The sequence below is a fragment of the Chenopodium quinoa genome, unplaced genomic scaffold (genome assembly GCF_001683475.1).
Source record: "Chenopodium quinoa cultivar QQ74 unplaced genomic scaffold, ASM168347v1, whole genome shotgun sequence".
Taxonomy (NCBI): domain Eukaryota; kingdom Viridiplantae; phylum Streptophyta; class Magnoliopsida; order Caryophyllales; family Amaranthaceae; genus Chenopodium; species Chenopodium quinoa.
In genome coordinates this window covers 3,519,440-3,591,528 of record NW_018743212.1, presented here as the reverse complement: position 1 = coordinate 3,591,528, position 72,089 = coordinate 3,519,440, and the positions used below count along the sequence as shown (strand labels likewise).

Below are 72,089 nucleotides of genomic sequence, written 5' to 3'. Positions count from 1 at the left end.
AGGTTGATTCGCATGTGAAATCGGGTAACGGAGAGAAGACCTTTTGTACTCATTGCAATTGGATCGGTCATGAAAATAAGGGTTGTTATCAATTGATCAGCTTTCCCGACGGATGGGATGAAAATAGGAAAGGCGGAAGAGGAAAAGGTAGAGGAGGCTCTAGCTCTCGTGGAGGAAGAGGGGGCCGTAGTACAAGTGGGGGGGGGGGGAGAGAGGAAATTATTCCACAAACTCCACACACCGAGCAAATGCTCTACAAGGAGGAGTTAACAACAATAGGGCAATAGTTCGTCTTCCCAAGGAACGTCTACACAAGGTCTTACGGGTGTTACTTTAGATCAAGCACAACAACTCATAGATTTCCTTGCTAAAAAATCTAAGTCTCAATTAGAAGGTAATGCAAGATTGTGGATTGTGGATACCGTACCATCTAATCATGTTACTAATGATATTTCGATTATGAAAAATGTAAATTAAAGACAATTGTAAATTAAAGACAATACAAAATTGTCCGATAGGGATTATCGGATGGTTAAACGGTGAATGCAAATCAATTGAGTTCGGTTACACTAGAGGGTGGCTTGATGATCGATAATGTGATGTTTGTACCTCATTTAAATTGCAATTTAATTTCTGTCACACAACTTAGTGATGAATTGAGTTGTACTATACAATTTACAAACAAAATTTGTGTTATTTAGGACTAGTTGATGAGGACGATGATTGGAGTGGGTAAACGCCAAGGTGGACTTTATTTTTTCCAAGTTGTACCGCAAGTGAAGGTTCTAGCAGTGAATTGTGTGGTGGATTTTTGGCATCAACGCATTGGTCATCCGTCGGAGAAAGTTCTAAAGTTACTTGTGCCTATGAGTAACTCTATTTTAGGAAGAATAATCATATTTGTGATGCATGCCCTCGTGTAAAACAATCTAGAAATCGTTTTCCTATTATTGAGAATAAAGCTAGTAGCTTGTTTGATTTGGTTCATATTGATTTGTGGGGTCCCTGCAAGACGCCTTTATCTTGTGGAGCAAAATTGTTTTTGACAAAAGTAGATGATTTTTCTAGGGGTGTTTGGATTTATTTGATTAGCTATAAAACTGAAGTTGAATTTACTTTTCTTAATTTTATTGCCTTGAACAAGCGTCAGTTAGATAATGGTATTGATTTAAATAATTTACGAGAATATTTTGTGAAAAATGGAATTATTTTTTAGTCTACTTGTGTTGGAACCCCGCAACAAAATGGGAGAGTTGAAAGAAAGCATCAGCATATCTTGAATGTTGCTCGGGCATTGAGATTTCAGGGAAAATTGCCTATCAAATTTTGGGGGGAGTGTGCTTTGACGTGCGTGTAATTTGATTAATCGGACTCTGAGCTCTCTTCTTAAAGGAAAAACACCATATGAGATTTTGTTTGGGAAATCCCCGTCTTATGAGTTTATTCGTGTTTTGGGTTTGTGTTAAGCTCATAATCAACGAAGTCAGGGTGATAAATTTGAGTCTTGAAGTTGAAAGTGTGTATTTCTTGGCTATCCATTTGGCAAGAAAGAGTGGCAATTGTTTGATGTAGAAACCCGAGAATAGTTTGTATCTCGTGATGTTAAATGAGCATGTTTTTTCATTTGAGGAGTCACTAGATTTGGAGCGTGAATCTTCTTTCGCTAATGAAAATTTTGATTTGAGCAATAAGATGATTTCGTCATATGGCATAAGGGTGAAGTTGAGCTTGGGTATAGTGAGTTGAGTGACGAAGAGGTTTGAGGAGTTGAGATTATTTTGTCAATATCTCAATTAACCCTATGAATCTCTCACGTTGCGTTGATACTAATAACATCAACAATATCTCAATTAACCCTATGAATGCATTATGATGATTATAGTGGGGTAATGATGAGAATAATTATATAGTGATTTATGATGAGGAACCTTACGATGATTATTGTGAGGGTATTGATGAAGAAAATTATAATAATGCGTATTATGCTCCATAACATTTCGGTGATTATAGTGAGGGTTTGATGAGAAAAATTATAATAATACTGATTATGATGAAGAATATTACGGTGATTATAATGAGGGTGGTGATGTTATTACCGAGCAGGAGAAAATTGGCTGTGAATCGGAGTCGGATTTTAAGAAATGGTATACTATTTATCTGTTATCTTATAAAGAGAAAACATATTTAGAGGTCATATATAGTTGCTAAATGCAATACTTACTTACTCAACACACCCTCCTATAAAACCTAAAATACCCTTCACACCTAACCGCAAGATATTGAAACTAATTTCAAGTCATTCAAATCGAACCTCAAGATATTGAAACTAATTTTCAATCAAACACAACTCTAAGGAATTAGAATTAACAACGATTTGCAAATCGAAAGATAATTAATCCCGAGTTCGTGAGTATTTAATTTGTCATTTTTTTTATTTTTTATTTTATTTATTTATTTATTTATTCTTGAAAAAATTGTCATTAATAATACAACCTTTAGGCCATTCTTTTTAAATAATACAATCTTAGGATTATATCTAAATATTACAACCTTTGGAGGATCTCAATTTTAAACTAGACAAAAAACTTGTAACCTGCTAAATCGGTTACCCATGACACGTGTCGTCATGTAATAAGTCTAAATATTAAATTTTGATTTTCTTAAAATAAACAACCCCGCCAGCCATGGTGATCAGCCCACCTCCCCCTACCCCAATCCTACACACACGTACATCTCCGACGGCCCGATCTCCGACCACCCAACTGACCGACTAATTCCGACCGTACCCTTCCCTAATCCCTTCTAAACCCCTTTTGAAGGGGTTTCGATAATGGAAGGAGGAGCTAGAATCGGTGGTCGAGAAGGGGAGTAATCGGGGTTTCTGTGGTCAATCGAGGCTGCAGTTGTGGAATCGGTGGTCGAAAAGGTGAAGAATCGACGTGTGTGGGAGTTTTTGGTGGTGGGGGTTAGCAGCGGTGGTCGGGAAAGGGAGTTTCGGCGATGTGGTGGGGTGGAGAGTTTCGGCGTGACGGCGTGGTGGTGGAGGTTGGCAGCGGTGGCTGGGAAGGGGAGGCGGCGGTTCTGGTGGTGGGGATGGGGACTGGAGTGGTGCAGTGGTGGTGGGATGGGTGGAGCAGTGGTGGTGTTTGGGGAAAGGAGAAAGAAGAAAAAAAATTAAAAAAATTATTTAAGCCAATCATATGGCGACACGTGGCATTGGTAACTTGTTTATCAGGTTGCATCCGGTTTTGCCTTGTTTAAAATTAAGACCCCCTAAAAGTTGTAATATTCATGTATAATCCAAAGGTTGTATTATTTTAAAAAACTGGCCTAAAGATTGTATTATTAATTTCATTTTTTTTTTCTTCTCTGTACACTTACATCAATTTGATATAGTATAGTTTCAAAATTAATTTGTTTGTCTCGAATTTCAACTCTCAATTTTTACTCCATGAAAAAGAAGAGTGTTTTCCCTCGATACAGCTTCAATTATCAATAATTCAATAACTACAACTCCTCTTTCATAGTTTCCCAATCTACTGTCCACGTCACCCTCTTAGTATAAAATCACTTTTTTTAAACGGTTCAGTACATAACCGCTATTTGAGTTAGCGGTTTTCAATTAGGGAAAACCGCTAACTCAAGTCGTGATGTTAATTGGTAAATCGCCAATAGAAATAGCGATTTTAAGGAAAACCGCTAATTGAGTTGGCAGTTTTCCAATTTATGTAAAAAAACAAATTAAAATAAAATACTAGAAAATGAAGAGTACTACGGATTATAATCAATTTTCTCCCAAAATAAATCAACTGTAATCGGATGAATTTAAAAGAAAAACATAATGAATTCGAGTAGAGTATACTCCAAATCAAAGTAAAACAAAAATAAAGAATAGAAAACAAAATCAAATTAATTTGGACAATTACAATAATTGGAAGTAGGGCATATACTAGTATACTATGTGAAGACACCTGATTGTGTCTTCCCAAAAACCAAACCCAGTGATGAGTACCTTTCAGGTTCTGATTTACGAGTTCGGTAAAGAGTTAAAGAGTCTCGTAAAGTTCCCTTAAGCCTTGACCATATTTATAACCTTTCTTAAAAATTTTAATCCAAAATCATTTATTTCGTGTCTTTAAACCCAAACAAATTCATTTTGTGTCCTTAAAATCATTCATTTCGTGGCCAACTTATAAAAATGACCAAACTAGATTATTTTGGTCCATAATCCCAGTACAATTATTGCTTAGTTGGATGGGGCCTGAAAAGTGTTTTCCAACGATGTATTATAAGCCCAAATTCCACTTAAAATGAATAAGTTATGGCCAAAATACTAAACCGAGCCCAAACTGAGCCTAGGTTCACCTTACCTACGACCCAATGATCATGTGAAGGTCTAAATACCTTATTCCCAATCCTAAAATCAATTAGGATTCCTTAGGGGCTTCTAGAATCCTCTAGAAGGTTCTAACCTATCATTTCCGAAAAGATAAAGATCAAAGAGTTCGAAGCCGAATAAAACTTCTCTTTATGATAGTCCTTATCTCGATCACTATCCTTTCCGAAAAGATAAAGATCAAAGAGTTCGAAGCCGAATAAAACTTCTTTTTATGATAGTCCTTATCTTGATCAAATTCAAAGACGTTCGGATATATTTCACAATCATAATTCTGGAAAAGAGTGTGCAGGAAGATACAAAAGTAATGGTTGGCAGGTTGCTAAACTCTCTGACAAAATTGAAGTTGCTGGGAGACAACTCAAAGATGCTACAGGAAGAGTTCAGAATCTGGAAAAGAGTGTGCACGGTCTTGAGAAGAGTCTTAGCGAACAGAAGGTGGAGTTCTAGAAAACTATCAAGAGTCTGGAAGCAAGTATTGAAGCTTACAAGGAGGACACCAAGAAGATTCTTAGAATCCTGGAAGCCTGAACCAGCCTTCTCTTTGCAGCCTTCCTATAGCCTAGCCTTAATTATTTTTCTTCCTTGCTGTTTATGTCATGAACAATTTTTATTTTGTTTTGGTTTGAAAATTTTTTGTTTGTAATCGCTTAAACATGATGATCTTTGGGTTTTCTATGCTATTTTGGAACTTTTCCTATACATGTGTGCTTTGTGTGTTATGAAAGTATGTGCAAGATTGTGTGAAGGAACTAGCTAAAGGGAGCTAGTCAGCGCTACCTTCAGTTTCCCACACTCGATGAGTTGCTTGTGGGGTTGTGGCTAGATGTTTAATAACTTAGATTGTAGGACTTTTTTATAATGCCAAAAGGGGGAAAGGGGGAAGCAAACTTGAAAGTGGAAGTTGTTATGGGTTCCAGTTGATAAAGTATCAGTATCAGAAATTTCTTTGATACTGTGTATAAAGTAGTTTTGCTTCGTTTTGTTCTGTTTTTGTTTGTTTTTGGTTTAAGTTTTTTTTTTCTACTTTAGTTTTTGTGTGTTTTTATTTTCTTGTTAAAAAATTCAAAAAATACAAAAATACGCCATTCTATTCTATTTAACTTTCTTGCCCAAAATTTGCTAAGTTTGTCATCATCAAAAAGGGGGAAATTGTTGAAGCTTAAGAATTTTGGTGATGATGAATAAAAGCAAACTTCAACTAATGATTTCTCTAAGTGTTGTGATTAGAACAGGTGACGTTGACTTTGGAAGTGGAAAAGTAACCTGACTATGAAGACTCAAGGTGATCCTTAGGAAAGTTGACGAAAGTAGAAGAAGAGTTCCCTAACAGGAACACTAAGAGAAGTTCCCTAACAGGAGCTTGACAACAAGTTGAGAAGATTGACTTGGTCTGCATTGAAGACAACAAGTTCCATAAGAACTTAGTCTGCGACGTTCCAGCAAGGAGCTAGAGAATGAAGGACAGCAGGAACTTAATCCTGGTCTGCGTGAAGCCTAAGTATCCTTAACTTACAGTGATTGACAAGACAATCCAGCTAGAGAATATAAGTTTATGTTATGTTTATTTTTCTAAGGATTGTTGTAAATATGTTAGAAAAGTTTATGCATGGGATTTATTAGAAGCGTGACAAAGCTTGGCAAGCATAAAAAATGGAAAGTTTATAAAAGATAAGTTTTTAATTTATGAAAAGATTTTTATTAGATTTTATCTTATAAAATCCAGTTTTACAAAAAGGTATTCTTTTCATAAATTATATCTTTGATAAGTTTTCTAAAAATATTTTCTTCTCAAAGGATTTACATAAAAAGTGTTATTATGAAAATGGTAGTTTTATAATTTCTATCTTTTGAAAACCCTACTTTACATACGAGTACTTCTTGTATATAAAGTAGAATTCATAATTTGCACAAATTTTTGAGTTTATGCATGAAGAATCTGAAGAGAGCTCTAAAGTGTAAGTTTTCCAAGTCTAAATTTTGTCATATTAGTTTCGGATTCCGTGTGTAGCTTTCCAGTCATATATTAGAGTCAAAGAGTTTGTATTATTTTGGTTTTTGGGTGTGTGTGTTAAGCAAGCTGCATACAGATTGTAGGCTTCTAGGTTGAAGCTGAGAGTGTGGGCATTCAGGGAGTGTCGAGTGAATCTAAGTCAGGGACTTAGGTTGGGTAGAATAGGGTTCTACTGTGTAGTAAGTTCAGTCTGGAACTTGTGAGAAAGGTTTGATTATAATAGGTTGTAACTAAGAGAGTTTGCCCTATTATAGTGGATTGATATGGTGTTTGAAATCCCTTAGAGGGTCGAGGTTTAACTTCTAGTTGGGCCTTAGAAGATTTCCTCGTAAAATCTTATGTGCTTTGCTAAGTTCCTTTATATTATGTTTTATGTCCACAAAAGTAGTCAATAGGAACCCACATACAATTCACCCCCCCCCTCTTGTAGTGTTCGTCTCAACTAACATCTATTAAATGTGTATGACCATTAATAATTCATTATGTCAAAATACAACTTAATATGTATTGATATTATATGTGGATGAAATACTATAAGATTATATTATATTTTAAAATAGAATCATTAAAGGTTTATGATGGATGAACAATATGTGATTTATTTTTGAACATTTTTTAACATGTGAATGAACATACATTAATATATATGTGAATTTACACATATCCAAATCAACATCTATGTATCAAATTCGAATAAACATCTATCAAAATTAGAGTTAAAATGTATGTAGTATAATATTCAAATGACGCTCATGAGCATATATTAATTTAATATAAAGTTAAACATGTATTATTATAGTCTATGTGGATATCTTCAATATGAGAATGAACATGTACGTATTTAAATTCAAATGAACATTTGTTTAAATACTAGTAAAAACATTCATTAATATGTGAATGATCATAAACAAAACTAGGGTAATCTTCTCTCAAGACCGAACCCTATAATAGATCTAAGGTAAAAATGTAAATGATCATATACTAATATCATAATGAAAATCTATCAAAATGAAAATGAACATTTACCGAAAAGTCATTTTCAATATAAACTAATTTAAATCTCAGTAATTCTACGATAACTCAACTAATTCAGAAAATCAGCAAAATTATACTTATGATTTTTACATTTGTAACACAAAATTTGTAAATTCTTTGATAAAATTTACTAAAAAATTGAAAAATTGCACAAAATATAGTAGATTTTAATCATTTTTGCATAAATATAAGCGTAATCATAGCATATTATGTTTCAGAACATATAATCGCAAATTAAATTTTTTTATGTTTTTCACTAAAACAACTTCGGAAGCAATATCTAGAGTTTAAGTAGTGAGAAAACTTACATTTCATCATAATTTTTCTCCGAATTACTCTTCTATGAAGTGTTCTTCTCCAAATTGTTCTTAGCTTTCTAGAAAACTCGCACAAATCATAGTATATTTTAATCAATTTTGAGTAAAAATAAGTAATATCGGACTAGATTGCGTTTTAGAACATATAATCGCAACAAAATGAACAAAAATTTGGGTTTATATATACAATTGTACCATAAATGAACAAATTACTTACTCTTTTGTCGAATCTTGTTCCGATTGAACAGTTTCATCTTGAATGTCAGACATTTGTACTAATTTTGAAGTAATTTGTACTAATTTTTCTTGTTATTGCTTCGATTTTTTTGAGTTTTATGAGAGAGAATGCAGGGAAATTGAAGAAGAAATAGAAGGTTGTAGAGTGAGAAAATGGTGGTTTTAGGTGTTTTTTTTTTGTTATGTATATATATGTGGGGTAGGGGCGGTTTTTGACTAGTTATTGCAGTTAGTGGGGGATAAGGCGGTTAAATATGTAGTTAGTGGGGAGAGTTTAATACACAGCGTAAAGGGGGGGGGGTTGTAGGTAGTGGAACCTACACTAGGGGGTAGGTGTTAACGATTACACCCTATTTGTATTATTAAGTGCCAGAAGACCTTAATGTAAGGAATGGTATCCTTCTAACAAATGTATTATTCCGATAAAGGGTTTGGAATTATTAGAAAGCTAATTATTCAGTGAGGTCAAGTGATCAGAATGTCTAGGTGTAGGCCGCTTCCGATCAGTAATATTAATGTATAATTAATATTATAGCTTAATCTTGACTGAACCCTTCGGGTCACACCCCAATCGAGTAACCGATCTGAGGCGACGAATCAATCTGAAGGATTAGATGAGTCATTAGAGTATTATGAACAAAGACGTCGGATATCGAGCTTACAACGCCGAAACCGAGCGTCGTAAGTTGAGTTAAATTTAGATTTCGACGAGATAAGAAATCAAGCAAATGACAAGTTTAGGCTAAGTCGTAGCTTCGCATTGGCCGAGCCATGCGAAGGCTAACTAGCATAGGGCACCTAGCGCATCGCATGGTTGTGCTGCAAGCCAAGCATGCTTGTGGGGCTGGTTCGCCTAGTCGTATGCTAGCTAGCACCAACACGCATGGATGGGCTAGCAGGGTCGTGGAAACAGGTGCCTTATGGGCAGCGAGGACCTAGCAAGCATGCTAGGCCATGCAGGCAGCAATGTCGCACAACACAAGGCCAAGTACGCAAGCTGGCCTGTGCGTGTGCTGGCCAAGCCGCACAGCAAGGCTGGCAGCTAGCCAGGCCTTGCGCCAATTCCCAACCTCACATGTGCGTGTGGAAGCTTGTGTATGGGTTTGCTTAGGGAGAAAAGGGAGAATGGTTCCCCCCACCCCCCTTTGTGTCCTCACCTAACCCATTGCTCACCACTTGACACTTGTCATTTGTTGATTCACTTGCATTTCAATTTGATTTTGAATTAAAAATAAACTGGATAAAATGCATTTTACCAACTCTCGCACATTGATGGGAGATTGGAATTCAAGGCTCTCTTCCCTATAAATACCCATCATTTGGGATTGGGAAGGGACACTTGAGTTGTGAATTTTAAGGGATCTCCAAGAAGAGAATACCTTAATTCTCATACTCTAAGTTTCTTGGTCTAGCCCCGACTAACCTTCGGGGTAGAGGTCGTCAAGGGTAAGATCGTCTTTCCTTCTTTCTCTCTCCTTGTTAATTAATTATGTGACTGTTAATTAATTTGCATGTTTAGTTACATTAATTTGTGTGCGGATTTTGGGAGGGTTTCATTCCACGTAGTGTCGGACACTACGAAACCCAACAACGGTATCAAAGCCGCGCTCATTTAATTATTGTAACTATAATTAATTAAGGTGATTTAAATTTCTAGTTTTATTTTCTAATTAGATTAAAAGGTCGTTTTAATTAGTTTTAATCTCATATCTATACTAATTTTGGCTTAAGAATTCAGATTTCGACCCAAAAGTAGTGAATTTTGGGTGGAATCGATGTTCTAAATCGTTTTTTTACCCTATTTAAGATTGTCCAGAAGCCATAATTCACCCAAAAGCATGTTTTTCAAGGAGTTTTTCGTTTTTGACGAAAAATTTCAAATCGTTAAACCTTGATTAATTATGGCATGTTAATGTTAGATTTGTGTATGGTTACATCATTAATCTACTGCAATAATAAACCTTATTAAGCATGTTTATGAAGTCATATTTGGTGCTTAATTTGGTGAGTTTATTTTTCACATAAACTTGCAATTTCACATTTTTGCAAATTAATTGGTTCAAGTGTGAATGTTTATGGTAAATTAGTAATTTTGAAGTCCCTAAAAATGTTAAAGATCCAATCTTTAATTGTTTATTTGGTTGGAACTTTGCTTTCTAAATTCCCTGTTGAACTAATTTTTTGGATTTAATCATTTTTGAGTTGATCAAAGTCTTAAAAGTTCAAAACTTGTGATTGAAATTTAATTAATCTACATATTGGAAGATGTAATTTTTCAAATTTTACACAAGTTAGTGTTGGAAATTTTTCATTGGATGATTGTGTTCATTTTTTCAACCCCTTTAATTTTGCCAAATCTCATTATTATTTATGTTTGGTTAAATTAATTGTGAGATAGCCCTTCAATTTTGTAGCTTTAAGATGAACCAAAAATAATTTAAAGAATGGTTCTTGAATTAATTTTGGTTTGTGCACTAAAATTGAATTTATTTAAGTTGGACTTGTTTTATTTTCATTTTTGCTCAATATTGGTTGTAAAATAAATTTAGAATTAATTTTTATATATCACACATAAATTAGGATTAAATCCCGAAGTAAGAACACGTAAATCGAGGCACAAAATGCCCAAACACACCCTTTTGGGCTGCTCACGCAGCCCACATGTGGCTACCAAGGTGCGTGTGTAGGCTGCTCAAGGTACGATGTGCGCTAGTGTGTGGTGTATGCGAGCTTGGTGCACGCTTGGTGCTCCAATGTGCGACAGTGGGCTGCGAGGCTTGCAAGTGCTAGCAAGCCAGCCACATGCTGCTAGCGCCAGCAACATGCAAGCATGCGTAGCATGCTGCAAGGCTGCTGGTGCCAGCAGGCGTGGCATGCGCTGCTAGCTGGGCATGCCAGCACCCACGCGCGCAAGCCAAGGCCTTGGTGCCTAGCAAGCCTAGCCCCATGGCTTGGATGCTAAGCACTCGACCGGTTGGTGGGCTACTATTTTGCGTTTTTTGGGCGGTTTTAATTATTTTAACGAGGCTAGGCCTTGGTTCCTCCGGCACTTGCAAAATAATATGGCAAAATTTGGATTAACCAGCTTAATTAATTGGATTAATTAGGTTGGATGCAGAATTTAGTGGGAGCTTTGTTAATTAGTTGAGCTAATTTTATTGCGTTTTAATCACAAAATCGATTAACAACTTTGACTAGTTTTAATTAGGCGCGTTAATCGGATTAACCACCTAAATTAGTTACTAGTTTGAGCGTGTTATGCATTGTTACTTGTTTTTTGTTGTAAAATGCATAGGCTATTCACATATAGTGAATGGATGAATGGAATGTATATTCTAGCACAGGTTTTGAAAAAATGGAAACTAGTGGGGCCCGATTAGGATAGTAAATATGGACTACAATCCGTTACGTATTTTTGTAAATCTAATACGGTCTGCGAACCGTTGTGTATTTTTGTACTTTAATATTTAGATTATCCCTAGTCATAATTACTAGTAGTTGCATAATTGGTGGAGATGTGTCGAAGACGGCGTTTCTAAGAAGACAAGCCAAGAGGATGCAACGAAGACCCTTGAAGCTCAAGGGGTCATGCTAGTTACCAAATACATCTTTTACTTATGTTTTCTATACATAATTATGCTTTTAAATATATATGAATGATATGTTAGATGCATGTCTAGGATTTTGAATGTTGCGATGATTAATTAAGTTCACTTAAATCAACCAACATAGAAACCCTAAGTCCCTATAATATTGAGCCAAATTGGCCATTCCAAGAACAACACCTACCGACCTAATGCGCATAGTGATGGGCTATGCTAAAGAGAGGCACCACTATTTCCCTAGGAACGTAAGGTATACTAGGTATACAAGTTGATCTTGGTTAAGCTCAACGATATCAGTAAGGAGTTCTTAGATGTCGTGTCAATGGAGATAAAACGTCAAGAAAGCATTAGATGCAACGTTTTATCGAACCAAGAGTAGCTTAGAGCTATTAGCAATTGGATTGCTTACCTTAAAATATTAAGTGTTAAGACAAGCTAAAGCATGCTTAATCACTTTTTGATTTTTGGGATCTTGGAATCGTTTTATTCTCATCTAAAAGGGACAAATTTTAATGCGTGGATAAGACGCTTAATAAGATTGAAAATTTTCATGTATGCTTTAAATTTCAAACTTATTGGTTATACTTTGCACTTATATTTGTAGAATTCCAAATCAAATTATATTGTTTTCAATGATTGGTAAAGAAAATCTTTTGAGAATGGTTCTCAAGGAAAGAAAAGGCATTTCTTAAACACAACTTCTCAAAATGACTTTTATAACTTAGTGTGAAAGGACGGTTGGATATCATGTATTCAAAATACTAGGTAGTTTTGATGAACATGAAGTATTGAGTTAAAACTCAAAATGTCAATAGTTGACAACCAACATATCTTTTCTCTTCATACTCAAGTGAGTAGGACTCACTGATGTAATAATTCAAGTACGAATTAAAGGAAAAAATGGAACTTTGTTTTATGGCGCATTAGATGCTTAATTATGCCTAACAAAGTATAAAAGTCAAAACACTTAAAGAAATGGTTCTTAAAGTTATGAGATGATGTATGATAAGAAATATAGGAAATAAGGAACAAAGAAAAGGAATAAGATTCCTTTTCTACCCATAAGTTCATGTTATTGTAGTTAACTTCGTAACTCGTTATCTTCACAAGTATCGGATACTGCTTGATTGTTCCACTTTGAAAGTGACCTCAAACTGATTAGGGGATTTAACCCCGCCATGTGGACCAATGGAACCCTGCCACGTGTCATCCACGTGGACTTACCAGAGTCTACCACGTGTCACTCAGTGAAGAGTCCCAAGTGGACCAATCAGGGCACGACACGTGGCAGACAGATTGCCAACTTGGACAAGCAGGCTTCCAAGGCCCATACACCAAGAAAGCCCAGTCAAGCCTAGGTTTCCGTAGACCTAGGATTGGCACACATTACGAGACCCTATAAAAGGGAAATGTCCCCCCTGAGGAACATCATTCAGAAATTATTAAACACACGTGTACATTAATTGCTGAGCATTAACTCCAGCTTTAATTGCACTCCTTGAGAGCTAAGGCTCGGATTTCGAGGCTGTCTGAGATAGCCAGATGATCACTCTTCTCCTAAGAGGAGCTTGATCCCATCTACATTCCGCACTCTTTAACATCCGAACACGTTCTTGATCGTCGGAGGCGGAACTCCACCCAACCGGAGTCTCCGTTGTTTTGCAGAATACTAAAGAGATCATTTTAAAGTCATTACTAATCCCAATACTAGCGCATGAAAAATTCTCAGTCGTCGAATCACGAATGTTAATTACTCTACACTTTAGAATTTTTTTTTCACTACACAAACTTAGTATCTATCTTGATAATTCCAGACATTTCTAAATCAAACTTCTTAGGCCTTGTTTAGTTGACATGGGAATTTAATTCCCACAGGAAATTGCATTTCATGGAAAGTTATTTCCCTAATGAAATTCCTAGGAATTTCCTAAATTTGTTTGGCTGGCAATGTGGGAATTGAAATCCCATAAATTTTGATTGATTTAGGGGGGGCTAGGTAATTTACTTCTCTTGTTTTGTGGGAAAATGAAATTCCCATGAATTTCTACTTCTCTCATTTTTATTTTTTTATGTCAATCAAACAACTCCTTAATTAATTAAATTCCATAAAATTCCACTTTACTCATTTTATGTTGTCAACCAAATAAGACCTTAATTTAAGAACCATCTTACCATAGTACTACTTCTATTTATTTCAAATAAAAAAAAAAAAAAATCACCAACATTGTAGACTGTTCTGTAAATCAGAACCCTCCAGATCCCCACCCCATTCCACACATACGCACTCCCTTTTTCTTTTCTTCGCCTCCGCCCCAATTCTCACTCCCCCTTCTTTCTCTCTCTAAAAACCATCACTTTCTCTCTTCAACCTACTTCTCTGCAACAATGGCGAAATACGGCGAAGGAGACAAGCGTTGGATAGTAGAAGACAGACCAGACGGAACCAACGTCCACAATTGGCACTGGGCTGAAACAGATTGTCTCGAATGGTCTAGAAACAAACTCTCAGATTCTCTCTCCAACCTCACAGTTTTATCCGGGGAAGGAAACCTGTTTGTGAAGATCACAAAGCTCGATAAGCTTGAAGGTGAAGCGTATGTGAACATCCGAAAGGGGAAGATTATCCCCGGGTACGAGCTCGCCCTTACCCTTTCATGGGAGGGCGAGGCGAGGGACGATTCAGGAGTTTGTGTTTCAAAATCAGTCGGTAAAATCGAGATTCCGTATATCTCCGATGAGAATGCGGATGAGGATCCCGAGGTTAAGATCAGTTTCGACGATGATGGGGTTGTTGGGAGGAGGATTAAAGAGGCGTTTATTGCGAAGGGTAAGCCGGTGGTGCTGGAGAAGGTGAGGGAGTATGTGGAGAGTATGGCGAGAGGTGGGCCGTGTAAGGAGGAGCTTGAGGTGAAGAAGGTGGCACCGAAGGCGGGGGCAGGGGAAGGTGAGGGTTCGAAAGCCGGGGCAGGTTCGACACCGGTTGTGGCGGCACCGAAGAAGGAGGTGAAGAAGAGTGAGGAGAAGAAAGGGTTTAGGACGGTGAAATTGAGTGAGAGGTTTAGGTGTAGGGCGGTTGATTTGTATGAGATATTGATGGATGAGAATAGGTGGAAGGGTTTTACGCAGAGTAATGCTAAGATTAGTAGGGAGGTTGGAGGAGAGTTTAGTATTTTCGACGGCTCGGTTACTGGGACTAATGTTGAATTGAAGGAAGGGAAGTTGATTGTTCAGAAATGGAGGTTTGGGAATTGGCCTGATGGTGTTTTCTCTACGGTAATTTCATTTCTTTTTTGTTATATTTTTGAATTATGTTCTTTTGGGTTATCTTATTATTCCTATGTTGATGATTTGAATTGTTTGATTGTATTTTGTTGCTGTTTATTGATGAGGCTTGATTTTCATGGCATTTGATTTGTTGTGAACTTGTGATGTTCATCTGTGTTGATTGGAAATGTTTTTTTTTGTTGGATTTTGCTTAAAATCTTGACATGGGTTTTGAAATGGCTGTTTGGAATGTATAGTGTAAGGTATTGATTAGGACTTCGGATATGTACACGTTTGATATGAGTTTGTCTTCGTTGTTTGATCATATTAACCAAGTTCTGGTAGATAGAGAGGGTGTTTTATTTATTTATTTATTTTATTTATTTATTTAATTAAGTAGGTCACTTGTATTTGCCTAAAGTTTTGGAGTTGAGGAAGAGGAGTTGTAGTTGCTTGTGCAAAAGTTTGAGGTATTCACTTGGTTAATTGGCATATTTTTTAAGAAAAGACCACCATAATACAAGAATAGTTACCGGCTTTGAGTAAAGGAGTTACAGATCATAAGGAGCAGGAGAAAGGTGCTTCTTTAAGTTCAAGTTCTTGTTCTGTTGATCTGTTGTTCTTAACTAGATTTTCCGGAGGCATTGAATCTAATTACTCAATATATAGTTTGAGTTGTAGTCAAATTAATCCAAAAGGCTTATAGTAATGAGATGAGTAAGTCTACTTAGGCAATTAGTGGAGAAAAAATAAGGTAACTTAAGGGGCCATCGGTAGTTGATAGTTTTCCCGCATTGAGGGGAAATTACATTGCGTTGCTTGGTTCTTAATATTTTGGAATATTTTACATGTCAACTAGTTGCCTGAATTTTTGCTACCTCTGACTCCAATTAAGTTATATCAGGTATTGGTTTACAATTATGCTTTTTACATGTGTGTTAATATTGTATCTTCACATGTAAGTTAAGCTTTTTTACATTATTAGATATACTTTGTATTGCACCTTGTTTGGATATAAGGAAAGAGAGGGAAAAGAAAGAAGGGAAAGGGAGAGGACAGTGTCTATAGTATGGATAATAATTGTAGAGGGTGAGGGGAATGGAGGGGAAGGAAATAGAAGGAAAATTTTCATTAATTGTTTAAGAATAAAATATTTCAAATTTGGAAAGAAAATACTAGTAAACTTAATCGTCTTCTCATAATCAGACATATCAGACTCCACCAATTCCTTCTTCCGTTGCATTGCTCACCAGTGTCGAAAACTCCACTGTTGTTTCCTAATTCCGCCATTATTACCCTCAAATTTCATTATTTAAATAACTGAATCTATTTATGTATTACGAATAATAGTGTAGCATGGAAAGTGATTCTTCTTCTTCTGCTTGAACACCTTAATTCCATACATGAACTAACACGAGGACTTCTCATGAGGTCACCCATCCTAGTACTACTCTCAATCATTGTGGCTTATGTCAAGCGATGTGACAAAGTTTTACACTAGCCGTCACTGGTCTACCGTAATCCTCCTTCTTTATCCAGTTGGGACTGGCAGCGGGAAACCCACTGGTGGAGTTAGCATGGAAAGTGATTGAATTAGGAAATTAGGGTTTCAAAGTTGAGGGAAAAGAAAGGGGAATTAAATTGGGGAGAGTGATGAAGAAATTAAGAGATAGAAAATATGGACAGTAGAGAAGTAATCTGAGATGAAGATTAATCCCTTTTTAATTTTTTATTCCAAAATTTGGGTATTTTCTGGGTATTATTATTGGGAAATTGCAGATGTTTTCATGGGATTTGAGGATATTGAAGGGGATGATGATATAAGGGGGTAGTTTCCGTTCCCATTCCTTCTTTTTCTCTTTTATCTAAATAAAGGAGTTGGATTTCTCCCCCCCTTCCCTCCACTCTCCTCCTTACCTGAAATTGTATCCAACTTAATGATAAGGGTCTCTGGTTTTTGCCCCTTGTCAGAGGGTAGGTTTGCTCAGTCAAATGGCTTTTATCCATTTAAAGGACAGAGAGTTCATCGTCTGAGGGGCTGAGGGAGGGCATAGAGGTGGTGTGTAAAGGACCGACCCTTTCTTTTTTGTGTGTGTGGGAATTTCATTTTCCTTGGAGTACATTTATAGTTTTATACTAGTACATTCATATCAAGGGAAGACTTTCAATTGTATGCTTTTATATTCTGAATTTCTGAGTGGAATTTGAAACTAAGTATTTCATATAATCTTATGGCACATTGAAAACTGATTCTTAAAAGTGTTTTAAGTATACACTTTGCTGGAAAACCAGAGCTAAATGTTTAATTCCGTCACTGATATCTGACCAATAATAAATTAGTGATTTGTGGAAGACTTATACCTAGAGTCTAGTCTTTTATATTGTTACCTCTTTCATAACAAGAGTAGAATTTTAAGATATTGAAACGTAAATGAACCTCTTCCTACAGGGCACTGCCGTTACATGATCAAAATGAACCTTAAGACTTGTTGACCTTACAAACTTAAGACCATATGCAGAAACAGCTTGAATTTGTACTCTTGATTGAAATTGGTTCAGAAGGGCACCTTGCGGAGATAGAAATCATCATAATGAGTCAGTGCTAAGTGTGAACACATTAGCCCTTTCAAACCATTCATACATTTAAGCATGTGCCCTGTACAACTCCTGAAGCATAAGAATATTCTCCTCCTCCCTGGAACCCCTTGACTATACGGATACATTAAACCACTTGTGCCAGAGAAAGACCTTATCCCAAGCAGTATTTTGAAATTTGAATATCATAAAGTGACCTGCCAAGCTTAACTCTTTGGTAACTTCAAAGTGTAAAGCCTGAGAACTGAGTGGATGCCTGAAACCTCTTGACTAGTACAGATGCCCAAAATTACTTGGCTCGGAGAAAGACCTTATTCCAAGTACTATCTAGAATACCAAAAGTGACCTGCCAAGATTAGTTCTTTGTAAACCTGAAGGGGAAGCATGAGATCTGAGAAGATGTTTCAAACTGACCTGAAACTAGAGAATAGGAAGACTATGTAATTTTAAATTTCACAAGTCAAGATTATGTAATTGGAAATTTACCCCCTCTATAAAATTCCATTCCATGCTAGCCCATATATATAGATCAAAATAGGAACGTACACTGACCTATTTTCTGCCGTGTATCATTAATTATCTATGACAACCTATGTACATTAGATCGGCTAAGCACAATTCATTAAGTCAAAAGGGAACGAAAGAAAACCTTTGCAAGGAGATACGCTTCAAAATCTTTGGAAAATAGGGGGAAAACACGAGTGAATGACAGTTTATATAAGGTCTGATGTAGCTGTACCCTTTTTTACTGAGATTACTAGAAATTGCAATAGCATTCCAGCAATGCTCATCTTTTTTAAGGATAGAGGGGTTTAAGCTGAATAGATCGTATTTATACTATGGGGGATCCTTTTATCACTAAAAGAAGTCGATTAACTGGCTGCTTTTAGAACAGACTAAGAAGATGGCACAGATGGAAATAAAGGTGATTAGATTATTATCCCCCAAAATTAAAAAAAAAAAAAAAAAAAAATGATGATGAGATAGCTGATTAGCTGAACTTTAACCAAATAGTTTCTTTTTATGATAAGACAGATAGCAAAATTTTGATTCTTATTTCTTATTGGAAATGGATCTGAAAATTTTCCACGGTCGAGATTTCAGATTCCTGGTTAATTATTCTATCCATATCTGGGCTCTAAAATACTCCGTATCTTGCAAAACAAATGTATAGAAAATTAATTCTACACCTGATGCTAAGGAGAATGGGGCAGTGAAGAATCACTAAGCAAGCATAAACAGTTTTGACAAAGAAAGAATCATCCTTTGACAATGGCAAAGCATTGAAGTCATTTGCTGGACTAGAGAGTTACGAGATATTTTGAGCTATAAATAATTCTTAGTATCCTTCTCAATGAGATAATCAAAGAAACATCACACATGTTACTTGGACTCGGGTACCCATGTCGGACACGGGTACGCGTCCAAGTGTTCGACTCGGCTATTTTGTGAAAAATTTCCATGGTTTTGAACTAAAAGTGAAGTGTCCGAGTGTCATACCCATGTCCGAGTGTCGAGAGTCCGACATGGGTACGTGAGGTGAAATGAAGAGTCCGAGTAACATACACTTTCACTGATCCATTTATTGCAAATCTGACATTAACTCATTGCATAAGCCAAACTGACACGATCCTATAAATCACACGACCACAAGAGATCTAATAGTCTGAGAATACATGCTCTTATAGACCCACTTGTCCATCCCAATAGCAAGATAAGTGGGTTTAAAGCTAAACTTCAAGCCTGTTCCGTTGGTAAAATTGATTGAAAGTCAATATTTTTGATACCCAAAGCCCCTATAAATTTAGGATGTTGAAGAAGGTGTTGCCTTATTTCACCCTATGTAGATTATGATTATGAATTTTATTGCGATTACAATAATTGACGTATATAATAGAGTATCTTTACTGATAGCTGTTGGGATCTTAAAAACAGATTAACGTGATTGTGAAAGTTTGAGATGGACTAAATTTTGAACTACTAAATAGAGTATACATTAATATGTGTGAAACTGCACTTTAATGCTTTTTTGTATACGGTGTAATTACTAGTTTTGTTGTTGTTGGGGGGGGGGGGTGGGTGGAGAGGATTTTGCAGTACCAAGTATTATAATATTGTAGCATTTTGCCCATTCTTGCCATTTAGCATGTTGATGAACAAGCTAGCAGTGCGAGAACTTCTGCAATGAGGTTCTGTTGTAATACTATTATCTTATTAATGAATTTATATTTTACACCGTACATTTAATTTTTGATTGATGTAGTCTTTCCATTGATCTCATAATAATTGGTGTATCCAGGTGAAGCTGACATTTGAGGAGCCAGAATCTGGTGTCACTGTGGTTAAGTTGGTTCAGACTGATGTTCCCGAGGAAGACAGGTTGGTTGTAGTTTAGGATTTGTCTTATATGTTGTACATATGATGCCTTCTGGTTCTTGATAGATTATTGGTATGCTTTCTATCTGATGCAGATATGGGAATGAAACTGTGGTGGAAAACACAGAGAGAGGCTGGCGAGATCTGATCTTCCAAAGGATTCGAGCTATCTTTGGCTTTGGACTTTGACCACTCAACTAAAAATATTCCTTTGCCATTTCAAGTGTAACGCACTAATTGATATATTCCTTGTTGTTTAGCCATGAATGTTATTTGTTGAAGTGGCTGGACTAATTTTCAGATGATCATGAAAGTATCGTGGACAATATTGTGTCTCCATCTGTCATAGTATCATGTAACAGTGGTTATTTTCAGAAGTTTTGAAGTAATGAAGAGGCTCTTCTCTTCTGATTTTTGTTGGTTTTGTTTTTCTGATTTGATGCAGTCCATTGCTCTCAGTTTCCTCATGTTTGTTAGCTTAACTACTACATAAACCCTGATCAATGAGCATCTTTTCTTCCATTTTCTTTGTGTTTGTTATTAGTCTACACCCTGATAATTGGGCATCTGAATTATTTTGACTTATAACTATTGAGCATAATAAAAGGGAGGGAGCTGATGTTTTTGCTGCCTAGTTAGCAATCCTTTTGTCCTAACAAGCTATGCTCAAATGTAAATGTCCAGCTGTTGAAACTGAAACGGATTGTATACCTTGTGCCAACTATTTAAGTGTCCCAACAAAAGAGATTGTGGTTTGATGTGTTCAGTATTCCCCAATAAACTTAAGCTACATTTTTGTACTTAAACTACATTTTTGTTACTCTCCTTACATTTTGTATTGTTACATATTGACTTTGGTGGTTAACGTGTAAGAACTTTGACTATGAAATATACTACCGTATTACAAGATTAAGATCATATTATAGGGGTGGTGTTAGATTTGTCTTGAAATGAATTTTTAAATAAACCAAGATTGGAAGAGCAAATCCCCTCCTTTTGTCTTTCGTATTTGTACTAAGGTCATCGGATTGGATTCGAACCAATCATCTCTGATACCCTTTAGTAGATCATTTGTGGGTTTGTCGTCCTCTTCATTATAGTCCTTCTAGATGCCGCAAGTGAACTACAGTTGAAGCTTTCGGTTCCCCGTCCTCGGGAGGTTGACTAGGGGCCTCCTCTCCTTGCGGCAGGTGCTTGAAAATATTAGTGGTAAAAAAACATGTGCATTTGAAGATCGTAAAGAGTAGTGTCACAAAAAAAAAAAAAAAAAAAAAAGATGGAGGAAGTATTTTGGAATTATATTCAATCCCTACAAGGCAACTAAATTCTTTAAGTCTATGCAAATATTATTCTAGAAGGATTTCACACGATAATGGTTTGGCTTACGTTTTAGAGCCAAATACGAATGTATGATCCTAGATAAATTCAAGTACTAAGAAAAAATAAGCAAGGAATGATGTTTCAAGAGTTAAGATTTTTATATAAATACAAGTGCCGCTTTGTTCTTTTTTATCTAATTAGTTTTGCTTTATTTCTTTTATGGTAATAAAAAGTGCCGCTAATATAGTTAATATTAAAAATTTATATAAACCATGATTTATATAAGTAATAATGACATTGATAATTAGGAACAAAGTTACAAGTAGTGTCAAAAAGTACGTAGTAGTAGTTAATATTTTAAAAATATAAGTAATATTAAGTAATACGTATTTATATTATATAGAGAAGAAAATTACCATTCAAAGGTTCTATGGTGTAGTGGTTAGCACTCTGGACTTTGAATCCAGCGACCTGGGTTCGACTCCCGGTAGGACCTCTTTAGAATTTTTTTTTTCTTTTTCTTTTTCTGAATTGCTATTTGACGAAATAAAAATACTCAAGCTAACAATGTTAATTACCTTCATACCAATGCCACCACCACCACCACCACACCGCCACTTTGATGAACGCATAATTATGCAAAATTAAACCAAATTAAGGACGACACATATTAGATGCAAAATTATTAATTTTGACTAATTATGAAAATTCGAATTAGATGCAAAACATTAATTTTGACTAATTGACTAATTATTTCGAAAGATTTAAAAAAAAACGAATTTAAATTTTTTTTAAAGAAATATCGGTGGACATCTGTAGGAGATGTCTTTAATGTGGTAGGGACATAGACTTTTTTTTTTTTTTTTTTTTATTATTAATTTTTTTTTTCTGAATTGCTATTTGACGAAATAAAAATACTCAAGTGCTATTTGACGAAATAAAAATACTCAAGCTGACAATGTTAATTACCTTCATACCCTTACTTTCAAATGTTATTACATCCTCACCCATACTTGCCTTCAAACCACAAGTTCATACCACCACACCACAATACCTACACTGCCACCACCACCACCACCACCACCAGTTTGATGAACGCATAATTATGCAAAATTAAACCAAATTAAGGACGACACATTTTAGATGCAAAATTATTAATTTTGACTAATTATGAAAATTCGAATTAGATGCAAAACATTAATTTTGACTAATTATTTTCGAAATATTTTAAAAAAAAAAACGAATTTTAAATTTTTTTTTAAAGAAATATCGGTGGACATCTGTAGGAGATGTCTCTACCGTGGTAAGGACATCTCCGACAGATGTCTTTACCAATGGAAGAACATCTACAACAGATGTCCTCCACGTGGTGGAGACATCTGAAGGAGATGTCTCTACTGTGGAAGGGACATCTCCGACAGATGTCTCCACCACGTTGAGAACATCTCCGACGGTGGTGGCGTCTATCTCGCGCTTGCCCTTATCGACGGAGCCTCGCCGGTGTTGCGTGGTGGGCTGCTGCCGTCATGAAAAGGTTGTTGTCGTTTAGGCCCTGGTCGACGGAGCTCGGCCGGTGTTGCGTGGTGGGTTGCTGCCGCCGTGAAGAGGTTGTTGTTGTTTAGGTTGGTGTTGTAGGTGTGGAGGTGATATGTGTGTTTTATATACTATAAATTATCCCCCGTCCCACGGTCATTTTTATGCATATTTGTGCTCTTCGGGGCTATTTTTAGTACTAATGTGTGGTTTCGAGTATTTTGTAGAGTTGTCATTTGTTTTGTAGGAATTTACTGGATTTGTCGGTAATTTCTATGGTTTTCCGGCCACTACGAGAAATCGAAGATTATTTTCACATACATGATCGTCTTTCATAGCCCAAGACCGATTATTTCGGTGACTAAGGGCTTGGTTCGTGGAATTGGTCCAAGTAATGGACCAAGGAAGAGGAATTGGGCCACAAGTGTTTAGAGGCCAAAGGAAAAGAAGAAAAAGGACCGGGCCCGATCGGGCGAATGCCCAGAAAGGCAGTTTGAGAAAATAGGCGAGCCCGATCGGGCACGTGTTTTTCCTGGGGAGTTTAGGACCTGTCGTTTTAGTTATTTTTGGGTTTAGTATTTAAACACTTTTTGTAAGCTAAATTAGCTACGCTTTTACATTATAATTTTCATTCTTAAAATTTGAGAGAGATTTTAGAAAAAGATTATTGTTGAACTCAAGTTTTCCCCTTTTAGTGCAATTTCACATTTCCTTCATTTGGTATTATTTCTCGTCTTTATCGCTTTATTTATTGCTTTGTTATTTTGTGCTTTGATTTGAATCATGTTTTCTTTATATGCTTTGATTAGTTTAGATTTAATTATGTGAGAGTAGTTAATTTCTAGGGTTCTAGGGGGATCCATAATTAATATGAAGGGATAAATTGTGTTGGTTGATTATTGATATTGCATAATAATTTCTTATTGAATTGTTTTAATTCCTTACAATTGGATTATGAATCGAGCAGATGTGATATGATTGTAAGAGTATAGTAATATTGAATTGATGAATCGAGCATATGTTAATTTGATATTAAAGGCTATTTTCAATAGGAACTTTGATCTAGTAAATTGCGAGAGCCTGTTAGATCTATGTTGATTAATAAATTGCGAGAGCCTGTTAATCATGTTATGTTTGAAATATTAATTCTTGATTGTTATATTTTATCCCGGAGTATTAATTATTGGTGAACCTGTGACCCTAGGATTTTTATTATTGGTTATTCCCTTAGATTAATTCATTCAAACCTTATTTGTTTCTTGATAATTTAGATTATAATAATAAATTAGGAATAAAAGAATGTTGTTTCCCTGTGGATTCGACCCTACTTCCCTATTTTTTTAATTAGTGGTCTTAGGAATTACTTTTGATTAGGTGATACGACTTTAGCCTGTCAAATTTTTGGCGTCGTTGCCGGGGAAACGGTTTTATTTTTATTTCTGATTATTTTTGTAGTCTAGATTATTTTCTTTCGTCTCAGAGAACGCAAGGTCTTTGAGATATTTTCTCATATTTAATTTGTTTGTTTAGTTCTGTGTTTATGCCCAGGAGTTCTAGATTGGGTTACATTCCATTCGATCCTGAAATCGAACGTTCATTTCATAGATAGAAGAATCTTTTCAGACAAGTACGAGCTACTTCCGAGGGTAATACACCTTTGGAACCTTTATCTGATTCTAGCGACATAGAAGTTTCTTCAGAACCAGAATCAGAGATGGCGAATCCGCCACCACCACCACCTCGCAAGCTAAAAGATTATTCGCAGCCATCCCTGACAGATTTCCCACATCTTGCTCCTACACCAAATCTCGAAAGAGTATAATTCGAGATTAAACCCCAGTTTATTACTATGATCGAAAAGAAGCAATTCAGCGGAGCTAAGGGTAAAGATCAAAATCTTCATACTTTAGACTTCTGCCAATATTGCAACACCATCAGACAAGCTGGGGTCAAGCAGGAGCAAATCAGGGAGATTTTTTACCCCTTTTCTTTATGTGGTTAGCGAAATTGTGGTATAATGGATTGAATAGGATTGCCCTTGGTATTACTGAATAGATTTCTCTTGCTATGAATTTCTATAATAAATATTACCCTGCAGAAAGGATAGCTTTGTTAAGGAGTTCGATCCAAAATTTTGCCCAAGAAGCTGATGAGTCTTTATATGAAGCTTAGGAAAGATTTAAGGATTTGCAAAGAGAATGTCCCCATCATGGGCTAGCACAGTGGCAGATAATCCAAGCCTTCTAAAACGGGCTTGGAAATTCATCCACATCAATCCTAGACTCAACAGCTAATGGAAGATTTATGAATCTTCAAGAAGATGTAGCAAGAACAGTTATAGAAGAGATGGTAATTCATAATTCCCAATATGGGAATCCTAGAGGCTTTGCAAACAAAGGGAAACATAATGTCGATTCCGTATCCTTTGTGCAAGCTCAATTAACCTTTATTTGTCAGAAATTAGATAATATTAGTACTGCTATTCCTGCTTCCATGGTTAATGTTTCTGCTGTCAATAATACTAACAATGCTTTTTGTGAAAATTGTGGAATTGTAGGTCATTGAGCACAAGATTGTAGGAGTTCCATGGAGCAAGTTAATGCCTTCCAAGCCTATAGGCAAAATAACCCATACTCTAAGACTTATAATCTGGTCTCCGAAACCATCTAAATCTTACCTACCGGAGTACTAATGTGCTAAACCCTTCACCTCCACAACAACCACAACAGCAAACCCCACATCAACCACAAAAAAATATTACCAACCTCCTAACCAGAGGACCCAACCACAAACTCCTCCTCCATCTACTGACCCTGCCCTATTAGAAATTAAAACAATGTTAGATAATATGTAGAATCAGATGCAGAGTAGGGATGCACAAATTGATTCGATCCTAGCACATAATAAAATCATAGATAATCAAATTGCGCAAATTTTCTCTACTCTGCAAACTTGCCAGCACGGAGCTCTTCCATCGCAGCCAGTACAACCTACAGATCATGCTAATGCAATTACCCTGAGAAGTGGTTCACACTATGATGGGCCCTCCATGCCCAAAGATGATGAACCTATTATAACAAAAAATGGTAATCCTGATTCTGTTATATCAAATGGTATTGTTACTAGCCCTACAGGGCCCTAGGATAAAACTAACTCTTCTGATAAATCTTTGCAGGGTAAAACTCAAGACAAGAGTGGAGATGTGCAGAGCCCCACTATCCAACTTACATTCTCAAAAAGATATCTAAAGAATAAGTTGGATAAGCAGTTTGGTAAGTTCTTGGAGGTTGTTAAGAATTTGCAGGTAACGGTTCCTTTCATTGATTTAATCACACAGGTTCTTGCATATGCTAAACTCATGAAAGATATTTTGGCTAGGAAGAGAGCCTTTAATGAGGTAGAGACTGTAGCTTTTACTGAAGAATGTAGTGCATTACTACAAAGCAAATCTGCACCCAAATTAAAAGGATCCTGGTAGTTTCTCTATACCTTGTCATATCGGAAATGTTTTCATTGATAAAGCATTTTGTGATTTGGGTGCTAGTTTTAGTGTAATGCCATCATCTGTGTGTTCAAAGCTTAATATGGGTGATTTAAAAGTTACTAATATTACCTTGCAAATGGCAAATCGTTCTGTTAAATACCCTTTAGGTATTCTAAATGATGTTCCTATTAGGGTTGGTAAATTTTTTATCCCTGTTGATTTTGTTATTTTAGACATGGCTGAAGATACACAAATTCCTATTATTTTAGGAAGACCTTTCCCTCACATTGCAGGGGCCATAATTGAAGTTAAAAATGGAAAACTCATTCTTTCTATAGGGGATGTTAACATCACCTTCAATTTAGGGAGAGTTATGAAAGGACCTATGCTAGAGGAAAAATGCTGCAGTATTGATGTTATTGATATTATATGCCATGATAGCTTACCCCAAGTTCTCACCCGAGACCCCTTAGAGGAAGTACTATATTGTGATTTTACTGTAGGGGATGCTGGCATATAGGTTAGAGAGGTGGATGAAATTGAGCAAGCTCTAGTGAATGAGCAACTTAGCCCTGATGAGAATGATAAGGTAGAAAATTTAATTCAGGAATTGTACTTTGCAGAGGTAAAGAAACCTGAACTTAAACCTCTTCCTTCACATTTAAAATATGTATTTATTGATGAGCAAAAACTGCACCCTGTGATCATTAGTATTGCACTCGATGACCCCCAAACTTCCCAACTTCTAGAGGTTCTTTGAACCCGCAAAAGGGAAAATGGGTACAATATTGATGATCTAAAGGGTATTAGCCCTGACTTTTGTATGCACGGGATACACCTAGAAGACAATCACAAGCCATGCATTTAACCACAAAGGAGGTTGAATCCTAATATGCAGGAAGTTGTAAAAAGGGAGGTTATGAAGCTACTTGATGCAGGTATTATTTATCCTATCTCTAACTCAAAGTGGGTAAGTCCTGTTCAGGTAGTTCCTAAAAAGGGTGGGATGACAGTAATTAAAAATGATAAAAATAAATTGATTCCCACTAGAACTGTAACAGGATGGCGGATGTGCATTGATTATCGTAGATTAAATACCGCCACTAAGAAGGATCACTTTCCCCATCTCTTTATTGACCAAATGTTGGAAAGGTTAGCTAATCATAATTTTTTCTGTTATTTGGATGGGTATTCGGGATTCTTTCAAATCCCAATTCACCCATACGATCAGGAGAAAACCACATTTACATGTCCTTATGGTACTTTTGCTTATCGTAGGATGCCCTTTGGATTATGTAATGCACCTGCTACTTTTCAGCGTTGTATGATGAGCATCTGTTATGAATTTATAGAGTGTATTATAGGTCTTTATGAATGGTTTTAGCGTGTATGGATCCTCATTTGGTGTTTGTCTAGCTAACCTCACTAAAGTTTTGAAAAGGTGTGAAGAATGCAATTTGGTTTTAAATTGGGAAAAATGTCACTTCATGGTGACACAAGGTGTAGTCCTAGGTCACATTGTTTTTTATCAGGGTATACAGGTGGACAAAGCAAAGGTAGAAGTGATTGAGCAATTACCCCCACCAGTGAATGTTAAAGGGGTAAGGAGTTTCCTTGGTCATGCGGGGTTTTATCGTCGCTTCATCAAGGATTTTTCTAAAATTGCTAAACCACTAACCCAACTTTTACTTAAGGATGCTCTATTTGTTTTTACTGACCAGTGTCTTGAGTCTTTTAACAGGATTAAGAAGGCTTTAATTTTGGCTCCTATCATATGTGCTTCGGATTGGAACCTTCCATTCAAGATCATGTGTAACGCGAGTGATTATGCAGCAGGCACCGTGCTATGCCAAAGGAAGGACAAAGTTTTGCATGCTATTTATTATGCAAGTAAAACTTTGGATGAGGCTCAAGTTAACTATGCCACCACATAGAAGAAGTTTCTTGCTGTGATTTATGCCCTAGAGAAATTTAGATCATACTTGGTTGGTTATAAAATTATTGTTTTTACTGACCTTGTAGCATTGAAGTATCTCATTGCCAAGGGAGAGACCAAGCCCAGACTTGTTCGTTGGGTGCTCTCGCTCCAAGACTTCGACTTTGAAATTAGAGACAAAAAGGGAGCGGAGAATGTAGTTGCAGACCACTTGTCTAGGATCACAAATGATGGAGGTAAGGATTCTACACCTATATATGATTACCTTCTTGACGATAATCTCCTTGCAGTTGTGTCACAGGGACCTTGGTATGCTGATTATGCCAATTATTTGGTAGGCGGTATACTACCTCTAGATATGTCCAATCAACAAAAGAAAAGGTTTCTCCATGATGTTAAATATTATTTTTAGGATGATCCTTTTTTGTTTCGTGAGTGTGCAGATGGACTATTTCGCAGGTGTGTCCCCAAATGGGAAGTGAACGACATCCTACAACTTTGCCACAACTCTCCATATGGTGGGCATCATGGCCCTTCTAAAACCGTAGCCAAGCTTAATGAGTCAGGATTCTTTTGGCCTACTATGTTCAAGGATCCGTAGTTATTCATAATGTCTTGTGATTCTTGCCAGAGGACCGACAATATTTCGAGGAGGCACGAGATGCCCCAACCTAGGATACTTGAAAATGAAATTTTTGATGTTTGGGGTATTGACTATATGGGACCATTCCCATCTTCCAATGGGAATTGTTACATACTCGTGGCCATTGATTATGTGTCTAAATGGGTCGAGGCCATTGCTTCACCAACAAATGATGCCAAGGTGGGCATGAAACTTTTCAAGAAGACCATATTTCCAAGATTTGGTGTCCCACGAGCTATCATTAGTGATGGAGGTTCTCACTTCCATGAAAGACAATTGGAAAACCTTTTAAAGAAGTATGGAGTCTACCATAGGACCAGACTTAGTTATCATCCTCAAACAAGTGGTCAAGTTGAGGTCTCCAATCGAGAAATCAAGTCGATTCTAGAAAAAGTGGTAGCTAAGTCAAGGAAGGATTGGAGTATGAAGCTAGATGACACAATTTGGGCGTACAGGACCGCATTCAAAACACCAATTGGTACTTATCCTTATAGAGTAGTGTACGGTAAGGCAAGTCATCTTCCCGTGGAATTGGAGTGCAAAGCTTTTTGGGAAATCAAGGAGCTTAATATGGATTCTTAGGTTGTGGGTGAGAAAAGATTTCTCCAACTAAATGAGTTGGATGATTTTAGATTGTTAGCGTATGACAGTGCGCGAATTTACAAGGAGAAAACCAAGAAGTGGCACGACAAGAAGATCCTACCAAGAGAGTTCGCACCGGGAGACAAGGTTCTATTATTTAACTTTAGACTCAAGCTCTTCCTAGGAAAGCTAAAGTCTAGGTGTTCAGGTCCCTTTATTGTCACTAAGGTGAATAAATTTGGTTCGGTTGAGCAATTGAACGACAAAGGTGAGGAGTTCAAGGTCAATGGTCAACGATTGAAGGTGTACCATGAAGGAGCAATTGTTGGAGTGGTGGAGGGAATCCACCTAACTCCCCTCTCATATTAGAGCTAAGGTACAAAGGTCGTGTGGGACCTTAAAAAACCAGCGCTTTACAGGAGGCAACCCGTACTTAATGCTTTCTAAACTAGTTTTTCTTTATTTATTTATTTTTTGAGGGGTGAGGAGAGTGAAAATTTTACATGTGTGAAGTAAGTTGTGCAGATTTTGAGCCATGAAGTAGGGAGATTTAACGAGAAAAAGTCAAAGAATATCACAAATCCGAATTGGGCAGTGGCCCAATTAGGCGGAGTTCGCTCGATTGGGCGCGCAAGTAAAGCTAAAAACTCAAAGAAATCCGCCCGATTGGGCGCGCAAGGAAAGAAAAATTTGGGCTGAAATCCACTCGATCGAGCAAAGCCTCCCGATCGGGGGCACAAAAAGACGAAGAAAAAGAATGGGAGCTCGCCCGATCGGGCTTGGAAAATCGAGCTATCTCAAAAGATATTCCGGGCGAAGCTCGCCTGATCGAGTGAGCTATCGAGGCTAGGAGCCCGCCTTATCGGGCGCTCAAGCGAGATTCTAGAATCCCTTTCCTTTGGGCAAAGGGCTGCCCGATTTGGTGCGACTTTTTACTCGTATCACCTTATTATCTTTTTCTCCTTCTTTCTTTTATTTTCTTCTTTCCTTCATCTCTTTCACCTTCACTTTCTCTCTCTAAACTCCATTTTCAAACCTTTAACTCCGTTTTTTAATCAAGATCTCTTCCAATTCTTTCATTAAACCTCAAAGATTTTACCATATTTTGAATCCTCTCACATTCTTCTACATTTCCCACCTAATTTCTCTTTTTCTTACACTTTTAGGAAACCCTAGAGAGAGAAAATCTCAAGTTCTTCATTAATCATCTTCCAAATGGCTACAAAAAGATCAAGAGGACAAATAGGAGAGCAATCAAGGCAACCAACTACACCCATGGTTGACCCGGAGCTTTTAATCAATGGATGAGAGAAGGTGGCGGTTACAAGCCAAGAACAAAAGCAAAGGATTCTCAATCTCATCTCTAGGTAGGTAATCGCTACCCGTTTTGTTCATCATCCTACTTTGATTAATATGGGAATAGTTAAACAAGTAGAGAAACTGTTTAAGGGTATTGGCATGACTAGCTTCTTTGATATGCATTCTGATACTTATGATTATCCAACGGTAGAGTTTATTTCTACTTTTAGCTTGAAAAAATCGAAATCAAATGCTTTTCATGTTCAATTTCGTTTGTTAAATAATGATGTGAGATTGTCTTTGAAAGATTTTGGTAAATTGTTTGAGTTGAAATCCGATAGATTACCCACTCCACCGAGGGACTTTAATGGTGAGGTTTACATGGCTCTCACGGGAGAGGTTTTAGAGAGCCTCCAACATGCTAAGGGCACCATTATTCATCACCCCGTGCCAAAGTTTTGGCAACGATTTGTAGGCCTCACAATCTTTGGGAGGCATGAATTGGCTAACGTTAGGGGCAATTAACTAGAACTCTTAGCCTCCTATTTGTACCCCGAGTATGGGAAGCTTAACATCCCATTAAAAATGGCCCAAAATTTCCAACGTAGTGCTAAGGCTTCCGAGATTTCAAGGGCGAGAACCCCTATTTACTTTGGTGGGTTGGTGACCCACATTCCGGTTAAATTGTTGGGGTTTGGGCCTAATGACCATAGGAGGGTGGATGGGAGTACTTTGATGGAACTTAGCTACTTAGGAGGGATTAATTGGGTTCAACCTACCCATGGTGTGAGTCGGCCTAATGAGTTGTGGTGGATAGTCCATAGAGAACCGAGTAAGAGAGACCGAGCTTTCAAACTGCCTAACCCTACTATGATTAAGTTTGATAGGGGTAAGACTTCTTACACCTACATTATTGACAATGAAGGAGAAGCTAAAGAAACTCCCCAAACTCCACCACAATTCCAACCTCAACCTCCATCTCATTTTGAACCCCAACCCCAACCTTACATGCAAGACATCCCCTCCTCTTCTCATGACTATAACATTGATCCTAATGCACCATATGACTTCTCGGCTTTTAGGGGCCATCTTTATAGGATTGAGAGAGGGCAAGGAAAGCTAGAGGGAATGGTTCAATCCCTTGATAGAAGGATGGGGTCACTTGATAGGAGGGTTGGGTATGTTGAGCGAAACCTAGGGAGAGGTTTATATCCCATGTATGATGATTATGCACGTCGAGGTGCTATTTCCCCCGAAGCTATGCTTCCCGATTGGTTTCAACCTCCCCAAGGAGGGTACATCGCCCCTACTGTTTATTGTTTTTATGTGGACTACTCTTCTGTCCATGGTCATGGGGCCGATGTTCCTTTTGGAGGGTTAGGTGGGAATGTGGATCCTAATTATTTTGCAGGTAGTTCGAGTCATGGAGGTGCCGGTTCTAGCCATGGAGGTGGTAGTGGCTATGCTAGGATGGATGCGGATGATGATGATGAGGAGTAGCTTTTCGTAGCTACACTCCCAAGTCAATGAGGGCATTGCTTGATTTGGCTTGGGGGAAGATGGTTTTGTATATATGGTATTCTTTCTCTCTTCTCTATTTTATTGCTTTCTTAGGTTAGATTTAATGCTTTCAAAAAAAAAAAATCCAAAAATACATTCCAATGAAAAGATATATCATGCTTCCCTGTGCCTCTTGATGAAAATTGTTTTGACTCTTGGTTATTGATAATGAACATTGTGGATTAGTTGGTCATGATTTGATGTTTGATTGCCTTGAAATTTTAACATGCGTCAATTTTTCCCAACTACTTGTGAATATAGTGCTTGACTAGTTGTTTTTGGTAAGGAATGTGTATTAGTTTCTGGTATATCAATGAAGTTGAGTATTGATTTTTAACTATGAGTAATGTTTATATGATTCACTATTATGCACAATGGGGAGGATGAAGGCGTTTGTTCTTTTAGGTGGTTTTCAGACAATTTTAGATACATTTGTTCCCTTCTTGCTACCCATGTTGTTGCCTTGACTTTTCATTGTTTATTTAGCCACATTACAAGCCTATTTTTCGCCATTGGTTACTAGTCCCAAGCTTGGCTTAGGGGAGCTATTAGTTAGTGAGGTGAGGGAATTGTAGTGTGCGCATAAATTGCACAATGTGGGTGAATAAGAGGAGTAATTTATTCTTTTGATGTTGTGTTTGGAAAAAAAAATGAGAAATTGTTGTTCAAAGTTGAAAAAATTCCAATGTGATATCAAAAGAAAAAAAGAAGAGCAAAAGTAAAAAAATTGTTTCAATGTTCAAGTGTTCTAATGAAGGTTGCTCAAAAGAAAAGAAAGAGAAATAAGTTTCAAGAAAAGAAAAAAAAAAATCAAGTTCAAAAGAAGAGTTCAAAGTTTGTTTGATTCACTCTAATCCTACATTGTTATATTTTTATGAGTGAAATGGTAAGTGTTGAAAATTGTGAAGAAATTGGTTTGGTTATTCGGTGAATTTTTGTAGCGTTGAGTTATGTTGGAGATGATTGGTTATTATTATGTTTGACCTTGGTTTTACTAGGATTTGGCTCGCTTAAGCATGGCTTAGCTCTCACATTTTCCCAAATGTTTCCTACCCTCTACCTAAGCCTTACATTTCCGACCTTTGTGCATAGAGTTGTGTGAATGTTAAAGTAATTGTTTGCCAATGCGAAGAATGATTAGATATATTCCAAGTCGACTACTAGGTTGAGTGTATGCCTTTTAAACACACGAGTGCATGAGTTGGAAGGGCATTGTTCACATATAAAGGGGTGGTTGGAGAGCGATCGAGTACATCCTTTACTCGCCACATAAATGAGAGTTGAGTGTGTGAGCACTAGTCTTGAATTCTATATGCTCTTGTGGTTTGCTCTACTTGACAATTGTTAGGAAAGATTGGTAATTGGATGGATTTGAGTGATTGCTTATGATGCATGTTTGTTGGATTGTCTTTGAGTTATATCATGGTTTTGAAATATATTTGGGGTGAAGTTTTGATTTGTTTGATTCATTGCCTTGCTTAGGGACAAGCAAGGGTTTGGCTTGGGGGAGTTTGATATATGTGTTTTATATACTATAAATTATCCCCCGTTCCACGGTCATTTTTATGCATATTTGTGCTCTTCAGGGCTATTTTTAGTACTAATGTGTGGTTTCGAGTATTTTGTAGAGTTGGCATTTGTTTAATAGAAATTTTCCGGATTTGTCAGTAATTTCTATGGTTTTCCAGCCACTACGAGATATCGAAGCTTATGCTCACATTCATGATCGTCTTTCGTAGCCCAAGAGTGATTATTTCGGTGACTAAGGGCTTGGTTCGTGGAATTGGTCCAAGTAATGGACCAAGGAAGAGGAATTAGGCCACAAGTGTTTGGAGCCCAAAGGAAAATAAGAAAAAATACCGGGCCCGATCAGACGACCTATGGCCCAATCGGGCGGATGCCCAGAAAGGCGGTTTGAGAAAAAAGGCTGGCCCGATCGGGCGCGTGTTTTTCCTGGAGAGTTTAGGACTTTTAGTTATTTTTGGGTTTAGTATTTAAACTCTTTTTGTAAGCTTTATTAGCTATGTTTTTACATTATAATTTTCATTCTTAAACTTTGAGAGAGATTTTAGAAAAAGATTTTTGTTGAACTCAAGTTTTCCCCTTTTAGTGCAATTTCACATTTCCTTCATTCGATATTATTTCTCGTCTCTTTTATCGCCTTATTTATTGCTTTGATTTCAATTGCTTTGTTATTTTGTGCTTTGATTTGAATCATGTTTTCTTTATATGCTTTGATTAGTTTAGATTTAATTATGTGAGAATAGTTAATTTCTAGGGTTCTAGGGGGATCCATAATTAATATGAAGGGATAAATTGTGTTGGTTGATTATTTATATTGCATAATAATTTCTTATTGAATTGTTTTAATTCTATACAATTGGATTATGAATCAAGAAGATGTGATATGATTGTAAAAGTATAGTAATATTGGATTGATGAATTGAGCAGATGTTAATTTGATATTAAAGGCTATTTTCACTAGGAACTTAGATCTAGTCAATTGCGAGAGCCTTATGGATCTATGTTGATTAATAAATTGCGAGAGCCTGTTAATCATGTTATGTTTGCAATATTAATTCTTGGTTGTTATATTTTATCCCGGCGTATTAATTATTGGTGAGCCTGTGACCCTAGGATTTTTATTATTGGTTATTCCCTTAGATTAATTCATTCAAATCTTATTCGTTTCTTGATAATTTAGATTATAATAATTAATTAGGAATAAAAGAACAATGTTTCCCTGTGGATTCGACCCTACTTCCCTATCTATTTTAGTTAGTGGTCTTAGGGATTACTTTTGATTAGGTGATACGACTTTAGCGTGGCTTGGTTAACAGTGTGAAGGAGATGGTGGTGTATAAGGTAGATTGAATTAGGGGGAAGAGATTATTTATAAGGGTATATAGGTCATTTACAATGTCGCCCTAAGTATTTTTATTTCGTCAAATAGTAACTCCCTTCTTTTTAAATACAATATGAAAAGCCATTTTTGCTTCACTTAATAAACATTTCAAAACATGAGATAACTAAAAAAAATATATTATACAAGATTGATATTATGAATATATACTTGTAGATAATTAAGCACTATATTACACATTTACAATCTTCGTTAATAGAGAGTGAGGTATAACTCAAGTGGTTAGAGCTCCCCTTCCGATTCCAAGAGATCTTTGGATCGATTCTCATCACCCACCCTCATGGCTCTCTAAACTTCAAAAAAAAAAAAAAAAAAAAGATCTTCGTGAATAATAATCGCAACAATTTGACTTTTGCATTATTCATATACTTACTTTGACTATATTTTTTTTAATCAATATATAAAAAGCATAAGTTGTCATGTAATATATTTTTGAATTAGTCTTTATGTATATTTTCATTATATCAACCTTTTATACTTCTTACTCTCTCTATCCCATAATATTTGAGACATTGGGGTGGACACGTAGTTTAAGAAAACTACAAGTGGGTCCATTTAAAACATTTGTTTATATAAAGGATTTTCCTTTGTATTTTTATGTTATAAGAAAACAAAAAGTGGGGGAGGTGGGGGGTAGTTAGGAGAGAGAAAATGTAGGATTTAATCAGGTGTTGGGATTTGTGGTCCCAAAGAAAGTATAGGAAAATATTTTTTTTATTAGTGGTCCAATTCCATATTTATTTACGTGTCAAGTATTTTGGGCGGACGAAAATGAGAATTGTGTCAAGTATTCTGGGACTGATGAGTGTCATTTATGGCACTCATAGGGTAGGTTTTTTTCTTTATTTTATGCTCGTTTCTTAGCCTTTTTAGTTGTGTTTTTAGGTAATAATGCTTGATTTGCGTGCTTGTGTGTGAGTTTAGAGAAATGCATGTTTTTAATGGCTTTCTTATCATTTTATGCATTTCTTTGTTATTCTCTCGCTTTTTGTTTTGTTTGACTTGTTTTGTAGGTGAGTCGGGATTTTTCGAGGCTCAAATATTGAGGAGGAAGCCCAACACGAGCTTTAGAAGTCAACAAAACTGAGTACGGGAAGTTAGAGCGCAAGCAAATCAAGTTGGAAGTCAAAGCTTAGTGACTTGGGCAAGAATGCATGCCCAAGCATTGAAGAAGATTAATTTGCGTCTGTGCTGGGCATACAAAGGGTGCTCGGCCAAGCAGCCCTTCATGCCCGAGCAACTCTTCGCACCAAGCTTCGCAACGTGCACCACCAGCAAGCACCGTGGCGCAGTACTTGTTGTCGTGGCATGGCACCTGCTGCTGTGGCGCGGCAGTGTCCTCCGTGGCGCGGCGGTTTTCTTTCTTCGAAAATAACCCGAGCCAAAAGAGGGTATTCTCGGGCATAAGCATTTGCTTGGCCGAGCAGATCAATATGCCTGAGCAGCCCTGTTTTGCGATTTTACTCTTTTATTTCTTTTTATTATAAATACGTTTTGGCTTCCCCTTTGTAAAAAACTTTAGACTTCATTTTATTTTCTCTCTCATAATTAGGATTAGGTTGAGAGCTTCTCTCTCTAGATTAGGCTAGCTTAGGAGTAGTTTTAGAGAGAGAAAGTGAGAGATTTCAATGGTGATTTGAGAGATTGAAGATTCAAGAGTGACAATTGTATTGAAGATCTTCTCAATTATCAATGAGCATTTCTCACTCTCTCTCCTCTTTATTGCTTTCTTTAAATTCATGTTTGTTTGATTTGGTTTTGATGATTGATTCTTGATTAGTGTAGTTGTTCTTCAATATTTGTTGATTCTTGATTTCAATTACTTGTTTGGATTGGATGATGATTGTTAGTGAGTAGTTGCTTGCTAGGGTTTGGGTAAAACTTGTATGATTGATTGATTGTGATTAATTTGGGAATTATGTTTTTTAATTGTTGAGATGAAATTGATTAATGGAAGTTTGCATGTGCTTAGTTTGATTAGGCCTTGAGAACTATGCTAGATTGCATTGTAGATCCTAATGACAGGATCCTTGATTTAGGATTTGCAATTGTTGATTGGTTTGAATTGTGATTCTCCTAGTTTGTTATTCATAAAGGAAACCTAGCTTAACGATTAGGAGATAGCTCTTTGATTCCAATTGATAGCTCTAGGGATGGCAATATTAAGTGGATATCTGCTATTCGCTCCACCCGCTTTAAATAAATGGATGATAAGCGGGTGACGGATGAAGCGGGTGATGGATCGGATCGGGTGTGGATGATACTTTTTTCACCCGCTAATCATCCACCCACCCACCCGTTTAACATATATTAAATTTTTAATCTAAGAATTTTAATAATAAAATATAAAATGTGCAAGAAATTACTTGATTTTTTTGTTGGAAATTAATTTTTCAAACAATATGTTGTTATTGTTTCCTTTTTTATTAATAAAATAAAAAAATTATTGTATAAATAACCGAAATTAGAGTTTATGTGAGTTTTTTTTTCACTTTAATACTCATCCATTAGTCATCCGCTCCACCCGTTTCATCCGCGGATGATGGACGAACGGATATGGATGATAGGTGAAGCGGGTGACGGATGGATGTGGATGGAGCGATTAGAATAATGGATGGATGGATGCGGGTGAAGCTCCACCCGATCCGAATCCGATCCATTGCCATCTCTAAATAGCTCTTTTCATTAGTCTACAAAAGTATTTAAATTACTTGTTGATCCCCATTCTCTAGTTTTTTATTTGTTTGATTCTTTGTTTTGTTAGTTGAGTAGTGTTATTTCCTCACCTTCGACTTCGACCTAGCTTAGGCGCACATTGGAAACACTTGACTGTTCCTAGTGGTTCGACCTTGACTTACCTTTATACTTATATTTAGGTTTGTTAGGTGATTATAAATTTTGTGTGACCTTAGGGAGGATTAGTAGATGACCTAGTTCACCCTACGTCAGGGACGGAAGGAGTACTAATTTATAATTACAAAGATTAATGGTCAAAGTTGTGCATTGACATGTGTGTCGGTCAAATTGTTGCGATTATTACGAAACTGTAACATTTAATTATGTAAAAGTCTTGTGTAAGGAGGGTGTACATTAATTTTATTGTAAGACGGTCAGTTTTAGGGTAACTTTAACTATTTTTTTTTCTTTTTGTAACTTTAACCACTTGAAGGGTAACTTTTAATTTGTCGTTGGTTTGAATAATTGTAATTTCTTATAGATTCATGATTACATACTATAAAGGCTAATATGATTGATCTAATACATTATAAATTTTTTATAAGATAAAATTTAGGTATTTTTGACTTTTACCACCAAAAAAAAAAAAACAAAAAATTGTTTTTTACCACCAAAACTTCTAAAACTTTTATTTTACCACAAAAAAAATTAAAAATTGTTTTTTACCACCTGCTGTTGAACTAACTGGTAAACCTAACGGAATTTTTTAAGTTCTTCGATTTTCGTGCATAACACATGGTCTTTAAGGATTTTGGTCCTTTGGGTCCAATTTGAGGTCAGAATTGATAAAAAATGATCGTAAATGACTCGTTTTTCTTATATAAACACCTCAATTTGCGTGAAACACGCAAAACGAGGCACTTTCGATCATTTTTTTTGTCAATTCTGACCTCAAATTGGACCTAAAGGGCCACAATTAATGCCCCCCTAAACCTATGAACAACATGTTTTGCGCGCGAAAATCGTAGAATTTTTTAAAAACCGTTAGATTTAACGGTTATCTTGACGGTAGGTGGTAAAAAAAAATTTAGAATTTTTTTTGGTGGTAAAATAAAAGTTTTAGAAGTTTTGGTGGTAAAAAATAATTTTTTGTTTTTTTTTGTGGTAAAAGTCAAAAATACCTAAACTTTATCATTAGAAAAATAATAACTTTTGTAGTATAAAGGGTAACTTTAAATACTTATATGATAACTTTAACCGTCTTAAAACAAATTAACGTACACCCGTTTTTTTGGAGAATTTGTGTTTAATTATACTAATTTCATTTCATATTATGATGTGCAACATTTACTAAAAATACCTGATATACATTATGTGAAATAAATATTTTCATTCATTTTTTAGTTGTCATTTTTCTCTATCTTTATGTTCATCACATTCATTACTATTTTTCATTTAACATTCACAAACAAATTTTGCCTAAAAGTCGTGCAAACTCATTTGTCGCAAAAAATTATGACATAAAGCCATAGAGATAGTATTAGCAAATATTCAACTTAAAGCTAATGATAAATAGTGTAAAATGTCAAAGTGTGGCACACTTAAATAGTACTTGCCTGAGTTGTGTTTGCGTTAGCAAGCCCTCTGGCATTTTATTGACTTATTAAGATTATACTTAACAACAATACAACATGTCAAAGGTTCCATGGTGTAGTGGTTAGCACTCTGGACTTTGCATCCTGCGACCTGGGTTTGACTCCCGGTAGGACTTTTTTAATGTTTTTAATTTGTTGTTGATTACTTGGGCAAACCGCAAACTTACAGAGTTTCGTTATTGTGACTTCTTTTGAACCATTTATTTTTACCTGTTTTGATTCGGCCAAATCGCGGGGGAAAAAAAAATGTGAATAGCGAATTTCTTTAAAGTTGGTCTCTTCTTAATGTTAACATAATTATAAAATGGAGTAATAAAAATTACTCTGTATTTAGCCAGTGGCGGACTTGGGCTTAGACCTGGTGGGTCAAGTGACTCACCAGGCCCAAAAAAAAATTTTAAGTTATTTTTTTTTTAAAAAAAAAAAAAAAAAAAAAAAAAAAAAACTAAAATCAGTTTTCCCCAAATGACCAAATCACGAAGTCAGTTCAAGCCCTAGCCTTCTTCAGTTCTTCTTTTTGCCAATTCGCCTCTTCCCTTCGGCCTTCAATCCTTCATCAATCATCTCCAAGACTCCAACTCCAGTTCTCCACTCCAGTTCTTCACTTCTTCATCAAAGAGTAAGTTTGTAATTTTTATTTAAAATTTCTAATCTTCAATTCAATTCAGTCTATTTAGTTAATTTTATTAAACTTCGCAATCTTGTCTTTGATTCAGCCAATTCGCTATTTCGATGTGCGGGCTGTGCTGCTGGCTGCTCCGCTGCTCGCCTAGTCGCCTCAATCAGCGCCTGCCGCCTCCGGCACGGCAGTCCGGCAAGGTAGGTTCATCAATTTATTCTTTTTTTTTTGTGAATTTTTGATCAAATTTGCATTACTTGTCTCTTAAAATTAGTATATACGGTGAATGTTCATTGAATTTGCATTATTTGTGTAAATTGTGTTTTGACTGTTAAATTGAACTTATTAGTTTATCTGTTTTACTGTTTATGTCGTTATTTGAAATTGTGAATATGTGATGCCGGTATTGCCGGACATTGTGTAAGACAGCAATTAGACTATTTAACTATTAGTGTAACTGTGTAAGGAGGATTATAAATTTATAATTAGATTACAGTGTGGATTGGTTAGTGCTTAGTGGTGCTAGTCGCATATTCAGCTTGAAGTTCCGTATAGTCGTATAGATTAGTGGAGATATTAGTTTGTTGATTTTAGTCTTGTCAATTTTAAGCTTGTTAATTATTAGTTAGGATTGTAATCTTGTCAATTTTCTATTTGGATGATCTAATGATCTTTGTAAATAATTTTTCTGAGGAATATTGTTTGATTTAGTTGATTATTCATTCAATTTTCAGAATGAAGAGAAAACGCACTCAAAATGAAATGCAAAACATTACTAGCTTCTTTGCTAAAAAGAATCCTACTTCAACTTCTCTTCCACATCCAACACAAAATGAACAAACTATATCTCCACCTCAACAAAGTGAACAAACTACATCTCCACCTCAAGAAAGTGAACAACATTCATCTCCATCTAATTATTCAACTCAAAATTCCCCTCAAAATGAACAAGGCCAATGTTTTCCTAATGCCCCAATCTTTGGTGAAAGATTAAGTGAACATGAATTTGATAATCTTCCACAAGATCCAGGAAAGAGGAGAAAGATGAGTCAATTTCATAAAGATGATAGAGATTTAGTGAGAAGAATTTACATTCAAAGAAAGCCTTGTCAGCCCAAAGACTTTATATTTCCTCAAACTTCTATTTTTGGCAAAAACCGTCGCTTTTGTGCTAAGTGGTTTGATACTTGGACTTGGCTTGAGTATAGTGTGGAAAAGGATGCTGCCTATTGTTTCCCTTGTTATCTATTCAAGGATGAAAATGCATTTGGAGGTAATGCTTTTGTTAGTGATGGTTTCAAATCATGGAATCGATCGGATTTAATAAGAAAACATGTGGGTAAGCACATGAGTGCACATAATAATGCAGTGTTAGCTATGGATTTGGTCAAGAAGCAAAAGTCAAGCATCACACAAGCCTTGACAAAACAAACCGCTGAGAGTACAAATGCATATAGGAAGCGACTTGAAGCTTCAATTGAATCAATCCAATGGCTTTTACTCCAAGGGTTGCCTTTCCGTGGTCATGATGAAAAAGAAAGTTCCTTAAGAAGAGGTAACTTTCTTTCACTTTTATCCCTTATTTCCAAAGGTAACCCTGAATATTCTAAAGTTGTTTTAAAAAATGCTCCTAGTAATTGTCAACTTACTTCTCCAAAAGTCCAAAAAGATATCATAAATGCATGTGCAAAAGAGACAACTAAAGCAATGCTTGAAGATATTGATGGTGGTTTGTTTTCTATCCTTGCTGATGAGTCCGCTGATGTTTCTGACAAGGAACAATTGGCTCTTTGTTTGAGATATGTTAATAGAAAGGGAGAAGTGTGTGAGCGTTTACTTGGTATTGTGCATGTTGTAAACACTGCTTCTTTGACTCTCAAAACTGCTATTGAATCCTTATTAATGGAGCATTCTTTGTCTTTCTCTCAAGTACGGGGTCAGGGTTATGATGGGGCAAGTAATATGCAAGGTTCTATTAATGGCCTTAGGACTCTTATAGAGAATGAGTGTAAAGAAGCTTATTTTGTCCACTGCTTTGCTCACCAACTTCAATTGACTCAAGTTGCACTTGCTAAAAAGAATTCAGATTGTGCTTGGTTATTTGTTGATGTACTTGCACCTCTGTTGAACTTTGTGGGGGGTTCACCAAAAAGGAAAGAGTTTCTTCGTGAAAATCAAGCTCAAAGAGTGGTGGATGCTTTGTCTCTAGGTGAACTTGAAACGGGTTCAGGTTTAAATCAAGAACGTGGATTAGGTAGACCTTGTGATACTCGTTGGGGATCTCACTTCAAGACAATCTTGAATGTACTTGATTTATTCCCTGTAATCCTTGGTTCTCTTGAGGATATTGCAAAAGTATCTGATACAATAGATTCTAATAGAGCTCAAACACTTACAAATCTTCTGATGTCCTTTGATTTTGTGTTTGTGGCACACTTGATGGTTAGTATATTTGCGATAACAAATGCTTTGAATGTGGCCTTACAAAAGCACGATCAAGACATTGTGAATGCAATGGTCATGGTTAATGTAACCAAGACTAATTTGCAAAAAATGAGAGATGAAGGATGGGATTCTCATATGGAACAGGTCATTTCTTTTATTGGTGACTATGACATTGCAGTTCCAGATATGGAGGCTAAATATGTTGTTCCCGGGAGGAGGTTGTTTCGAGGTAAATGCCCACAAGTGTCTAATTTACATCATTTTCGAGTTGAAGTTTTTTTTGGTGTCATTGATCTTCAATTGCAAGAACTTGAAAATCGATTTCCCGAAATAACTAAAGAACTACTTGTGTGTATGTCTTGTTTGAGTCTTGTGGATCGTTTTTCTAAGTTTGACAAGGAAAAATTGATTAAGCTTGCGAAATTCTATCCTAATGAATTTCCAAGTTCAGAATTGATAGTCTTTGGTCATACACTTGAGAGTTACATTTGTTCTGTTAGAGGAGATGAAAGGTTTTGGAATTTGAAGGGTCTTAGTGAGCTTTCAATCAAATTGGTTGAAACGGGATTGTCTGAAACTCATGATAGAGTCTATTTACTTTTGAAGTTGGTGTTGCTTCTTCCTGTCGCAACGGCAAGTGTGGAAAGGGTATTTTCTGGCATGAAGCAAGTGAAAGACAAACTACGAAATAGCATGGGAGATCAAATGTTGAATGATTGTTTAATTACTTATTTGGAGAATGATTTGTTTTTGAATGTTAGCATGGAAGATATCATGAATCGATATCAAAACATGAAAACTCGTCGAGAACTATTGTAATAAGTTTGCATTACTATTTAGTTGCCTTTTGTAGTATTATATGAACATTTGGTTGTATTTTGTACTGTTTGAATATTTGGATGTATTTTTTAGTACTATTATTTGGTTGTTCGGTAAATTTTTTTTTTTTTACATACTTGATTATCGATTGTGAACCACCAGTCGGAAATTCCTGGGTCCGCCACTGATTTAGCTATTACTATAAATTGATCATACAAATCTAAGCAACCAACTGATGATTTCCGAAACAAGCATGTACTAAGGCTCAATAAAAGACGCAGGTTAAAACTTTAAATTGTGACCCTATACAAAAAATTAAAAAAAAAAAAAAAAGTAAAATATTACGTTCATGAATAATATTTGTAAGAGTAAAAGATTATGTTTTGCGTCAAAATTTCAAAGACATATTCCGTATTTAAACATGACATAAGTAACTACTTAACTAGTTGAATGCAAAAATCAACTAAAATTAAAAAAAAAACGTCGCCTGAGAGATTCGAACTCTCGCGGGGAAACCCCATGTACTTAGCAGGCACACGCCTTAACCACTCGGCCAAAGCGACTTAGTTATTCAATAAGTCAATGAAAAAATATAAATAGTAAACACCGAAAAGGTAATATGATTGACCTACTTTCTGTAACTAGGCAGATCTGCTCTAATTTTATCTTGGTTTCATTCAAAACCAAAAAATTGTTACGACTAATAGTTAATACAGAGTTTAGGATAATTTACCAGAACGAATGACAACAGACCAATACATGACCAATCCGACATCAAATATGACTTGAATCAATTTGCCTTAGTCCGAAACCAATCCACCCTGCAAGTTTGTCACCTCTTTATTACTTTACCTTTTTTCACTTCATGTTAAGCCTAGAATGAGTCCTTCACATAGACTGATATATAAACTATAAGAACTTAATTTGGGCATAACTGAAAAAGTAGTACACAGTTAGCAAATCAGAAAGATAACGCTGGTTGTTTTTTGATTTACAAGGAAAGAAATGTAGTCTTTCAACTGACTCTATACAATATAGTGATATACCAACAAAACTGAAGATTTATAGAGGTTGAAGAAACTGAAAAAAAAAAAAATTGTGGTAATTAAGATAGAGGTCTGCAGATTTATATGAACTGCTGGATCATGTCCTTCACCTCTTCCAAAACTAACCAAGCTTTATGGCCACCAATTACTTCCGCTTTCATTTCTCCGTCTAGCCATAGCTGCAAACAAAAATGAGGTTAGCATTTCAATATCTTAGAATCTTTAATCAGTATTACAAAACTATCTGGAATCTGAGAATAAGTTGATCAAACTCACCTGGATCGTGGGCATTTTCTGATGGAACATGCAAAATAGGGAATTGATGGTTAAAGGACAGTCAGAGAGAAATAAAATGGATGTGACCGTAGAAATAAGCATGGATTATAGAGGAAATTGTCTCACTGAAATATTTCCGCGCTTGACAAGAGCTTGAGGCACATTGTTCACATCCACGTAGTAAAATTTGACCCTTCAAGAAAACATGGAGACAATGGAGTGTTTATTATAAGAGGAAATAAATTAAAATTACAATTTTCTATCTTGGTAGTACAGTAGTACAGCATACATATGCATAAAGCCATATAGTATAAGAAAGCTAACCCTTACAGAATTATAGAGATAAACCTACTGTATGATAGTTCATATAGTTCAAAATATATAAGCATAACATATGTGTTTGTAATCTTTTGATGAACATGTAATATTGTTGGGCATCTTCCAAGAGTAGGTTAAGGAACCGAAATGGTGAGACAAATCAAACTCAATAACTTGAGGAGATAGCCTAAGAATATTCAAATGGAAGAAGATGAAAGTATGAATAATTACTGACTCACAACGGATGTGTTAAACAAATTACTGCAAGTTTATGGTGGATAAAATTTTGTATAGGGTGTGTTGATAATCCTTCTCAAAACAATTAACTCTACTAAAAAACCAAGAGACTTAAGTAAGCATACTGTTAGTTTGTTACTGAGTTTTTATGGCTCCCTACACGCATATGAAGCTAAGTTCAGCAAGGACAATTAAGGTTCAACACAAGATTTTGTAAGAAGGCACAACTCAAAATCATCATATCAGAATGGTGAAAAAAAAATGAGCATATAAATACTGAAACAGATGATGATTTGAAGGGATAAGATGGACTTCTTCCATGAGGCACCATTTGGAGAGCAACACTAGGTGCAAGATTGTTGTTTAAAAGAACTTAAACTTCAAAAGAAAGACTAAATGCGTATTTTGCAAGAAGTTTACCCATATTGAGAAATTTTGCAGAGTGAAGCAAGCCGAACAAAATCAGCAAGATAACTTTAGCCACTTGAATCAATTCAATTGCAGACATGAAGCATTACTTATTTTATGATGAAGACAATGCAATAGCATATTATAAAAGCAAAAGGAGGTGGCTAATAGACAGTGCTTGTACAGTCACATGATTCATCAAAATGCTGGAAACAAAGTGGTTGCAAATTGAAGAGAACCAATTATTGAAAGAGTACGGTTCATCAAACTTCAAAAACGTTTTGAGAGGTTGAACTGTTGAAGCCCTTGAATGTCATCTTACAATTGGCCACATGCCTTAAAGAAAAAGGAAATGGGCAAGAGTGCATGACAGGTAGCCGGGTAGGTGCATGAGTACTAAAAAGAAATAGTCCTAGAAATTCTGGGATGAGGCCATATGTACTTCTATATACTTGATCAATAAGTTGTTGCTGACAAAATTGTGCAGGGAAAATTCTTGTTAAAGCTTGGTGTGGACAAACATCACCTGTCAAGCATCTTAGATTAGTTCCCTCAATTTGTTATGTGCATATTCCTTCTCAAAAAAGGAGCAGCTTGGATGACTCATCAGAGAAAGTCATCTTACTAAGTTATAGCTTACAATCATGAGGTTATAGAATACTCAACATCACTGATGTAATAATTGTTACAGTTAGAGATATCCAAGGTTGATGCAGGACTTCACAGAAGCTTGATGGGTAGTTTGGTAGGAATTTGAAAATTGATCTGATGCATGTTGCAAGCTTGCCTTTGAGGTTCACGTATGACTTAAATTCCAGTTCAAATGGGGACATCAAAAAGAATTCTGAGATATCAAGGTGACTTCGGATTATAGAGTCATGTTCAAACAATAATATGATATGCAGTCCATAGGATACACTCCCTGTAGTATTCATGGATTTTGGAAAGGCGAAAATTAGTTGCTTGATCAGAAACTTAGGCAGAGTGTATTATGGATTACAATCTAAAAATAACTAAAATTCAAATGGACAATAAAACAAATATTATGGTAACGAAATTGTTTTATTTGTCGGACCAAACATATGAAAGTGAAATATAAGTTATCAGGGATGATGAAGATGAGATAGAAGCAAGTAAGTCAACTGTCGATACATTATCAACTTACACATTGTTTAACTAAGGCACATACAAATGGAAAATTTGAGTTTTTGAAGCGTAGATGCAGATGACAAGCAAAACTCTCAAAGAAGAGTTTTGACAGATGAGATCTTTATCCTTTAAGAATCAGAAATTCAAGTAGTTGCCAAACTACAAATATGAGTGTCGACTTAGGGCAAAATAAAAGGTTCAGGGGCTTTAGCCTAAAAATGAACAATGGTGATCTATGATCAACAAGGATTGTTGATTACATAAACTTTTTAAAATTTATATGAATGCTTTGCTGCATCTTTAAAGGATCCCTAATTCAGTTTTCTAGAGTTAAAACTGCAAGAGTCAAAGATACACAGCAGAAGAATGATTAGACGATAGACAATATGATACAGCTCACAGCCAAAGAAGATTTTCCATCATGGTGTTTCTATTTTCCATCTGATACAGAAGGATGTTGGCTCAAATGAAACGAACAAGCTATCCTCATAAACACCAAAATCCAATTAGCATTACATTAGTTCCATCATGTTGTTTTTCTTTGACTGTGTTCCATAATATTAATGAAATTCAGAGGCCTAGATACTGCTTTCTCTGAGCGAGAATAAGTTGCAAGCTCAATTCTTAGATATAGATACAAGTTTATTACTAATACATAGCAGGACTATACGACAGATTCTATTATTTATCCAATATCCTACTCTCACAGTAATGGCAAACCTTACTCATATGGGCAAACCTGGGGGGTAAGATGAATAAAATTTGATATCGGGGAGTTGATTGTGCAAGAAATGTCACACAATGAGTATCCATGGAGCCAGCAAAACAGCTTAAGTAGGCATTCCAGTTAAGGCAGATGTAGCACCACACTCATAAGCAATGCTTAAATCATGTTATTCTATAAATATTATTACAGCCTTTAATGAGCATAGGCGTCCTACTGCTGCCCCCACCATACAGACATGAAGTTATCTGCTATAAATAACAATCTATTATGTACAAGAAATTGTAGGTGTATGTCAATTTAACAAAGTCTAGAAACACAATCAGTTACAGAAACACTCTTAATTACGAGGTATGATAAAGCACAAATATAATTAAGTGTGCACGACTACGAAATTGCAGGAGTGCATGACCAACAAATAGGCTTAGATAGCAAGTAGGACAGCAAAACACCACTAATTGTCGATTCTACCTCAAGCAGACAAAACCATCCAAAAATGTATTCATATCATGTATGCAACCTTCCAAATACACACTGTTTAGCACGAAACTTAAGCGGGATTTTAACGTATCAAATAGAGAAATCTAAACTTCTTCTGAGTAAAATAGAAATTCTTACTTGGTATCATATTCAGCAGCCATTTTTTCCAGTTTAGGCTTGAGATAAATGCATTTCCTGCACCAATTAGCCATCCTACCATCCAACAAAAAATTAATCAAAAACCCAAAAAAACTGCATAAAGTATGCTACAAGTAATTTTTTTTAATATAAACTACTCCAAATCCCATATTCAAATAGAAAAATAAATTGAAATAATGCAATAAAACAAAACATAAATCTCCAAAAAATTTCTAATAAATTTATTTGAGAGTGGAAAATGACAAACCAATCAATGATAACGGGTTGAGAATTATCCTTAGCTTGCTGTAAAATCTGGTCAAGCTGATCACAATCTTTGATGGATTCCATTTCAACAGTAGTAGGTCTCGACAAATCTGGCCAAGCAGCATGCGCCATAATCTCTCTTTTCTTCAAATTTCTACCATCTATGCCGTTTTTTTGGTCTTTTAATCCAAACCCAGAATTTTTTACAAGAAATAAACACCACCCATTACTCCATTTTTGTGGAAATTGATCTTTTGGGTGTGAAAATCGGTAAAATATTTGAGAATTTGGAGCTAAAACAGACATACTAGAAATTTTTGAAATGGGGTTTAGATTTTTTATCTTGTTTGAAAGGTAGGTGTTAATGGGTTATCATAGTTTTAAGGTTGACTGACTGAGTAAAGCATGTAAAATGCTTCATTTACTGGTTAAAAGGGGATGCAAAATGAGGACTTTGGAATATCAATGGAGATTTTTGTGTGCTTTAATTATAGGCGTTTTGTCAAGAAATATAAAATTGAGTAAAAGCTTATCCGGAATGTGAGTTGGAACTTTGGAAGTCAATCAAGTGATATAGAGTTAATGTTAGATTGCTAGGGGTAGAGGTGTCCACCGTGCGAGTCGTGCGAGCTGGGTTAGGGTTAGGTGGGTCGCGGGTTGGGGTTTCATGACACACGGCACGACACACGTAGGGTAGGGTGGGCCGGGTCGTGGGTTGGGTCGGAGAAGTTGGACACACCAGGGTTAGGTTCGTGGGTTAGACGAGTCGTGGGTGGGTCGAGCTGGGTTTGTGGGTTAGACGGATCGTGGGTGGGTCGAGCTGGGTTTGTGGGTTAGACGGGTCATGGGTGGGTCGAGCTAGGTTCGTGGGTTAGACGGGTCAAGGTGGGTTAGTGAGTTAGGGTGGGTCGAAGGGTGGGTTAGTGGGTTAGGGTCGGGTGGGTTTGTGGGTTAGGTGGGTTAGGGTCGGGTGGGTTAGTGGGTTAGGGTCGGGTGGGTTTGTGGGTTAGGTGGATTAGGGTCGGGTGGGTTTGTGGGTTAGGGTCGGGTGGGTTCGTGGGTTAGGGTCGGGTGGGTTGTGTGGTGTTTTAATTTTTACAAAATTAACAATTTGATGGCTTGCTCTTAATTAAGATGCCTATGTATCCTTATATTATAAAATAAGGAATCAAAGCCAGCGTAGTTCTTATATTGTACTTCTTTTGAAATTTGGGGGGGGGGGCTTGGACCTATCTTTAGAAAACTAAAATTTAATTTTGCAATTAAATTGTAATTTTCGAAAAATAAGTTGCCTACGTATCCCGAAAGAATCAAAGCCCACGTAGTTCTTAGCGTACCTGATTTAGACTTTTCTAGCCACCCATGTTTGTTGCATCATCATCCCCGGAAGCTGCATCATCCGTTGACGACTCCAATATCATCACAGGATCATCTTCATCGTCTTCGTCTTCCTTTAAACCTTGAGTTCTTCTTTCAGCTTGATCCCAATCTTTCTTACAAACACAAATTTGAATGCTTTCCGGAGTTAAGCGAGATCTTTTTTCATCTAACACTCTTCTACCTGCACTAAAAGCAGACTCGGAAGCAACAGATGAAGCAGGAACTGCAAGTATATCTTTTGCAATTCTCGCCAATATAGGAAAACTTTTTTTATGTTCTTGCCACCATTTTATAATTTGAAAGTTGTTGTTGGTCTCATGTTGATATGACAAATAATCATTAATAGCAAGTGTTGAAGAAGATGATGATGAGAATGATGTAGATGCTTTGTGTTTTTTTTTCATAACTTTATCAAGAAAACCAAATCTAGAATCGGAAGTGCTAGTAGTAGTTGGTGTTGCCAAATCAAAACCATAAATAGATGCATAATGATCATAAAGGTCTCCCAAAACAGATTTGCATTTGTTAATATATTCACTAACATCATAATCGATACTTAAACTTGTATAATAAAATTCTAAAAGATTTTCCAAACCTTCAGCTTTGACACCGGGGTCAAGAATAGCAGCAATTCCATAAATGATTGGAAATTCACTAAAATAAGTATGCCACTTACGTTTCATGCTATCAAGAACGGGACGAAGTCCATCAATCTTCATATGCTCTTCGATGGTGTGAACAACTTTAACACACTCAATTATGACTAAATGAACGTTAGGCTCATAAATATAAGAGAAAATATGAGTTGCACTATCAAAAGCATTTAAAACATCACGAACAAAAGAAGCATTAGTCCAATGACTTTCGGTTATTAACTCAGTAGGATCAACACGAGTCTCATTGTAAAGTTGGGTCAAAATATCACGATACTTTATAGCATCACTCAACAACTTGAAAGTAGAATTCCAACGGGTAGGGGTATCAATAGACCATTGTCTTTTCTTAAGACCTCTCTCTTTACACATAGCTATGTACTTTCTTCTAACTGACTGAGTAATCCTAATCCATTTTATAACTGTTCTAATTGGGTTTAGCAATGGTTGCAACTCAGCGAGACCCTCTTGAACAGACAAATTCAAAATATGAGCACAACATCTAACATGCAAGAGACTACCACCCAACAACAAATTCAACTCGGAGTCATTTTTCAAATAGTCAATACACTTTGTGTTTGCAGTTGCATTATCAAGAGACAAAGAAAAAACTTTATTATTCAAGTGAAATTCTTTTAAACAATCCAAAATACGAATTTTGATGTTAAAACCGGTATGCCTTTCTTCCATAGCTTGAAAACATAGTATACGTTTTTGAATAAACCAATCATCATCCACCCAATGAGCAGTAATGCAAAGAAAAGGTTCGCCAAAACTAGAAGTCCATGTATCACTTGTAAAACTAACACGACCATCAAAAGTACGAAATAATTCAATCAAACCACTCCTATACTTATAATAAGAAGTTTGTGTATAACGTCTTAGGGTATTTCGGGGGACACGAGTAAATGCAGGTTGTAATGCAACTTTATTAAAATGCTCAACGTTTGCATTTTCACCGTAACTAAAAGGGTATTCATTAGCAATAACTAAAGTACTCATTTCATCAATCATTCTATCTTTATTATAAATGAAAGGTGTACCTCCGCCGGGTTGGTTCATGTATCCACCCAATTGTGTTTGGACGCCACCCCCCGAAGGACGGGGGCCATTTTCGAACAAGTCGTGTTTATTTTGCAAATGCCGACTCAAGGTTCCGGTTCCATCTCCCGTTTTCCAATTATATGACTTGACATTTGCACCTAGCGCCTTGCAAACTAGGCATGTACACGTGAACCTCTTTGGTTGACCAGGTTGCCATCCCGGGGGTGTGACCTCAACTCGTTCAAAATGTTTCCACACCCAAGAAAAATGTGCTCGACCTCTACTTTCACCGCCACCACCTTTCATAAATCAAATTATTAAAATTAATTTTTAAATGCTATTCATGAAAATAAGCTTTTAAATTTTAAATATTTTAATTATACTTATTTAAACGCATTTTTCATGGTAATTAACTAATTGTAAATCATAGAAAATTGGAAACTAAACTAACTTTATAATCATTAATAATAGTTTTTTTAAATATTCATAACAATAAAAATTTAATTAGAAATTACCTTGAGATGAAGGTTGAGATGTTGGTTGCGATGGAGGTGGCATAGTTGAACTTGATGATTGGTGGGACTCGTGGGAGAAATGTTGTGGTGGAGACGTTTGAATATTTTGCCTATCTCCTAAACCATAATCTCCATATTCATTGACAAATTGGTTTAAATTTTCCGTATTAATTTCATACGAAAAATTTGCACCACCACTCCTTTGGCTACCACTTCGACCACCACTTTGACTCCTTCCCATTCCTCCTCTTGAGCTCATTTTTTTTTTGTATGATTACTAATTATAATATGGAGAAGAACTTTTTTTTTTTTAGAATCTTAAGAATACTAATAATAATATTAAGGAGATTTTTTTTAACAAAAATATAACTCTATATAACACTTGAGAATTTGAGAACAATAAGAATTTTTAAGTAAGAGAGAAAGAAAGCTTGAATTTGTGTGGAAATTTGAGTGAAATGGAATTGGTATTTATAGGAAAAATAGAATGGATGATCATACACTTAAAAAACTAGCCGTTAGATACAAAAAACTAGTCGTTAGATACAAAAAACTAGCCGTTTTTTTTTTTAAAAATGGATGTTAGGCCGTGCGGGTCGTGCGAATTGTGCGGGCTGTGCGGGCCGTGCGGGTTGTGCGGGCCGTGCGGGTTGTGCCGGCCGTGCGGGTTGGGTGGGTCATGCGTGCGGGTTGGGTGCATGCGTGCGGGTTAGGTGGGTTGGCTCGTGCGGGTTGGGTGGGTCATTCGTGCGGGTGGGCCGTGCGGGCTGGGTTGTGCCAGGTGGGTCGGGTTAGGTGGGTTCACGGGCTAGGTGTGTCGAATTAAATGAGTCAAAACGGGTTGTGCGATTTGGGTCGAATCAAACGGGTTAAACTGAGCTGGGTTGAAATAGGTTGTGTCGAAAATTTTGGACCCACGACACAACCCGGATTAAATCCGAGCTGTGCCGGGCTGTGCCGGATTGAAACCGGGTCGGACCCACGTGACCCACCAGCCGTGCGAGTTAGGGTGGGCTGGGTCCAACCCGGCCCACTGGCCACCTCTAGCTAGGGGTGGCCATTGGACCCGATCCACTGGCTAAGTGGGCCCATTTGTTTAAACTAGGCGAAATTGAACTCAACAACATCAACTATAGTTTAGGTGTAATGAACATATACACTTAAGTAATAGCTAGAACAAGGAAAAATTGCCAAACTAAGCGTTTTTGGGAAACAATTTCAAACTAGACGCGTGGCAAAACTATTTACCAAACTAAGCTTACAGGGTAAAACGCCAACCAGGATGACGTTTTTACCCTGGGCATTTTTTTTTTCTTTTTAATTTTTAGTCAAGGAAAAAACGCCATCAAGGGTGGCGTTTTATTTATAGGGAAATTTAAAAAAAAAAAACACATTTACACAAAAACGCTAACGCCGTTGGCGTTTTATCTTTTACACAAAAGCGCTAACGTCGTTGGCGTTTTAAGGTCGGGTATTTCAGCAGCATATTTCGCTGTTCTTCATTATTCAACCAAACCCCCAAATTGCAAACCCTAACCCCGCGCATAGCAAATTCCAATTCTCCATATTTGAAGCAATTTCATCACATTCCATAGCTTAGTTTTGCATCATAGTCAATAAAAATTAATCCTCCTTGTTCAACACTGTTACGCCCTACTTTCATCGAAATTGAGGTATGTCTTGAATTTAACTATTTTACTTGTGTATGATGTTTTTGGGAATTTATGTTTGTAATTTACAATGTATGTACTATAGTGTTGTTCAAGTATGCGAAATATGTATAACTAAATAATACATTTTTGTTTAATTATTGAAATTAAGTATAGTTATATGTATGTTGTATAATTTATATGAAGCATTTAGTTGTTGAACTACATATATGAAGCATTTTGGGAATTACGAACTACATTGTTGAGTTAAGTACATTTAAATGTATCTTACATTGTTGATTAAGTAGGTAAGTTAGTACGTTGTTGAACACTACGTTGTATATACGCTTTGCTTGGGGATTTAATAGAATCATTGTGGTTTTAGTTGTGCATATGTGTCACCTAATATGTGGTCCGATTGTTATGTAGAACATGGCTTCATAATTGATTGTGTTGTTATGCCGTTGGGGGGGGTGAAATTTTGTGTGTCGGACCCAATGTCGAGTATAGAGGAGGAAAAATGGAACCGCTGGCATTGAAACCTTGTATGACTTACAATGATTTGTTGAAGAAAGTTTATACTATAATTGGTTCAAACCCAACAAGTGTTGAACTGAACATCAAAATGAGGTTTGAAAGTGTTAGCGGGATTCAAATCTTACCTGTTTTGAATGACGACCATTTGGAGGTTTTGAGGGGTGTCGTTGCAATAGGTCTCTTCCTACTGATTTGTATGTGGAAACGGTGCCTGTATGTACTCAACAACCAACATTTCTTCCATCATACAATGCAAGCTCTCTACAAATGCCCGCATATAACATTCCATCATCTAAATATGGAATGGGTTCTTTCAGTAGAATGTTACACGACGATCAATTTGACATTCCATTCAGTTCACAATTTACGGCGTTGGGGTCAATGCAGCAACCTGATCCATCTACCTCAAACAATGACATTTCATCATCGATGCAGTTGCAAAGTTACTCTCCCACGCAAGAACATGTTCAAACACCACCGTTTCAAACTTTGGTGAATGCTGAACTTGTTATAAACAACGAGTTGTCTGTTCTTGATATGTATAATGACACAAACGACGAGGGTGAAGACGGAGATGAAGAAGATGTTATAAACAACAATTTGTCTGTGGATGATGTTGTTGCTAGAACTCCATTACCTTGGTTCAGTCAAATAAACGAGAACTATGAGGTGGACATACATTGGGGTGATTCGGGGAGCCAGTGTTCGTTTCGTGTCGGGGGAGAATTTGAGAAGGGCATGATTTTCGACAATAAGAAAGCGCTGCAGGAAATGGTGAAATTGTATTCCATAGAACGAAATCATTTCTACACCACAGTGACGTCGAATGAGAATCTCCTTCATTTAAAATGCAAGAGGGGGTGTGGTTGGTCGCTACGTGGTACAAAAACAAATCTAACCACACATGCCTTTAAGATCGTATCTTATAAGGGCCCACATCGCGACAATTGTGTGAATGAAGTTTCGCCTAGAGATCACCGACACTTGGACTCCTCTGTTATCTGTGACTATGTGAAATCGTTTGTGCAGAAAGATCCATGTTTGAGAGTTGAGTTCATACAACACATCATCTCCAACAAATTTCAATTCGATGTTCCATATCGAAGAGCGTGGTATGCCAAACAGAAAGCGATTGCGGAAATTTTTGGGGATTGGGAGAGTTCGTACAGCAGACTTCCTTCATTCATGCAAGCCCTCTAGGAGTCGAACCCAGACACTGTAGTTCTGTGGAAATACAAAGCTATTGTTGAAGGCGTTTATTACAGCAACATGGAGGTATTTAAACGAGTGTTTTGAGCCTTTAAGCCTTGCATCGATGCGTTCAAACACTGCATGCCCGTGTTGTTTATTGATGGGACACACTTGTATGGGAAATATAAAGGCACACTTTTGGTTGCTACAAGTGTTGATGCTAATTTTCAGGTATTTCCTCTAGCATTTGCAATAGTTGAAGGGGAAAACACCTCGAGTTGGTCCTGGTTTCTAAGCTGCATTCGGGTTCATGTTACTGATCGAGAGGGCCTATGTGTTATATTTGACCGACATGCAGGGATTACTGCTGCAATGACTAACCCGGATGTTGGATTTCATGAGCCACAGGCCTTTCACAGGTTTTGCGTTCGACACATGGCCTCTAACTTGGGGACCCACGTGAAAAACAACAACATGAGAGACAAGTTCAAGGCTGCTGCATACCAACGCCAAGAAAAAAATTGGTTGAAGATATGCGTTCTATCGGTGAAGCTTCTGTTAAGTCCCTAGAGTACATTACGGATGTGCCGTTTCACAGATGGTCCTTGTTTCATGACGCTGGTTGGAGGCATGGTATATTACTAAAAATTTCTCAGAAACTTTTAACAATGTGTTGAAGGGAGCACGTTTTCTACCGATCATGTCCCTTGTCGAGTTAACTTTCCACAGAGTTAACAAGTACTTTAACAGAAGCAGAGATAGTTCACTTGCTAGGAATGCTGACGGATATGCATACTCACCTAAGGTCACCGCCATTTTGGAGAAGAATAATAGAAAGGAAAAATACCATACAATGGATGTTTATAGCCGTCAGCTTGTTATATACCAAGTAAAAACACACCGAGGAGAAAGGATAGGGAGAAAAGGGGGTCATAAGCATACTGTTAACTTTAATTTGAGAACATGTACATGCAACAAACCGATGATATTTCACCTACCATATTCTCATGTTCTAGACGTGTGTCTTAAGTATTCAGTTTCTGAGGAACCATGGGTGGACAGTTTCCTACGATCAGAGGCGTATGCAAATACTTATGCCCCATAGTTCTGGCCTATTCCTTGTGAGACGACGTGGAGGTCATACAGAGGGCCTAAAATCATTCCTGATGAGAGCATGGTCCGAGGACATGGTCGTCCAAAGTCGAAGCGTATACAAAATGAAATGGATGAGACTAATCGTCCACCAAGCAAATGTAGTCGTTGCCGTCAGGAAGGACACAATAAGAGATCTTGCCCTTTTCAAACGGACGGTGACCGGTAGTGGTGTTAGTTTATGTATTATTTTAATACCATGTTGTGTGTATGTGTTCAAGTAGGATGTAGCTGACTTTTTGTTTTACATTGTACGCTGAACAGAGATCATGGAGGGACAGGATCAGGGGCAGACACGACATGACCCAAGACCAGCTTACCTTTCAGTGCTGACACTTCAGGATACCCATCGGAGCCGTGACGTTTGGGAGCAGACAGTAAGTTTTCATCTACCAAATATTTATTGTGTTTGGCATTTATTTGGTTAACTGATCCAACAATTTATTTTTTGTTGTTGTATAGGGTGATCCAGCATGTTGCTTGGTTTGTAGGCAGCACGTTGCCACCACTAGAGGTGGCCAGTGGGCCGGGTTGGACCCAGCCCACCCTAACTCGCACGGCTGGTGGGTCACGTGGGTCCGACCCGGTTTCAATCCGGCACAGACCGGCACAGCTCGGATTTAATCCGGGTTGTGTCGTGGGTCCAAAATTTTCGACACAACCCATTTCAACCCAGCTCAGTTTAACCCGTTTGATTCGACCCAAATCGCACAACCCGTTTTGACTCATTTAATTCGACACACCTAGCCCGTGAACCCACCTAACCCGACCCACCTGGCACAACCCAGCCCGCACGGCCCACCCGCACGAATGACCCACCCAACCCGCACGAGCCAACCCACCTAACCCGCACGCATGACCCACCCAACCCGCACGCATGACCCACCCAACCCGCACGGCCGGCACAACCCGCACGGCCCGCACAACCCGCACGGCCCGCACAATTCGCACGACCCGCACGGCCCGCACGGCCTAACATCCATTTTAAAAAAAAAACGGCTAGTTTTTTGTATCTAACGGCTAGTTTTTTGTATCTAACGGCTAGTTTTTTAAGTGTATGATCATCCATTCTATTTTTCCTATAAATACCAATTCCATTTCACTCAAATTTCCACACAAATTCAAGCTTTCTTTCTCTCTTACTTAAAAATTCTTATTGTTCTCAAATTCTCAAGTGTTATATAGAGTTATATTTTTGTTAAAAAAAATCTCCTTAATATTATTATTAGTATTCTTAAGATTCTAAAAAAAAAAAGTTCTTCTCCATATTATAATTAGTAATCATACAAAAAAAAAATTGAGCTCAAGAGGAGGAATGGGAAGGAGTCAAAGTGGTGGTCGAAGTGGTAGCCAAAGGAGTGGTGGTGCAAATTTTTCGTATGAAATTAATACGGAAAATTTAAACCAATTTGTCAATGAATATGGAGATTATGGTTTAGGAGATAGGCAAAATATTCAAACGTCTCCACCACAACATTTCTCCCACGAGTCCCACCAATCATCAAGTTCAACTATGCCACCTCCATCGCAACCAACATCTCAACCTTCATCTCAAGGTAATTTCTAATTAAATTTTTATTGTTATGAATATTTAAAAAAACTATTATTAATGATTATAAAGTTAGTTTAGTTTCCAATTTTCTATGATTTACAATTAGTTAATTACCATGAAAAATGCGTTTAAATAAGTATAATTAAAATATTTAAAATTTAAAAGCTTATTTTCATGAATAGCATTTAAAAATTAATTTTAATAATTTGATTTATGAAAGGTGGTGGCGGTGAAAGTAGAGGTCGAGCACATTTTTCTTGGGTGTGGAAACATTTTGAACGAGTTGAGGTCACACCCCCGGGATGGCAACCTGGTCAACCAAAGAGGTTCACGTGTACATGCCTAGTTTGCAAGGCGCTAGGTGCAAATGTCAAGTCATATAATTGGAAAACGGGAGATGGAACCGGAACCTTGAGTCGGCATTTGCAAAATAAACACGACTTGTTCGAAAATGGCCCCCGTCCTTCGGGGGGTGGCGTCCAAACACAATTGGGTGGATACATGAACCAACCCGGCGGAGGTACACCTTTCATTTATAATAAAGATAGAATGATTGATGAAATGAGTACTTTAGTTATTGCTAATGAATACCCTTTTAGTTACGGTGAAAATGCAAACGTTGAGCATTTTAATAAAGTTGCATTACAACCTGCATTTACTCGTGTCCCCCGAAATACCCTAAGACGTTATACACAAACTTCTTATTATAAGTATAGGAGTGGTTTGATTGAATTATTTCGTACTTTTGATGGTCGTGTTAGTTTTACAAGTGATACATGGACTTCTAGTTTTGGCGAACCTTTTCTTTGCATTACTGCTCATTGGGTGGATGATGATTGGTTTATTCAAAAACGTATACTATGTTTTCAAGCTATGGAAGAAAGGCATACCGGTTTTAACATCAAAGTTCGTATTTTGGATTGTTTAAAAGAATTTCACTTGAATAATAAAGTTTTTTCTTTGTCTCTTGATAATGCAACTGCAAACACAAAGTGTATTGACTATTTGAAAAATGACTCCGAGTTGAATTTGTTGTTGGGTGGTAGTCTCTTGCATGTTAGATGTTGTGCTCATATTTTGAATTTGTCTGTTCAAGAGGGTCTCGCTGAGTTGCAACCATTGCTAAACCCAATTAGAACAGTTATAAAATGGATTAGGATTACTCAGTCAGTTAGAAGAAAGTACATAGCTATGTGTAAAGAGAGAGGTCTTAAGAAAAGACAATGGTCTATTGATACCCCTACCCGTTGGAATTCTACTTTCAAGTTGTTGAGTGATGCTATAAAGTATCGTGATATTTTGACCCAACTTTACAATGAGACTCGTGTTGATCCTACTGAGTTAATAACCGAAAGTCATTGGACTAATGCTTCTTTTGTTCGTGATGTTTTAAATGCTTTTGATAGTGCAACTCATATTTTCTCTTATATTTATGAGCCTAACGTTCATTTAGTCATAATTGAGTGTGTTAAAGTTGTTCACACCATCGAAGAGCATATGAAGATTGATGGACTTCGTCCCGTTCTTGATAGCATGAAACGTAAGTGGCATACTTATTTTAGTGAATTTCCAATCATTTATGGAATTGCTGCTATTCTTGACCCCGGTGTCAAAGCTGAAGGTTTGGAAAATCTTTTAGAATTTTATTATACAAGTTTAAGTATCGATTATGATGTTAGTGAATATATTAACAAATGCAAATCTGTTTTGGGAGACCTTTATGATCATTATGCATCTATTTATGGTTTTGATTTGGCAACACCAACTACTACTAGCACTTCCGATTCTAGATTTGGTTTTCTTGATAAAGTTATGAAAAAAAAACACAAAGCATCTACATCATTCTCATCATCATCTTCTTCAACACTTGCTATTAATGATTATTTGTCATATCAACATGAGACCAACAACAACTTTCAAATTATAAAATGGTGGCAAGAACATAAAAAAAGTTTTCCTATATTGGCGAGAATTGCAAAAGATATACTTGCAGTTCCTGCTTCATCTGTTGCTTCCGAGTCTGCTTTTAGTGCAGGTAGAAGAGTGTTAGATGAAAAAAGATCTCGCTTAACTCCGGAAAGCATTCAAATTTGTGTTTGTAAGAAAGATTGGGATCAAGCTGAAAGAAGAACTCAAGGTTTAAAGGAAGACGAAGACGATGAAGATGATCCTGTGATGATATTGGAGTCGTCAACGGATGATGCAGCTTCCGGGGATGATGATGCAACAAACATGGGTGGCTAGAAAAGTCTAAATCAGGTACGCTAAGAACTACGTGGGCTTTGATTCTTTCGGGATACGTAGGCAACTTATTTTTCGAAAATTACAATTTAATTGCAAAATTAAATTTTAGTTTTCTAAAGATAGGTCCAAGCCCCCCCCCCCCCAAATTTCAAAAGAAGTACAATATAAGAACTACGCTGGCTTTGATTCCTTATTTTATAATATAAGGATACGTAGGCATCTTAATTAAGAGCAAGCCATCAAATTGTTAATTTTGTAAAAATTAAAACACCACACAACCCACCCGACCCTAACCCACGAACCCACCCGACCCTAACCCACAAACCCACCCGACCCTAACCCACCTAACCCACAAACCCAACCGACCCTAACCCACTAACCCACCCGACCCTAACCCACTAACCCACCCGACCCTAACCCACTAACCCACCCTTCGACCCACCCTAACTCACTAACCCACCTTGACCCGTCTAACCCACGAACCTAGCTCGACCCACCCATGACCCGTCTAACCCACAAACCCAGCTCGACCCACCCACGATCCGTCTAACCCACAAACCCAGCTCGACCCACCCACGACTCGTCTAACCCACGAACCTAACCCTGGTGTGTCCAACTTCTCCGACCCAACCCACGACCCGGCCCACCCTACCCTACGTGTGTCGTGCCGTGTGTCATGAAACCCCAACCCGCGACCCACCTAACCCTAACCCAGCTCGCACGACTCGCACGGTGGACACCTCTAGCCACCACGGTGGTAGATTGGGTGGTCGACCCCCGTGTGCTATCCCCCAGGGCCGGGACCAATCACACCGCCGTTCACACCGTGAGGTAGGCAGCAGTAGTAGGGGACAGACTCTCACGTCCCCTACAGGGTCCCCCCAGTTTTTTGATGATCAGGAAGATATCGCCATCCACATGTCTGCGCCATACTCATCTCTGGAATGACCATCTTCCAGCCAACAGACTCCTCCCCAGACCTCTGCCCCAGATCCTTTCACAACAGTATCTCAGTGCTACCGTCGTAGAAGACCGCGATTGGATAGACAACACTTACATACAATAGATGAATCAGGATCTTAGAACTTCTTTTGTTAGTTGTAATCAAATTCTATAGTACATTGTATCCAAACAAATATTATCAATTTTACTGACCTTTTTAGTTCATTTTCTTTACATTATCAACTTCACCATACGCATTCATTCTTTTCATTGTATTGGTTGTTTTTGTTGTTGTTGCTAGTGTTGTTAATGCTGTTGATGTTGTTGCAGTTATTGTTGCAGTTATTGTTGTGGTTGTTGTTGTTAAGGTTGTAGTAGTTGTTGTGATTGTTGTTGATGCTCTTGTTGGGGTTGTCATTGTTTCTGTTGTTGTAGTTGTTGATGTTGCTGTTGTTGTTGTGGTTGTTGCTGCTGTTGTTGTTGCAGCTCCTGTGGTTGTTGTTGCTGTTGCTGTGCAGCTGTGTTTGTGTGCAGGTATTGCAGATAAAACGCCAACCATGGTGGCACTTTAGGGGGGAAGTAAAACGCCAATCATGGTGGCGTTTTTATTATGGGTAAATTATTTTCTAAAAAATCACTCAGGGTAAAACGCCAACGGCGTTAGGGGTTTTTTGTAAATGTGTTTTTTTTTTTTTTAAATTGCCCAGGAATAAAACGCCACCCTTGATGGCATATTTTCCTTGACTAAAAATTAAAAAGCAAAATTGCCCAGGGTAAAACGCCATCCTGATTGGCGTTTTACCCTGAAAGCTTAGTTTGGTAAATAGTTTTGCCACGCGTCTAGTTTGGGAAATAGTTTCCCAAAAACGCTTAGTTTGGCAATTTTTCCCTAGAACAATATAATACTTGGTATGTACTGGCCGAATTGTACATACGCTCCAAAACGACATAAGCCTGGTAATTGTTATGGGGTAATTTTGTGCATTGGTTGACCGATGATGATAGTCAATGACCGACGGCCAAGAACGGTGGAATGGGTCAAGTTAGTTAGCCATACTCCATAAAATCAAGGAGATAACCTCTCTTGCTAAGATGAACTCTATTAAAGTCGTTGATCGTATGTACACTCCATAATGTCTACATTCAGCAGAAGACCAAGTAAAAGAGTGAATAACCACTATCTCCTATTTTCATGGAGGGCACCCTCACTACTCTCCAACAACCTATCCAAAGCCTTATAAATTGAAGAGCCTTCCTCCCCTAAACTCCATTCAACTACTGAAATTTGCATAGTACACCTGGGTGTACCATGCTCATGGTACACCCTGTAGAAAATAAAGGCATTCTTCAAATTAGTTTTTTTTTTTTTTTAAAATGATTCCTCCTTAATTTAAGGGATTTGTTAGTTATTCTCCATATTAATAGTTTTCAAAAATAGATTTGATATTTTTGGAGAGATATAATTACAATTTCGAAATATAGAGAGAATTTCCAGAGAGAGAAAATTTTTAGCAGCTAAAATTAATGGCAGGGTGTAAGAAATTCGACATGATTCCATTACAAATTTGTTGATAATACGTATAAGAATGAAGATTTGGTTAATAATGAAGATGACTTTGAGGATTTCATAATCAAATGTGAATGTAATTTTTTGTTTTAGAGTTTTTTTGTATTAGAATTTTATAATTATAATTACGATGTTGATGCTAATGATAATGTTATCTTAAATTATTAAATTTCATAATTTGTGGATTATTTCATAATCAAAGGGAATTGGTTTTTTTTTTTTGGTATTATTTTCAAAGGTTGAAGATGATGTTCTTCTGATTATGATGAATGTTCCTTTATCATGCATTCAATTTGTTAATTGTAATGAAAAGTCCGATTAATATGTTCTTTGAGTCTAAACTATATGTTCTTTACATTACAAATTATGTTCTTTAAGGTATAATGTTCTTTGTGTTTCAATAATATGAATTATGTTCTTTTTACTTGAATAATATGTTCTTCTATGTTCATGTTCATTTGTTTTAACTCTTATATTCTTTTGGGTATTGAGTGATATAGCACATATTATTTTAAAATTAGTTTTTACGTCAGTTTTAATTATTAAACTATTCATCTTCAAAATTATTTATTAAATTTATATTTTTTTATGTTAATAACATTAAATAAGTGTGTACATTTATTTTTTCAGGATCACGATGGTTAATGGAGATATTTTTTTTTTGGACAGCATATATTGATGATTGGTCTTCAGATCCAAAGAACATCTATAACATTTATAAAGAACATGATTATTTTATGTAATAAGCACTACTTAAACTAAAATATTTAAATTTAACAAGGATGGTCCAAACAAAAATTTTAAGAACATTTTCACAATAAGCAATGGATATTATATGACAATAAATGTACATTACAATTACAGTTAGAGAACATGGACATTTAATATATTTTATCAAAAGATCTAATAAAAATCATAATATTAATAGTGGACATATGGAAGAAAAATAGTGCTAATAATTAATTGTACTTTACATACAAAAATAAAGTACATCATATTTTCTGATAAAGAACATTATAAAAATATACTTACAAGAATTACACATGACCATTATTATTATAACGAATATTATAATAATTAAATTATAAAAAATAAAAAATTGTTGAAAGAATATGATTGATTTTGGTAGAGATTTTTTTAATTTAAGAAAATCAAATAAAATATTGGTAATTGAAATTTTTAAATATGAAAATGAATTTTTGAATTTTAATTTTAAAAATAAAATCTTGAAATATTTTGAAGAAAATAATTTTGGAAAGAGAAAATTATTCTAGAATCCTAATTTTTTTTTTAAAAAAAGATTGTATCAATTAATGTGGGATTTGGTTGATTCCTTTCCGAAATTTAATGAATATACCTAAAAAACTCGCGTTCTTTGTTTCACATCCACATGTTCTTTTTCAACTGAATGTTCTTTGTTACAAAGCAACATGTTCTTTCCGCGTTTTTTTAATTTGTTTGTTGCCTGCGTTTTATTTTTTGGGCAGCGTTGTTTTTGCCCAGGTGTACCATGCGCTCATGGTACACCCGGGTGTACAGATCAACGATTATTCAACTACACGTTTACAACCTCTCGCCAACTACATACAGACTACTTCTTTCATTTTATCATCCACTTAGACATCCACTAAAAGAGTTCCTAGCCAACTACTATATTCTAATCCTACATGATATGCTAATCCTCTACAAGTATCCACGTATCTTCTTTTCACTTAGCTTCCCATGTCTTTATTCTACAAGGAGTAAAACTACTATTTCCATGCCAATTTCACCTCGGATGATATACTATTTTCCTAAGTATATAATACCATAAAAATACCCTCCTTGCTATGTTACGAAGCCTACGTCCAAGATATCTTCATTCAATTATGTTATTTTATATATTACACATATTAAACATACAATGTAATTGTAATCATTGGCTTTATGCCTGTAATATAATAGATTGGTGGACTCATTGCCACCCGCGGTTTTTACCCACCTTCATTGAGGTTTTCCGCGTCAATCGTGTCTCCTCTCTCTCTTTCTTTATTTTTGCGCCATTTACTTTCCACATCCAACACTCTTTATTTTAATTTAGTTGTTTCGTAGCCGTATTCCCACATCAAATCCTAGGTACGAAATTGAATAAACAATTTTTTAAAAGTCAGAATGTACATGAAGATATATCCCAATGTACATGGGCATATAAGAGAATAGTGTTCATTTATAATGTAAGCGAGATTTTTGTGCATCAGTTTAGTAAAAAAGGAAATAGATAAGTAGAATTTTTTTTTTCACCATACATTTATTACAAATCATTTTATTTTATTTTATTTTTTTTACCAAAAGTTCACTTTCTCTCTCTAGAAGTTCTCTCCCCAAAAAAACCTTCACACCCATTTAAATTGGCCAAACCCTAAGCAAAATTTCAAGAAATTCGAAATTGTGAGTCCAAAATTGTTTAAGATGACAGACAAAAATGAAAGGTAAGACCAAATTCGACATTCATACTTGTTTATTTTGAGTTCGAGTGTTTGTTTTTTGTAATTTGGTTCAAAATTGTAAGTTTTGGTTAAATTTTTTGTTTTTTTTTGGGAATTAATTTGCGATTTATGTGGTTATGGTGTTGTAGTGAAAAACAAAATGAAGTTAGATACAATGACAATTTGATCCTCGCTAACCTGTAAGCAACATTATAACATATATGTTCATTAGCAAAAAGTACAATATACATTAAAATACAGTAAAATGTTCTTTTCATATACTTGCATGTAGAGATGACAATGGGTCGGATCTGGGTCGGGTCTGACAAGACCCAGATTCGACCCAGATCCACTGGGTCTAAATAAATCAGACTCAAATCCACTTGGTTCTAAAACGGGGCCAAAATGGGTCTAACTGTAATGTTTTTAATTTTTTTATTACTTATATTTTTAATATAATAATTATCCTATTACTTGTATGACTATAAATAGACATTAAACAACCTTGTTATATAGTGCATATTAAAATAAACTTCTTAAGAAAAATAAAAAATAAAAAGATACATTAAAAAAATATACTACTAAACATACGATAGACTTGACGAGACTAGAAGCTAGGAGCTGTTTGACTTGGAGCCCTTGGAGGAGTGGCGGCGGTAGTTTGGAGCTAGGTTCTTTAGGTTTTTATTTTATCTAATTCTTTAAATTAGATAATTTATGACTTATTTAATTATTTTAAAAAAAAATCTTCGGGTCTATGGATCGGATCTGGGTCTGAAAAGTTCAGACCCAGAGCACTTAGACCCAGGCCAGATCCAATCCAAATCCATTGGGTCTAAAATTTGAGGACCCACACCTTAAAATATGGGTCGGTTCTAACCGGGTCTGGGTCGAGTCTTAGACTCATTTCCATCCCTAGTTTCATGTAGAGCTATCAATTCGGGTCAACGAGTCGGGTTTGGGTCGGGTTAGTGTGGGTCAGGTCAACTTGGCTGGGGTCAATTCAGTTTAATGTCGTAACCTATGCAGGTCGGGTTCGGGTTGGGTCATGCTTGAGTCGGGTCATACATCTTATCGGGTTTAGGTCGGGTCAATAATAGGTCGAGTTACATTCGGGTCGGGTGAATAATAGGTTGGGTTTAATTCAAGATTTTAACAGATTAAAACGAGTTAGGGTCATTCTCGGGTTTGAGTCGGGTTCGATTCAAGTCAATAATTTGCGGGTTATAATCAAGTCGGGTCATTTTCAAGTCGAGTCATTCTCGAGTTCGAGTCGAGTTCAGTTCAAGTCAATAATTTGTGGGTTATAATCCGGTAAGGTCATTTCAAAGTCGAGTCATGTTCGGGTTCGGGTCTCAAATATTGGGTTAATCCGGGTCTCGAGTTGATTTCAGGTCGGGTCATATCGGGTTCGGATACATTTTTCGAGTCAGTTTGTTAACAGTTCATGTATTGGCATTCACGTTTAATCATTATCAATTTCTTCATTTATTGTAAGAGAAATAATTTCAAATAAGTTCATATTCGAGTTGATAAGTTTAACCTACATTTTTTTCACTTATTTTAGAATAAATAATTTCATATAAGTTCAAATTCAAACTAATGAGTTCATATAAATTTAAGATAAGATATAATAAGTTCATATTAATTCCGATAAGATAGGTTTAGGCCCTATTCACTTCACCTTACAAAAATAATATTCAGTAAAAATAATTTCAGTTCAACAAAAACAAGTTCATTTCATTTAAAATAAGTTCAATTCAATAAAAGCCGGAAACCTTAAAAAAGAAATATAGCAGAGAATCAGTAAAAATAATTTCATTTCAGCAAAAATAATTTTAGTTCAGTAAAAATAATCTCAATTCAGTAAAAATAATTTCAGTTTAGTAAAAATAATTTCATTTCAGCAAAAATAAGGTGAAGTGAACGAGACCTTAGTTGAAATTTTTGGAAGATAAGTTCAGACCCTATTCTGATCTATTTTCATTGGTTCCACTCATTTTAGGAAACAATTTCAGATTAGTTTAAATCAAGTTAATAAGTTCAAATAAGTTTAGATAAGATACATATAATAAGTTCATATTAATTCCAATAAGATAGGTTTAGTTTAGGATTTTAGAAGATAAGTTCAAACACTATTCTGATCTATTTACATTACTTCCACTCATTTTAGGGATAACAATTTCAGATAAGTTTATATTCGAGATGACATGCTCAAATAAGTTTAGATAAATACAATAAGTTTATATAAATTCGGATAAAATAGGTTTAGTTTAGATAAGTTAAAATAAGTTCAGTCCCTATTCTATTCACAATGCTTCTACTTAAATAAGATATACGAGTTATTTTATTTGAAGTTATCTAAACCTTTTTTTTTTCTAAACTTATTTTATTTGAAATAATCTAAACTATTTTGTATTTAATAAGTTCATATCTGAGTTAACGTTTTTTTTATGGCATTATTTTTTTTTTCTTTTTGAAACATTCGAAGGCATTATTTAAAATGTTTAATAAGATTAAATAGGAAAAATGAATAATAAAATTAGGAAAATAAAAAAAGACCAATTAAAGGAGCTTATATAGTTATATGGAAAAATTCATGGCAATAATCTGGCCTTTAGCCCGTTCTTTTTTAATAATTCGACCTTTCGATTATTATTTAATAACCGGTAATGTAACCTGTTATAACAGGTTACATGACACGTGGCGGCCTGTGATTGGTAAAAAAAAAATTAAAAAAAAATCAAAAAACCAAAAACAAAAAAACAGAAAAAAATAACAAAAAAAAAACAGCAGCCACCAGGGAGCCCGCCCAGCCACCAGCCTAGGCCAGCCCCCAGCCACCGGTACCTGCTCCGGCAGACGCGCCGGCGGCCGTCGGCCTACTTCCCCTTCCCTCTCCCCCTGCTCTTGCCCTACCATCACCAGCAGCACTGAACCACCCCCGCATCTCCCTCACTCACAACCCTGCTCCCTCATTGCCACCACAGCAGCCACAATCAGCACCACCTCACGCCACCCAGCAAACAATCGCAACAGTGGATGTTTCGGGGCTGCGGCTTTCGCAGGTTTGGGTGGTTTCAGGGCTGCGATTTTCGCGAGTTAGGGTTCGTTTGGATGGGTGGGGCGACAGTTAAGGGGAGGTCGGAGTAATAGGGGGTGGTTCGGCCGACGGTGGGTGAGCTGGACGCCGGCCAGCCGATTTCTGGGCTAGGGGAGAGGGGAGTTGCGTGAAGGGGAGGAGGAGAGGGAATGGTGGCTGGTGGGGAAGGTGGTGGCAAGGCTGTGGTTTTTTTTTAATCTTTTTTTTAATTTTGGACAAATCAAATTGTGACACGTGTAAATTAAATTTTAAAAAAAAATTACCTCTTCAACCGGTTTCTGGTCAAATGGAACCAATAAAAATTAAAGACCCCCAAAGGTCGGATTATTAAAAAAGAATGGGATAAAGGTCGGATTATTGCCATGAATTTTTCCTATATGGAATTACTTAATTGAAATATAGAATGAACTTGCACCTAAAAAGTAGTAGTATTCATAAATTGTAATTACTAAATTGAAATATAGAATGAACTTGCACTTAAAAAGTAGTAGTATTCGTAAATCGTAATTACTAAATTAAAATAAAGAATGCACATGCATCCAAAAAGTAGTAGTATTCATTAATTTTTATACATTTTTTTTATGGCATTCTCTCTTGTAATGTAAATCACTGATGTTACATTCTTGATGTTATCTCATAGTACATTAAACTTCTTTGGACACATTAATTAAGTTATTGAGCACATTTTGTACTCAACTTCATAAATAATTTTTCAGCTATGTTAGGCTTAGTTATTATGTTACACCTGTAAGTTGATCATGATTTTAGCATAATGATGAAACTAAATATGCATGCAGGTGCATTATCCAGCAGGTGCACTTCAAAATGATCCAATTTTAAGGAGAACTAATCTGTATAAGTATTAAGTGAGACAAATATTTTTAATTGAGTTGGTTGAAATTGATGCACATGGATTCACTTGGAAGCTGGTTAATTATTCAATTTGTTGCTGGCTTGTAGAGTTTTTAGTGCACAAAGCCAATAAATTTCAAGGCATTAGCCTAAGTTGTTATTAGAATTAGACCCTAAAAGACTACATTTATGGCTATTATTGAGTTTAGAATGATAATAGACAAGCTTATGCAGTTATGCCAATATAATCTGGCTCTTAATGAAAAATTGAGGGAATATTTTCCTTGCTTATTATTAAGAGAATAACCGCATATATACAATGTACATGCCTTCGTCAATCATCATAGGCTAAATTCTAGCTAACTATATGCAAATAATTATCAAGCTAATTATCTCCTTTAATTTTACTATATAACAATATATATGGCAACATACTAGGGAACTATAGCCTATAATTTAGGAAGCTAATTATTTCCTTTGACCATACAACAAATATATACTATATTTAACACTTAAATTTGAGGATGATGCTTCTTTATTTTGCTGGACCGACTTGGTCTCCCTGCATCCAAGACAAAATTCTTATTCTTATTTTTTATAATATTATCTTATATTCCTATTTGCGCGACGAATATCATATTCTTAGTAGAAATAATTTAGAAATATAATTATATATTAATAAGGTGGTCTAAATTGAATTTAAGGTGATTTGAAATTGGGCTAGTCAATAACAGGTTAGGTTGAGTTTGAAATGGGTTAGGAACAATTCGGGTTGAATTTGGGTCGGGTCAATTACAAGTCGTGTTGATTTCGGGTCGGGTCAGTAACAAGTCGGGTTAAATTCAGGTCGGGTTAGTCATAGGTTGAGTTAAATATTAAGGTTTTGACAGGTTAAAACAGGTTTGGGTCAGTCTCGGTTCAGGTCATGTTCGGTTCAGGTCAATAATTTACGGGTTATATTTAGGTCAGGTCATCTCCAGGTTGGTTTATGTTTGGGTTCGGGTCTCAAATACTCGGGTTAACTCGGGTCTAGGGTTAGTTTCAGGCCAGGTCATATCGGCTTCGAGTCACCATTTTTTCGATTTCAAACAGGTCGGTTAATAATTGGACTCGGGTAAATTTTTCGAGTTGGGTCAGCTTTTGACAGCTCTAGTTGCATGATCATTTATAATAATTAAATCCTATGAAGTATAAAATACCAAATGTACATTTACTATATGAATAATGTTCTTTAATATTAAACATAATGTTGAACAACCTTTTTATGAGATCTTACCAAATGCCTTTTTGAAACAGGAACCTTGCTATGATTATGCTCCATTTCATGTTTGACAACATGATACAAACCAGTGTCCTTATCAACATCAAACTAGATAAACACTTTGCAACCTTTATGATAATTCTTTAATTTTTTTGGTACACAACATTAGACTTCACTTTCTTAAACCCACCATAAGTACAATAAAGAGTTCGTTGCCGAATTGTCTTTTTATCTAGGCCTGAGCACGGATCGGATATCCGTATTCGAAATTAGATTTTGGATCGGATATCCGTATCCGAAAATCCGGATATTTGATATCCGATATTTTCGGATCGGATAAGTCGGATATCCTATATCCTATTAGTACCATACCTTAACTCAACACACGAATTATATTAAAATCGAATGTGTTTTTAGGCTTAAGACAGACAAGTTTCAAGGTAGATTTTACACAGAATAAGCAAAATGATACTACTGTACTAGTAGTATGCAACATCTATATCAACCAACTCAAAAACTAAACCAAATATAATTGATATCAAGTTAATGACCAAAATGATATAAAAAACAACTCAAAAACTAAACCAAATATAATTGATATCAAATTAATGACCAAAATGATATCAAAAACTAAACTCAACCAACATCAACCAATGCCTCAAAGGATTGTACTTCAATATAATTGATATCAAATTAATGACCGAATATGCTTAACCCAAAAAAAAAATTAACTTACTAACTAAATTGTAAAATACTAAAACCCAATTGAATTGGGTAAACATACTTGATGCCTAACTAACAAATATACTCCATTTATATGGCAAACTTGTAACCTTCATCTTCCAGATTTGAGCATGAATGATGAAAGCAGAGTGGACTTGTAAAATCACGATCTTAAACATTTCCGAAGCAAGCTTGCGACGCTCATTTGCAGGTAAGCTGCGGGACACGAGATGGAGATGAATTCCGACACTCCAGATTTGAATTGATCCTCGTTGCGAACAACTCCTCAATGCGGTGGAAGAGTAGAAGTGTTGGTCCTGTTTGTGAGTATAAGGTGAATTGCAGAAGATGAAGAGAGAGGAGGAAGGAGGGAGGAGGGAGGCTGAGATGAGAGAGGAGGGAGGTTTGAGATGAGAGAGGAGGGAGGAGGGAGGAGGGAGAAAGTAGAGGAGAAATAGAAAGTATGAAAGAGGAGGATGGCTTAGGGAGTTTAGGCCCTTTAGGGTTACCAATTACCTGGATGTTTCTAAAATGTTAATAAAAAAGTGTTTTTTTTTCTTCAGATATTCGGATCGAATCCGATATCCGATATCCGACTTTTTTCGGATATTCGGATATTCGAAATCGAAATTTTTGATATCCGATATCCGATCCGATATCCAAAATTTTCGGATCAGATATCCGATCCGAAAATGTTTTCGGATCGATTATCCTAAATTTTCGGATCGGATGCGGATCGGAATTTCGGATTTTCGGATTATCATATAGTTTTGCTCAGCCCTATTTTTATCCTCCCTTGTCTTTAACAGTCCTTTATGTGTACCATATCCATGCTTAAAAGTATATGAATTGTATAATTCACATGCCTCTTTGTCAGATATTA

The 72,089-nt window shown here is 36.3% G+C and overlaps 5 protein-coding genes and 2 non-coding genes across 7 annotated transcripts; 5 read left to right on the top strand and 2 right to left on the bottom strand.

The window, feature by feature from the left end:
* The first annotated feature begins 13,706 nt into the window (after positions 1-13,706).
* On the top strand, positions 13,707-20,306 carry LOC110734473 (activator of 90 kDa heat shock protein ATPase homolog). The gene is made up of 3 exons (XM_021914636.1): positions 13,707-14,877; positions 19,763-19,842; positions 19,935-20,306. The coding sequence occupies exons 1-3, from the start codon at positions 13,990-13,992 to the stop codon at positions 20,026-20,028; spliced, it is 1,062 nt and encodes a 353-aa protein (XP_021770328.1). The 5' UTR covers positions 13,707-13,989; the 3' UTR covers positions 20,029-20,306.
* Positions 20,307-21,583: 1,277 nt separating this feature from the next.
* Positions 21,584-21,655, top strand: TRNAQ-UUG. Its single transcript has one exon. It is a non-coding gene; the product is annotated as a tRNA-Gln (tRNA).
* Positions 21,656-24,406: 2,751 nt separating this feature from the next.
* Positions 24,407-29,337, top strand: LOC110734641. Its single transcript, XM_021914798.1, has 9 exons — positions 24,407-24,508; positions 25,868-26,166; positions 26,237-26,654; positions 26,697-26,927; positions 27,075-27,161; positions 27,718-27,777; positions 27,898-28,066; positions 28,199-28,446; positions 28,744-29,337. Exons 1-9 carry the CDS (start codon positions 24,407-24,409, stop codon positions 29,335-29,337), a joined length of 2,208 nt encoding a protein of 735 aa, XP_021770490.1.
* Positions 29,338-40,804: 11,467 nt separating this feature from the next.
* LOC110734640 (zinc finger MYM-type protein 1-like) lies at positions 40,805-43,377 on the top strand. The gene is made up of 2 exons (XM_021914796.1): positions 40,805-43,162; positions 43,276-43,377. Exons 1-2 carry the CDS (start codon positions 40,805-40,807, stop codon positions 43,375-43,377), a joined length of 2,460 nt encoding a protein of 819 aa, XP_021770488.1.
* Positions 43,378-43,814: 437 nt separating this feature from the next.
* TRNAS-GCU lies at positions 43,815-43,896 on the bottom strand. Its single transcript has one exon. It is a non-coding gene; the product is annotated as a tRNA-Ser (tRNA).
* A 342-nt stretch (positions 43,897-44,238) lies between these two features.
* Positions 44,239-48,924, bottom strand: LOC110734472 (thioredoxin-like 3-1, chloroplastic). Its single transcript, XM_021914635.1, has 5 exons — positions 48,378-48,924; positions 48,110-48,184; positions 44,782-44,848; positions 44,656-44,673; positions 44,239-44,558 (listed from the first exon to the last, which is right to left on the bottom strand). The coding sequence occupies exons 1-5, from the start codon at positions 48,680-48,682 to the stop codon at positions 44,460-44,462; spliced, it is 564 nt and encodes a 187-aa protein (XP_021770327.1). The 5' UTR covers positions 48,683-48,924; the 3' UTR covers positions 44,239-44,459.
* A 5,497-nt stretch (positions 48,925-54,421) lies between these two features.
* LOC110734639 lies at positions 54,422-55,354 on the top strand. Its single transcript, XM_021914795.1, has one exon. The coding sequence runs from the start codon at positions 54,422-54,424 to the stop codon at positions 55,352-55,354; it is 933 nt and encodes a 310-aa protein (XP_021770487.1).
* Positions 55,355-72,089: the final 16,735 nt, after the last annotated feature.

Bases quoted from the DNA above. Each gene is read 5' to 3' on its own strand.
- LOC110734473 (XM_021914636.1), top strand. From the start codon at position 13,990: ATGGCGAAATACGGCGAAGGAGACAAGCGTTGGATAGTAGAAGACAGA. The intron at 14,878-19,762 runs GTAATTTCATTT...TGGTGTATCCAG, and splicing joins CTGATGGTGTTTTCTCTACG to GTGAAGCTGACATTTGAGGA. The intron at 19,843-19,934 runs GTTGGTTGTAGT...TATCTGATGCAG, and splicing joins GATGTTCCCGAGGAAGACAG to ATATGGGAATGAAACTGTGG.
- LOC110734641 (XM_021914798.1), top strand. From the start codon at position 24,407: ATGGCGAATCCGCCACCACCACCACCTCGCAAGCTAAAAGATTATTCG. The intron at 26,928-27,074 runs GTTCTTTGAACC...CCTAATATGCAG, and splicing joins AAACTTCCCAACTTCTAGAG to GAAGTTGTAAAAAGGGAGGT. The intron at 28,447-28,743 runs GTAGGCGGTATA...GATTCTTGCCAG, and splicing joins CTGATTATGCCAATTATTTG to AGGACCGACAATATTTCGAG.
- LOC110734472 (XM_021914635.1), bottom strand. From the start codon at position 48,682: ATGTCTGTTTTAGCTCCAAATTCTCAAATATTTTACCGATTTTCACAC. The intron at 48,185-48,377 runs GTTTGTCATTTT...GTTGGATGGTAG, and splicing joins CAACCCGTTATCATTGATTG to GATGGCTAATTGGTGCAGGA. The intron at 44,849-48,109 runs GTAAGAATTTCT...GTTTTCTTGAAG, and splicing joins GCTGCTGAATATGATACCAA to GGTCAAATTTTACTACGTGG.
- LOC110734639 (XM_021914795.1), top strand. From the start codon at position 54,422: ATGCCCGCATATAACATTCCATCATCTAAATATGGAATGGGTTCTTTC.
- LOC110734640 (XM_021914796.1), top strand. From the start codon at position 40,805: ATGAAGAGAAAACGCACTCAAAATGAAATGCAAAACATTACTAGCTTC. The intron at 43,163-43,275 runs GTATTTTCTGGC...TTTGAATGTTAG, and splicing joins CAACGGCAAGTGTGGAAAGG to CATGGAAGATATCATGAATC.